At 34.9% G+C, this 72089-nt stretch overlaps 1 long non-coding RNA gene across 1 annotated transcript; it reads right to left on the bottom strand.

Moving 5' to 3' along the window:
* Positions 1–38547: 38547 nt before the first annotated feature.
* LOC127514501 (uncharacterized) lies at positions 38548–41081 on the bottom strand. Its single transcript, XR_007930656.1, has 3 exons — positions 40587–41081; positions 40284–40378; positions 38548–38956 (listed from the first exon to the last, which is right to left on the bottom strand). It is a non-coding gene; the product is annotated as an uncharacterized LOC127514501 (long non-coding RNA).
* Between the last annotated feature and the right edge of the window lie 31008 nt (positions 41082–72089).

A 72089-nucleotide genomic window follows, 5' to 3' on the forward strand; every position in this document is an offset into this window, starting at 1 on the left:
TAAAGCAAACAACACTATTACAATTGCTTGCACGAAAACTATTCATCAACTAATTTAAAAGTCCCCCTGCAAAACTCTCAAAACTTTCTTAAAGGGATAGCTCACCAAAAAATGAAAATTACCCTATGATTTACTCACCCTCAAGCCAGGTATATATGACTATCTTCTTACAGATGAATACTATTGGAGTTATATTAAATAATGTCCTGGCTCTTCCAAGCTTTATAATGGCAGTGAATAGAGGATTAGATTTTGAAGCCCAAAAAAGTGAAACCATCCATAATTAAAGATATCCACACTGGGGGTTGATAAAGCGATGCAAAATATATCCATATTTAAAACTTTAAAAACTAAAATAACTAGCTGCAGCAGACAGACGTACACGCGTTGGCTTAAGCCCTGACGCGATGTAGGAGTAGCGTAAGCTTTGACGCTTCTCGCTGTTCAAACAAATAGGGCTGGGCAACAAAGCTCCTCTTCTCTTATATCGAAATCATCCGATATTTCTCTTTAAAAATTCTCATTTTAGACTTCTAAGTTTGACTGGTGTTTTGTTTTGCTCTCTCCTCTGAGCTTCTGCGTTCATCAATACATCATGCGTCAGGTCAGAGTTCACTCTTTTGGCATAAAGCGATGCATATGGCTGTCTGTCAGAAGCTAGATATTTTAGTTTTTAAAGTTTTAAATATGGATATTTTTCTTAAACGCATTGCTTCACTTCAGAAGGCCTTTATTAACCACCTGGAGTCGTGTGGATATCTTTTTTGATGGATGGATGCACTTTTTTGTGCTTCAAAATCTCATCCTCTATTTACTGCCATTATAAAGCTTGGACATGCCAGGATATTATATAACTCCAATTGTATTCATCTGAAAGAAGAAAGTCATATACCACTAGGATGGCTTGAGGGTGAGTAAATCATGGGGTAGTTTTCATTTTTGGGTGAACTAATGCTTTTATGCCTTAAAATAGCTTAAATGTAACTCTACACCCTTGCTTCATTTAGTATACATATGCAAATTAGCCCCGCCTCCACTTAATCACACCAGCTCGGACTACCGGATCCACTGGTCAACTTTAAACAACTTGGAACGTCAGTGGAGAAAGGCATATAGTTCATCATAACTTCGTAATATACATCATATGCATAATTCCCCCCGCTATATTGCTAAATGTACAGGATTTTTCAGAACAGACAAATATATCGGGATAACCTGGCTTCTCTTGAGACTCCCCTGCTTCACAACATAGTTAATTAAATGCTAAACCCCGCCCACACATTGACGTGATTGGTTACATCATATTTGTGACATAGAGAACAAGGGCGAGTCTTTGGTTCACTGCAGTGTTAAAGATAGAATATACTCAGCAATGGTGTTGACTTATGAATTTGCACATGGTTTGTTTTAAAGCATATTTAAAACACCACGTAGACATATAAACAACATTAAACATTTGATTTTTTTTACCACAGGCAGTCTTTAACACTATTGTCAAACCAGCTTTGATATATGACAGGAAGTTTCGAACACTGAGCTCAATATTTTCTTCAGAAAATGTCAAAATTTAGTTTCATATTGCTTTTGAAATCTTACAGTATGTGTGCCTATGGGTATTTAAAGTGAGAAATAGAATTGATGCTGGTTGATTGTGAGACCATTTATATTTTAGTATCACGTAGGTGTGCAAAAAGCCATCCAGCTGGGTCTGGACAATAACTGCCCGGTCTGAATGGAAAACGGTTTCATTGTGCATTTCAAGTGTTTTAGCAGTTTGCATGTGTGCAGGGTTCAGTTGTCTGGAAAAAGTCAGTGAATTTAGTTCTAGACGAAGCAAACCATGCAGCGTTAGACATGATCAAACTTGAAAATGATAAAAATTATAAATTAAGCTGTTCTCTGACTAACTCAGCCTTGTTGGCAAGAGGTTCTCGTGATCATCATGACAATATGCAGTCAGATTTGGCAGACACGAGCTGTTTAGCTCAGGCAGATGATGACAAATGGAATAGCATGACCTTGCGAGACAGTTATGGAGGATAACTGACTGGTGGAAAGCGTCCCACTGAAATGGAATTAGCCATGATTGAACTGCCATGGAAACAGATGTGCTAAGTTCAGTCATGCCTTATCATGACATAACCGAGTGTGTCAGTCTAGCCGTAACGTTTGCGCTAAGGCAAGTGTGTTCACGTCTCTTGATTGATTATTTTCTCATTGTCTTCATGATCATCTAGTGTGACCCTTATTTTATATCGTGAGCCTCGGGGTTGTGTGTAGCTTAAAAACCAAACAGGTTCTTTGGCTAACCTTTGATACACAGCACCGTATCTTGTGACCTTGATACAAATGATGTAAAAGGGGACACATTTTCACTTTTTTAAATTACATTCTCTTTAATATCTCTCTTTAATAAAAGCAAATTTTCTAATGAGAAGATTCAAGATTTCTCATCAGATTCTTCCTATATCAAATTATCTCAGCTACATTATTAATTTTATATCTCTATACTCTTACTGTCAACAATTGATTCTTTTGTGCATATTTTTATTTTTTGCTCATTCTTATTTTTATTTTATAGATATTATGTTCTATTATATATATATATATATATACTGAAATCTCTAAATATTTATTTTATATTTATGACAAAAATAGACAAATAAGAAGGTTGTCGGCAACAAAATGGATACACAAAATATGAGAACCATATTTTTTATTAATTCTAAATGTATTTTTTAGATATTATCTTATAATATATATATACACAAAACTTTATACACAAAACATAACTGAAAAATGTATTTTTACTTTCATTTATTCTTATTTTATTTTAGATATTATTGTTGTATTAGATATTATGTTGTATATTTTTAATTTTAATTTTATATTTTTAAAATGAGACAATTGTCAGTGACAAAACTGATACAAAACATAGCTGACAATTATATTTATTATTTTTTATTATTTTATTTTTAGATATTCTTACATAGTTTTTTTTTTATTTACATTTGATAATTATATTAAATTTATTATATTATATTATATTATATTATATTATATTATATTATATTATATTATATTAGATTAGATTAGATTAGATTAGATTAGATTATACAAACCTGATCCTCACACAAAACATAACTGAGAGCTCCTTTAAGTTTCTTGAAGAGAAAGCAAACTCTGAGTAATCCAATTTTCATCTGAGATATAATCATAATGGATATTACATTGTACTATGTGTTCATGTAAGTATTATGTTTGACAGCATTTCATTCAAGTTTCATTGAAGGTAAAACATGGTTCCTGTACATCAAACTCTTAATGGCGAGTGTGACCAAGTCCTAAAATGCCCTATTTTTTTCTTTTTTTTTTTTCTTCAATGCAAGTCATGTTTCCCCCTAAATGAATGGAGGCATGTGGAGCCGTGAGAGCGCAGACGTGATGAAGTAAGACATGGTGCGTTTGCTGTCCTGTGTGTGCGGCCCTTTGAAGCCCAACAGGCCTGGGAGGAGCCAACACTGCGGGAGCCATCTGATGGAATAGGACTTGATGGGAAGGGAAGCTATATCAACATTTTGCCCTAGAATAAAAAAAAAGGAAAAAAGTTGATTATGTTTCCTCGTTTTAGGACGACATCATCTGTCTAAAACGTCGGTAGCACTTAAAGTCAGGGGTATAAGAGCTGGTGATGTATTATTCAGGACATTCAGTGTGTTTCACAGGGCTGGATGTGGCGGTATAAATTAGCAGAGGAATAGAAAGTCTTGCAGGTGCTGTAGAAGACCGCGCTTTAGCAAAATGTCAGCGCTCTCACACAGCACTGATGTTGTTATCTGGGCAAATACATTTTCAGGATCATTTATTTTCCGCTTGCTTTTTTATGATGGATTAAATAAGCTTCATGCACATGGTGTTGTATTTATAATGCACATGAACAGATGGCATTTATATAGATTTTCTCTTTTGTAACTACCCTTTCTTGATGTAACTTTACAAGATTATTCTCTAATACAACAACTCCAAGGATTATATTGCTCAGATCAGGAGATTATTTAAGGCCGCTTTTTTCGGTATCAACTGAACTCCTTAAATGTTGTACCTAAGAGAATAACCTGCCAACATCCAAAAAAAAAATAAAAATACTCAAAAGTTGCTCTTTCAGAACTCGGGAGACTTCCTGGATATTCCTCGGGAGAACTAAACACAATCTTTGACATACAATTAATATAAAGCTATAAAAGATCATATCATTTGGTCTAGGGTTAATTTGATTCATACTGAAATCTCTGACTTTGATTTTGAATCACTGTAGTTTCTGGGGAACAAGTAAAAAGGACTTTGGCCATTGAAAGTTCTAGCCAGTAACATTGCATTCCTTTTAAAGTGCCCCTTTTATGCTATTTTAATGGTTTCTATTTTTGTTTTTGGAGGTCTCCTATAATAGGTGTACATGCATCCAAGGTCAAAAACATTTTAAATTTCTCATAATTCACACTGCACATCACCTCATTTCTCAATGAATCTGAAAACGGTTAGTTCAAAGAGTCAGTAATTGTTGGGATTACTTACAACCCGAATTCCGGAAATGTTAGGACGTTTTTTAAATTTGAATAAAATGAAAACTAAAAGATTTTCAAATCACAAGAGCCAATATTTTATTCACAATAGAACATAGATAACATAACAAAAATTTAAACTGAGAAATTTTACACTTTTATCCACTAAATGATCTCATTTCAAATTTGATGCCTGCTACAGGTCTCAAAAAAGGTGGCACGGGGGCAACAAATGGCTGAAAAAGCAAGAAACTTTGAAAAGATTCAGCTGGGAGAACATCTAGCAACTAATTAAGTTAATTGATATCAGGTCTGTAACATGATTAGCTATAAAAGGGATGTCTTAGAGACGCAGAATCTCTCAGAAGTAAAGATGGGCAGAGGCTCTCCAATCTGTGAAAGAGTGTGTAAAAAGATTGTAGAATACTTTAAAAACAATGTTCCTCAACGTCAAATTGCAAAGGCTTTGCAAATCTCATAATCTACAGTGCATAACATCATCAAAAGATTCAGAGAAACTGGAGAAATCTCTGTGCGTCAGGGACAAGGCCGAAGACCTTTATTGGATGCCCGTGGTCTTCAGGCCCCCAGATGACACTGCATCACTCATCGACATGATTGTGTCAATGACATTACTAAATGGGCCCAGCAATACTTCCAGAAACCACTGTCAGTAAACACAATCCGCCGTGCCATCTGCAGATGCCAACTAAAGCTCTATCATGCAAAAAGGAAGCCATATGTGAACATGGTCCAGAAGCACCATTGTGTCCTGTGGGCCAAGGCTCATTTAAAATGGACTGTTTCAAAGTGGAAAAGTGTTCTATGGTCAGACGAGTCCAAATTTGACATTCTTGTTGGAAATCACGGACGCCGTGTCCTCCGGGCTAAAGAGGAGGGAGACCTTCCAGCGTGTTATCAGCTTCAGTTCAAAAGCCAGCATCTCTGATGGTATGGGGGTGCATATGTGCATACGGTATGGGCAGCTTGCATGTTTTGGAAGGCACTATGAATGCTGAAAGGTATATAAAGGTTTTAGAGCAACATATGCTCCCCTCCAGATGATGTCTATTTCAGGGAAGGCCTTGTGTATTTCAGCAGGACAATGCAAAACCACATACTGCAGCTATTACAACAGCATGGCTTTGTCGTAGAAGAGTCCATGTGCTGAATTGGCCTGCCTGCAGTCCAGATCTTTCACCTATAGAGAAAAATATGTCAAAGACAACCACAAACTCTTCAGCAGCTGGAAACCTATATCAGGCAAGAATGGGACCAAATTTCAAAACCAAAACTCCAGAAACTCATAACCTTGATGCCCAGACGTCTTCAAACTGTTTTGAAAAGAAGAGATGCTACACCATGGTAAACATGCCCCCGTCCCAACTATTTTGAGACCTGTAGCAGGCATCAAATTTGAAATGAGCTCATTTTTGTGCATAAAATTGTAAAATTTCTCAGTTTAAACATTTGTTATGTTATCTATGTTCTATTGTGAATAAAATATTGGCTCATGTGATTTGAAAGTCTTTTAGTTTTCATTTTATTCAAATTTAAAAAACGTCCCAACATTTACGGAATTCGGGTTGTATAAAAGCAGTGTCAAGTGGTTCCAGTGTCAAGTGGTATTGAGTAATTTGTACAAATAATAATTTAGTTGTATGAACAAAAGAACCAAGTAAAGCTGACAAAATTTCTTTGAGCAAATACAAATCATTTGAATTTGTCACTGTTACATAATATTTATATGTGCAGTTTACTTAATAATGTTATGTTTGTTACGTAAGGTACACATTTATTGGCTTGATTTACCTTATTAAATTCACTATTTGCTCTACAAAATGTACTCAAAATATAACTCATTGAACAAACTCCTGAATTGAGAGCAGGATTTCCATCCTATCAACATGCATATATGAGTGATCACAGCCTCTCTTCTGCATAATGCTAACCACAAAATTCAAAAACATTACAGAAACTTCTCTAAATGTCCAACATAACTTAACATTAAACACTAACATAAGCTAACAACATCATTCCCTTTATTGAAGACATAAACTTTAATCCCTAAATTTACTCTCCTAATGCAGTCCCTTGCAAAGCATGCTGGGAACTATGGATCCACTGCCCAGTTAGTTATGTCAACCTTAATTTGTGAGTTTCACTCAGCAATGTTAAGTTGACTGAACAACCCCTTAAGTAAAGCTGACAATACTCATTTTTAGTAGAAACATTTAGTAAATTCAGTTCATGTAGTTACATGAGTTTTTTTAAGTAATGTGAACAAGGATGGTTTGAGTGAAACTAACAGTGAGTGCTCCTTTCCACAAGCTACTCTTGATTGTTTAGACTGCCCAGTCTGTCGGAAACGAAACGCCTATTGCCATATCTGCATTTCAGCTCCAGAGTCTTCCTAAGCACTTGATCCACAGTGATACAAACAGGAACGATGGCGGCGCTTTTTCCGTATCAATTCTTGCACTAGTCCTCATCTTTTGAAGTTCATGCAAAGTGGATTTGCAGCACAGAAAACAGTGACATGTCGAAAACACGAACCAAACTTTTCCAGTCTCAGCTACAACTACAGTGTTTGAGGGCGGGTCAAAGTAGAAGTCGTTCACAGGAGGCCAATGAAGACAACTAAATTTGTTACATTGTTGTGTAGGTTTGTAACAAGAAGTGAGGCTGTAATTACTGACGACTTATTTCAGCAGGTCAGAATCGATTCTTTTTTTTTTTTTTTTATAGAGACAATAACTTTATTTGCCATGCACTTTAAAATTTGGAGACCTTTTAATATTCACAAACAACTGCATTACACACTGCATGAAAGGTAATATTTGAAAAAGTACAATAGGGGAATACAAATGATTATAAATGCATCCCTCTCTGATCTCTCATTGAGCCACCGTCAGATTTTGGTTGGCATCTGTATGGGCACAGTTTTGGGCACATTTTGTACCATGGGCAGGTGTGAAACATGTTTTCTGTGGGCTGCAGCATGTCATGGAGGTGTTGTTGTATTCATTCTGACTGACAGCCTAGTCAGAACACGGTGCCGAGGTTGACTAATAACAGCCTTTCCCTTATAAATGACAAAAATGACAAAATATATAAGCTGTTGCTAACTCATGTACCTCTTATTATATTTTCAACAAGGATGTTGCATAATGAAAATATTAACAAAATACATTTCTGGGGTAATTAACTATTTATATCTGGTAATAAAGATGGAGGATTTAAGTTATGGAATATAAATAAGAGAAAATTATGGATCTAAATGAAGATGGAGTTTTAATACTCTAAAAAAAAAATCCTGGGTTGTTTCAACACATATTGGGTTTGTCCATATTTGACCCAACATGGGTTGAAACAACCCAGCATTTTATGTGTCATCAAAACATTAACAGATGATCTGTATACCATCTTTATCAAAACCAGAGGTGATAACTCTTGGGAATTTAGAAGGTGAGGTGCATGTGTCTATGTATTATAATTTAATGGTCAAAGACAGTACTGAATCATCACTGGACAAATTACATGCCTGGAAAATGGATATACAAGAAGATATAGATGAGGCAGACTGGAATGATGCATGTCTTAAAGCACAAACATAGACAATAAATACAAGGTTGTTTGTTAATATTCTGGATGTGTGCTCTGCTTGGATGATAAAAGTACATTATATCACTGCCTTTGGGAATGTCCACAAATGCAATGTCTGGGAATGTCTGTAAGGAGGTTGTAAAATGTATGTCGAACATGTGTAATACTAAAATCCCTTTGAATGTTAAACTCTGTATTCTTGGATATACCCAATGGACTTTATACAACATCGTAACAGACTAAACTTCTAGACTTTGGTCTCCTTTTTTTATGCGTATACACAGTCGAACACACAGCCTTGCAAAGTATACTTCACTTTACTTGTACGCGTACACAGGCATTCGACGCACGCTCAGTTTTGAGCAATCTCTCCCCACGAGTTACAATCCATGTAAATATATTTGTATTCTTCCATGCTAGAGTTGTACAAATGAGGGTACTTTCTAACCTCCTGGCACAATCTCTCGTCTATGTAGGCCTCCATTGTTGCTGTAGCTTGCATGTGTTCCACGTATTCTACTGATGACGAAATTCGTGTCACAAGCACTGTGTGCTGACCCTCGCGTACGCGAAAAAAAGTGAAGTATACTTTGGGCTTTATATTGCTAAGGGCAAGCGGAAAGATTTTGAACAGCTATGGGAACCATACATGAACATCATGTAAAATGGAAATGAAGACTTTACTTGAAAATACATTGCAAACACTGTTCATAACATTTAAAAAAAATAAATAAATAAAAATAAAATAAAAACTTTTTATATAATCTTATTATATAAATAGATTATTATTACTATTATATATACATGTATATGGAAGGTTGTGCTTGTGTACTTGTTCTGGTGTTCTATAGGCTATATTGTTACTATGTTACTATGTAGTTATAAAACGAGAAAAGGACAATAAACATATTGCGGGAAATATGGAGCCCGGCACATGACGTGCAGGAAAAAAAAAAAGAAAATTGTGCAGACTTTACTATTTTGTTCCCTTGATTTGCTAAATCGTGTGCACAATTTACTATTTCATTCCCTCGATTTACTAAATCACGTGCTCTATTTACTATTCCGTTCCCTCGATTTGCTAAATCGTGCACACTATTTACTATTCTGTTCTCTCGATTTGCTAAATCATGCACACTATTTACTATTTTGTTCCTTCGATTTGCTAAATCGTGCGCACGATTTACTATTTCGTTCCCTCGATTTGCTAAATCACGCACAATTTTACTATTTCGTTTCCTCTATTTATAAATCGTGCGCATGATTTAGCAAATCAAGGGAATGAATTAGTAAATCATGCGCACGATTTAGTCTACTATTTTTTTCCTGCATGTCATGTGCAAGGCTCTGTAGGGAAAAAAACAAACAAAAAACAAAAAATACATTTCAATTAAAACATTGAAGCATATAAAAAGTAATTAAATTAAATTAAATTAAATATAAAAAAAGACTTCAGGTTCAAACATCAGAATTCATGAGCTACCAACTTTGTGCCCTTTAACAAAGCAAGCAAGTTGCTCATCTCTATGCAAATAAATAAATAATCAAATAATAAATAAATGGATTTAAGCATTTACTGAGAAAATTATCATGATGGCCATGTATGCATTCCTGCCAGTTTATGCCAATTAGCACAAAGTCACATGAGTGCAATAACAAACAATTTGCAAATTAAATAAAGGGTTTTTAATTAATTCACTTTTAGTCTAGAGTTCTCAGCTATAATTTTGTCACTACCTGGTGTCTAAAGGGAAAGTGTGCACAAAAAATTAGTTCCAAAGAGGGGAAAAAGCATACATCATAGAGGTACGACATGAGGCTAAGTAAATGATGACAAAACTTTTATTCCTATGCACATTTATTCTATTACTGTTCTCAAGTGGTTATACCAGCTCACTATTTAGTGGCATTAATATTTAACCTAAGCATTAATTACACATTGCTTCTTATAATGTATTTAGACAACAAACATTAAAAAGGCTTCACGCATTTTGCTTTGATGAAACAAGTGCAAACAGTGAAAGTGCAAGCATGAACAGTACAAGCAGACGAAACCTTCTGCTGACAAAAGCAGTCAGTGAGCTGCTCGGCAGTCTTTATTTGCTTGCTGTGTGCAAATATGTTGTGCAGGACTAATGTCATAATCAAGATCTCCCTGCATCCTGCAGCCTCATGAACCCTACACTTACACAAACACACCAACTGATGGAGATCTGCTTCCTAATGTCACGGCAAAAATTACTTACATTCCAAACAATTTAACAATATTTCCGCTATCCCTCTCGAAAAGTTTGCAATTCACAATGCATTTTGTGAGTCTTTCTGCAATCTCCAAATTCTAGGAACGAAGGGTCCCTGTGTCAGCGTTTCTCATGAAGTGATAAGTAGCCTATGGTGACGTGGTGATGGGCTTCGGCTATCTCGTGTCCTTCAGAGACACAGGGCATGCGGAGGGCAGAGGCACTGAATCATACGAAACACTCTGTCTGAGAAACAACTCAATTCATTATAGACTGATAGCTGACTGGATAGATAGCTGTCTGGGTCACAGAGAAGGGTGCGCGGTCTACGCAGCAGAGCCATTTAAAGTGCAAGTTAAGGCCATGGTGAAGAGACGCTTACAGTGCCACTGATAACAAGTAAGTAAGTCCAAATACTTCAACAATTACTTGGAAAAGAAAAGATGAACCTGGCTTGGGCTACATGTTTTAAACGCATAACAAAACACTTTTTGGATGGGATTTGTTTTGGCGGTTTTGTAATGATGTTTTGAGCAATAATTACTCTTTTAAAGGTGACCTATTATGTCCCTTTTTACAAGCTTTAATATAAGTTTTAGGAGTCCCCAGAATGTGTCTAAAGTTTCAGCTCAAAATACTCCACAGATCATTTATTACACCATGTTGTAAATGCCCATTTTTGAATGTAAGGAAAAACATGCTGTTTTCGTGCATGTGTCTTTAAATGCAAATGAGCTGCTGCTCCCCACCCATCTTTCCAGAAGAGGGCGGAGCCTGTACAACTCATGCCTCAGATACTCTGCCACAAACTAACAAAACATCTGTTGGTTTTGATTATCATCTCTATCACAGTCATGCTCACGTGACATTGCAGTTCTTCATCATCATGAAAGTTAATTACTTGAATGCGTTTAAACAGTTTAATCGTCTGATATATGTTTTCTGAGCGCAGACATCTGAAACAAGCGCACAGAAAGCTGGATGTCCGATGGGACATCCCGTGAGTATTAAACTGACTTCTCTAACACGTTTTATTGCAGTTAAACTGTCAAATACACACAAGGTTATGTCAAAAACACAAAGTTCACAAACACAGTCGTTATGTCTGTGAATGTAAACAGCCAATAAAGAAATCACATGTGTATATTAGATCTGTGTATTGAAGTGAAAGCAGCGTAATATACAGTACCTACTGCTGTATATGCTGTTAATATGAACCAAACAACAAAAGAAAAAATGAAAATCACTCACTGCTCTTGATTAAATACCTTTAGTAGCTTTAATAATAATACATTTCTTACTTGAATGCTGCTGTTAAATGATCTGGCGAGGAAATAAACATGGCGGACTGTGTACAGCTCACTCAGGGGAGGAGCTAAGATAATAGGGTAGATCATCAGTCATGGGCGGGGCTTCACCATACTCTTACGTAAGAGTAAGGGGAAATCGGGAACTGCTTGTTTGGAGAGACTGTTTATGATTACATTTTTATGGTTGTGCAGCACACACATACACACACACAAACACACACACAGTTATTAATTTGGATGAGAATATAATCCCAAAGTATGCCCCTAAAAACAAAATTTACTAAACCGCTTCAGGAAAAACTAGTCCCATCTGAATAAGGTTTATGTGGTTGAATTAATCAGTTTATTTGCCTCTTTCTTTCACAGCTTTTCATTGCTTCTCCATTGCAATTAATGGGCATATTGCTCTCGTAAATTATTGATGCAGCTCAGTGTCATAACATGTCGCTGTAGTGTTGTTTATCCACACACTGTGCCACTGAAGCACCTTTTTGTGGCCATTTTAATCTCACTTCAGAGAATTCCATAAAGCCCTGTTTATCATTGAATGTTATCACATATTTGAATGACGTAGAATGTGGGAATAGCTAGACAAATAATATGGATAAATGAATATATTATTTTTTGATTTATGTGTACTTGAATTGTAACAGAGTAACATTCTGCTAATGTGAAAAGCTACACTCTCAAAAAAAAAAAAAAAAAAAAAAAAAAAAAAAAATCCGTAAAAATAGGGCAGAATGTACTGTATTAATTTGACGGAATTTTCCGTATTTATATTTTACATATAAATATTTTTTTTTGTTTTGTTTTTGTTTTGGGGTTAATGAAAATGTCTGTAAAACTACTGAATATTGTCCTGGTAATTTTCTGCCAGTACATTATCAGTTTTTTTTTTTTTTTTGTGTTTGTTTGTTTGTTTTTTTACATATATATATATATATATATATATATATATATATATTTATTTATTTATTTATTTATTTTTTTTACAGCATAACACATGCGATACAATGCTGTACAGTAACATTACTTTAATATTTACAACAAAAGCTGCAGTTTTCTGATTAAAAGTACAAACTGATAATGTAAAATTCTACAGCTGAGGATAACCAAGGCTTTACACATTTTTAGTGTTGACTGCATTCACCCAAATAAATAAATAAATAATTATTATTATTAATTTAAACTATTACATTTATTTATTTTTAATTTATGGGAAATACATGCTTGACATTTAAATAAAACATAAATAAAACAAACATAAATAAATAAATAAATAAATAAATAAATAAATAAATAAATAAATAAATAAAGTAATTATTATTATTATTATTATTATTATTATTATTATTAATAATAATTTACATTTATTTTTAGTTTATGGGAAATACATGTTTGACATTTAAACAAATAATAATAATAATAATAATAATAATAATAATAATAATTAATAATAATTATTATTATTATTTTAAACTATTACATTTATTTATAATTTATGGGAAATACATGTTTGACATTTAAACAAACAAACAAACAAACAAACAAATAAATATGCATGTATGTATGTATGTATGTATGCAACAAACTTTAAAGCAGGCAGCAGGCATAAATATTTGCACTACTGTAAAACATTAATTTGTTTTAGTTCTTGTTCATGACTCTTATTATTTCACAGTAAGAGCATGATGAGAAATTGCATCACAAAATGCACAAAGAATTTTAGCGTGCAGCCATAAAAGCAAACACCCCCCTGAGCTATGTGATGCATTTTTTATTTATGTGTCCAATGTAGAGCAATGGACTCCTCTGGTAGCATTTCATCCTAACATTTGTATCTCAGTCGATCCCAAAGGTGGAATGGACGCAGAAGGTCAATACTTGACTGACATGGCTAAGGATAAATCCTGACAACTACCACATATGTGGCGAGCACATAATGAATTCAAGTGCACTGGCTAGACTCAAGTCTCGAGCGGATACCTGCTCCTGCCTGGGAAATAAAAAATGAAGAAATAAAAGCAAAAGAAGAGGGCAAAAGGGAGAAGAGGGCATCACAAGGGTGAACAACCCCTACTCCTTTGCATGTACCTGGCTGAGTCCCTCTGCGCTCGCTCTACCATGGTCGGTTCTGCCAACATACGATCTTGCACGCGTCAAGGTCGTGCCGAGAATTTATTCATTGCTTTCTTGTTTCTTTTCTATTGGGAAATGATGAATATATTTCACTGCTTGTCTGAAAGAGCACAGAGGCCTCTTTTAGTATTAATTGAATAGACTCGCACAGTACATTCCACTACATAATACTTCATGTTCCTTCACTTGATGGTGACCCTGAAGAAAATGTAAATAACAGTTAATAAGTTAATAAAAAAAATAAATAAATAAAATGCTCTACCATTTATGAACTCTCCAAATCAGTTATGAGACTTCAACATCACGTTTGGTACATTAGAAAAAATGAAAACCAGATTGTAAAACGGTCTTCCATACTTAAAGGGTTAGCTCACCCAAAAATGAAAATTATCCCAAAATGTCTCACCCTCAAACCATCCTAGGTGTATATGACTTTCTTCTTTCAGTCAAACACAATCGGAGTCACATTCTGCCTCTTCCAAGCTTTATAATGAGAGTGAATAGTAACCAATATTATGAAGCCCAAAAAGGCGCATCCATCCATCCATCATAAAAGTAATCCATCTGATTCCAGGGGGTTAATAAAGGTCTATTAATAAAAGTGATGTTTCACTTCTTACAAATACCCATTGCTTTGCTTCAGAAGGCCTTTATTAACCCCTTGGAGCAGTATGGATTACTTTTATGATGGATGGATGGATGGATGGATGGATACACTTTTTTGGGGCTTCAAAATCTCGGGTACCATTCACTCCCATTATAAAGCTTGGAAGAGCCAGGATATTTTTTTAATATAACTCAGACTGTGTTTGACTGTGAGAAGAAAGTCATATACACCTTGGGTGGCTTGAGGGTGAGTAAATTATGGGATCATTTGCATTTTTGGGTTAATTAACCCTTTAAGGCCCCAATATACTTCAAGCGAAATCAAAGAACGAACTGATGTGACGTCATTTTGAACAAAATCAGTCCAAAAGGAAGTTCATTTGGAGCTTGTTTTGGGAGTTCAAAACAACTTGCCAAAGCAAACTTTCTGGAAAAGTTTGCTACGGCTGGTAAACACCTTCGAACTACCATTGGTCCATGGCATTGATGAAATAGGTAGTGTTCCACTTCTTTGACGTGGAAATCATTTCTGCTTCATTTCTCCTGTTCAGTCCGTCAAGGTCAGACGTCCACAAGTGAAAACATGAACACGCTGGAGAGCTGCTTTATAGTAAAAAAAAAAAAAAAAAAAGAGTTGTACTTCTGATGAAATGAGACACTGGCATTGTTTTTCATGTTTCATACAGTAAAGCTGCTTGATTTTCCGCAATCTATTGTATAAAGTGCTATATCAGTAAACGTGACATGACTTTAGAGAACCAAAGATAGGACTATACAGGAATTTTTTGCCTGTTTTCCTGTCATCCGCCAAATGAAAATCGCAAGTCAAGCCATATGATATATTATTCATCATACACAAATATAAAATGATTAATTATACTAACAGTAACATTTGTGTCAGCGAACACAACTACATTGAAAAAATAACTGGTGTAGAATCAATTTTCACTCAGAAATTGCTAGTAAATTTCACAAACAAGTAACAGTAAAAGCAAAAGAATAAGGCCCAATAATGCATGTATAAGACCTGTATTTTCTTATTAAAACAAATTTTCCATGACTAGCCCATTAAAAATTATAAAAAGGGACAGTTTCATAATAAGTTATTGCATAAAATCTGTCTTCTACTATGATTGAAAATCCACAAGAAAAATAGTGACACTTTCAAAAGGCTCACATAGAAAAGACAAACTGTGTTTGTGTGACAGTTGATTGTTGATGACAGCATGTAGAGCTTAAGTAGGATGATTTACCAAATTGATTAAATAAAATCGTAATAAAACCTTTCATACTTTGTAGTCAGACAATCTCACCCCCCCTTGAAGTTGGCACAGATTCATATTAGCGCATTTGAGTAGAACAAGATGAACGAGGTGTCATTTCATCTGCCTATTACTTCATAACTTGCTCTCACCTCTGATGATGGGACTTAATTGCACAGTCAAGATGATGTGCTGATAAGATCCAATTGTTAAGACGATGCGTGATCATATGAGATATGGGTGTTTAAGAAAATGTTCAGCCTGCACATGCTACAGCCAGGACTATAACCGTCAGTGGAGAGAGAGAGTGATTACAGACAATCACTGCAGAGGCTCGGTGTGCATGTTTTTAATGGAGATAATCAGTTCAGTAATTATGCATAAGTATAGACAGGGACAATAAATGACACCTTCACCAAAGTGAGGAAAAAGAGAGTGATCTGAGAATTTAAGGACACTGACTTTACCTTCACATTATCCTATTCACCAAAAAAAAAAATCTTTATTTTCTATTAAAAAAAAAAAAAAAAAAAAAAAATTGAAACACTGTAAATTAAGTAAAAAGCAAGGCCATATTGAAAGGCCATTTAATTTGTTTAAATCTTCAAAATACAAAATACAGTACTGTTCAAAAGTTTGGGGTCAAACTTCTTTCTAAGAAATGGAAGCTTGTTTCTGGCATGAAATAAAAAAGGTAATTGCAACTTTTTATCTCAATTATTTCACAATAACTTATTTTTCTTTTAATATTAAGCAAAAGAGGTCTATCATTTGCATGCATTACAGCAGCCTAATTCAAGATCTTTGCAGCAATCCAATCACACATCGTGCTTGTGAAATGAAATGCCCTCAAGGAAGTCGCTCTCTACCCCAGCCTGGAGTTCAGCTCGAACCCTTTCATTTTCACTTGTCAGTGTGATTCACTGATTATAACATCAGACACCGTTGCTCTATCACAAATCATCTCTTTTGAGTCAAGCAGCACTGACTTTCTGTAGACATCACTGAGGTATGATCTCAAAATCTTAAAGCTACACTTTTGATAAAATGGCATATAGATTAAAGTCTTTCTCTTCCCTTACACTATTATTAAAGTCATTAAGTGAATGATTTCCTTAAAGAAATGTTCAAAGTTATTCTCTATGAATGCCATTTGTGGCATAATATTACCACAGAAAATACTTATTTAAAATACAATATATATAATATATCCACCTTTTTTCTGAACGCGCAGGATTTGCCTGACGCATCGTGGAATTATGCTTTACATTTCCAGTGTTTCTAGTCATATTTTCCAAGCTGATAATGTAATGTTAAACCTATGAAAATGGTTTTAAAAAGCACATAGCTCCATTGTGTCATCACTTTACAGTGTCACAATGACCGTTTTTTGTCAGTGCCCCACTTGTCAAAGTTTAATGAGTGCGTAGATGACATGAAGCTGGCCGAAGTTAGCTATTGAAAACAGATGGATGCTTTTTTTTTTTTTTTTTTTTTTGCATACAGACAACAACATTGTCAAAACGGTCCCCCTTTACACAGATCCATGAAAATGATTAAAAATGCTGTATTCTGCTGCCAGGCCAGTAGTTGGTGATGTCATTTTGTAAATAAACACTACACGCCTATAGACTGAACACGTAACACGCAAGCGCGTGATGTCACAAATGTACATTTTTATAGTTTACAAGGAGACTATAACAATATAGTTTTCAAAAACATGCACTTTGAAACCAGTTTCAAAAGTTTGTGTTTTCAGGGCCCCAAAATGCCGTTGTCGTGTAAATGAATGGCCAAAATGCATACAAAGTTTTCAAATTTTAGTTGAAAATAGTGTTGTGTAAACAGCCCCTCAAAATCCATCATGGAGGTGCATATTTAGGAAAAGGTGGATATATGGACAAAAGTACTGGGACACACCTCTTAATTATTGTATTCAGGTCTCATTGCCACAAGTGTATAAAATCAAGCACCTAGCCAAGCAGTCTGCATTTAAAAATTTGTGGAGAAAAAAAGTGTTATCTGAAGAGCTCAGTGAATTCAAGTATGGTACTGTGATAGGATGCGACCTTTGCAATAAGTCAGTTTGTGAAATTTCATCTATGATAGATATTCCACAGTCAACTGCATTCCCACGGCTCTCGGCCCCGCCCTGCTTGCCACACTATACTTCCAACTTTGTGGGAACAGTTTCGGGAAGGGCCTTTTCTATTCCAGCATGACTGTGCCCCAGTGAATAAAGCAAGGTCCAAAAAAGACATGTTTGGATGAGTTTGTTGTGGAACAACTTGACCGGCCCACACAGAGCCCTGACCTCAACCCCATCCAACACCTTTGGGATGAACTGGAACGGAGATTGCGAGCCAGGCCTATTTGTCCAACATCAGTTCCTGGCCTCACAAATGCTCTACTGGATGAAAATTGGCAAAAAGTCCAACAGAAACACTCCAAAATCTTGTAGAAAGCTTTCCCAGAAGAAGCTGATATAGCTGCAAAGAGGGGAACAAATCCATACTAATGTCTATGTATTTAGAATGCAATGTTATTAAAGTCCCTGTTGGTGTAATGGCCAGGTGTCCCAATATATATATATATAGTTTACTTATTTTGTTTACATATGTTAAATGATTATAAAACAGGCTGAGATTATATATATATATATATATATATATATATATATATATATATATATATAGTCAAACCCAAAATTATTCAGACATTTTTGATATATTTTTACTAGTGGATGCAGGACACTATAGTTCATTTATGTAAGTGAGGATAGCAAAATAAAGTAAACTGTGACATATCGATACCCAAACATTCTTCAGTAGACTACCAATAAAACTGATGAAAAAATTGGAACCAAAAATTATTCAGACACTTTGACCTGACCATGTTTTTCTTAAGTGTTATCTGACATAATTAAGATTATTTTTTTCTGACAGTTTAACTCTGAGATCTTGTCATATTTTATTACCATTTTAGTGACTATAGTGAATAAACTGTATTAATGAATGAAGTGAACTATAGTGAATAAACTGTATTAATGAATTAAATGTTCAAGGTGTCTGAATAAATTTTGGTTTGACTGTATATATATATAATGACATTATGCCACAAATCATGTTTACAGAGCTTAATTTGTACTGAACCTGGAACATTCCTTTAGTTTATGTTAGTCAAGAAAGATCCCAGTAAATTAGAATCTTGGTAAACAAAGAAAGAATAAATACGATCTTGAAATCAAGCTTGGGTTATTATTTCCAGCAGATCTTGTCTTGAAGCGGACAGTGGTGAGAGAGTAATTTCACCCTTTACTTCCAGGTGGGTTAATCTCATAGGCAATCGATGCCATCAGTCACCGAGGAGAAAGATTCACATCACTCAGGAAAAACAGGTTAGAAGACACACACGTGCACGTACACACACACAGATTTGTTTATTGATCCCCTGCTTTTCTCCATCCTACAGCTGCAATGCATTTGACTGTTGATGTGTTGATGAGTTTACATGTAGAGAGCTTGAGGTCCAGTACAGGAATCCTCTGGGATTCCTTTTACATGTGTTAAATTCAGTGATAAACATAAAAAATAAAAATAAAAAAAAATGTAGTGTTAATGGATGATAATCTTGCGTTTCACTAGCAAATGCAGGGGAGAATCACTGAAGCAAGGCCTTTTAGTGATGACAGCAGAACAGACTGATTTTATAGATCTGTTACAGCTCAGTCTCACAACAGAAACGCACAACAAACGCTGCTCTAGTGAGGTTTTCCTATTCTTCACCTAAGAAGATTCTGTAAAGGCTTGGTTATTCTGAGACCTCATCAAGAAGGACCCTGAAAAATCTTCAAGAACAACTACAATATATTATCAGATTAAAAAATAAATAAATAAATAAATAAATCTATATTTGCTGTAAATGTTGCTTAATTAGCACTGTATTTTAATAAAATAATAAAATACAATTTAAAATAAATTGTCCATATTTTTTTTTATTTAAAACAAGACCACATCAACGACAATGCACATTGAATGTTTTGTTAAGGTTAATGTAATCTAATCTGTTTGCTTAAATGAAACATTTAAAAAATGTAAGTGAAAATTATTTTTTTTATGGTTTTTTTTTTTTTTGTCCAAAGGCCTTAATAATAATTAAAAACAAAGATATGACATCCAAAGTATGTAAGGTAGTACAACTAGATCTCTTTTATTGAATCCAAAAGATTTTAACTACATTTTGCTACATATAAAGGTATTTTAAAGATTTTGAAGTGTCAAAATGTCTTTTGATTTAACCATTCAAAGACCAATAGAGCCATTTTATTTGTGATTAAAATATCTTAAACAAGTAATAAATGTATATATTTTTATTTTGGCATGATTTTATAACATCATATATCAACATAGTGCAAAACGGTATTAAAATTATGTGTAGAAGTCGTTGCTTTGTTATAATGTCCAGAAAAATGAATTTCATTGATGTCATTTGGAGTAAGATGTAAATGTCATTCAGACACCTGCAAAGGACCACATGGTCATGAAGCAAAGTAACTAATTTTCTTTTAACTATTTGAAAAATTAATGTTTTCACTTGCTCATATGCATGTCCCAAAACATCAGGTCATTCGGTACAACTGCTATAAAAAATAAAAATATTTTAAAAACTTGTGCTAAATAAAAAATGTTTGCTTGCCTTTTTGCTAGGTAGCTAGCAAGATATTAACCTGTTATCATTGTTTGAAAATATCATCATTCGGTATAACCAAAAGTGTAATTTGGTAAAACCGAATTTTGGTTAAACCGAATGACATTTTTGTTGACAAATTTTGTCCATCTTGTAAAAAATGACAAAAGCAGTGTTAATTGATTATAAAAAAACACATAATCTCATTGTTAACACTTAATAAAACTTATTTTTTTACACTTTTAAAAACCTTATTTGTCAATGACCCTTATATAAATCTAAATGCCTTTGCAATGTCATCGAAATCTGCCATTAAATGAGAGTTCACCCAAAAATGAAAATGTTCTGTTTATTTACTCACACCCAGGCCATCCAAGATGTAGGTCTTTTTTTCTGCAGTAGAAATGTAAAGAAGATTTTTAGCTGACACTGTGGTCCTCTGTGATTCATATAATGCATGTCAATGACTACCATCACTTTGAGAGTCAAGAAAACATACAGGCAATGAGGCAAAAACAAAATTAATACCCGTGGCTCCTGATGATACACTGAGGTCTTATAAAGCTGTGGATTACAGGTTATAATATTGTTAATAATGTTCAGTTTCTTGCACAGACTGATCGTTTCACTTCATAAAACCTCAATGTATCATCAGGAGCCACGGGTATTAATTTTGTTTTGCCTTTATATGTTTTTTGACTCTTAAAGTGAGGTAGCCATTGATGACTTCTTTACTGTTCTACTGAAGAACACAAATACACCTACATCTTGGATGTAGGCCTGAGAGTGAGTAATTTAACAGCAATTTTTTTTTGTATATATATATTTGGGTGAACTAGCCCTTTAAGGAAAGTAATTACAACCTTTCGACAACAAAAAAATTCATTCATATAAAATTAATAGTAGTTCGAAGCTGGATAGGCAGATAAATTGACAGTATTTTTTTTTATTTATTTTTTTTTATCTGATACCTACTTTAAAAACATTACATTCTCAACAATTCAACCAAATCATGCACTTAAAAAATCCTTTTCAGCACAAATAATTTTAAGCAAAAAATTTAGTGATTAAAGAAATAACAAGAAAATCAACTTAATTCAGACTATATTTCCTAAAAACAAGTCTCATTATGTTGTTACACAATTTTTTTTGCTTCTCAAGTGGTTTTTCTCATCTGGAAGATAACCAAGGCTTTATGAAATTGTCCTAATTGAAATTAAAACAAGCACTGAGGGACATTTTGGTGGTGCACGGGAAAACCTCATTAGAGTATTGTTTCCTTATGAGACTCTGTAGTACCATCCTAACGGAAAAGTAACATCAAAAGTAACCAATTTGCAATGCTCTATGTTGGCAGCAACTTACCATTGACTTAAATAGAGTTTGAGACTGTAATGTTGATTTAACAACACAATAGTACATATAATACACATAAATAATTGCATTATTTTATTGTACTAATTCATTTAATACTGAAAATTAAGTACATTTGGAACATTTAATATACAATACATTTATAAAACTATGATATGTATTACTTTATCTGGTATCTTTAAACTTTTTGAAACCTTGGCCTCAGAAGTACACCTAAAATGCTGCCTGTGTAGTTTAGGAACACAGCTCATCTTTCTTTATTTTAACAGTTTTATAATACAAAGTATCTGTCCTATGCAAAGATTAGCAAAAAAATAAACATAAAATGACACGGTTGGATAAAAATCTCTCACAGTATTATGAACCCACTGTGTGTATATATATATATATATATATATATATATAATCTTTCCATAGCAATTCTTCCCACCTTATCATCGTTCGTTCTTCGTATAATTATGTAGGGCTTGTGTATGGAGAACTGTGTGATAAGAAAAGTAGTCCACCCCCCTCCGCGTCTGTGACACAAGGACACGCTCTGAGGTTCTGAATAACCCTCTGCAGGATCTGTCATGACAGGTGCCATGTTTGTGACTTTGACACGCGCACGGAGACTCACAAAGACACGTGTACCCGCGCACACACAGATGAACCGATCCGAGTAAGCAACCTCCATTCCTGTCAGAATGGTATCGGCCATAACAAGCACGCAATCTGTTGTTTACCTACCACCAGTCCATTTGTCATTCAGACAACTCCACAAAAACTGTTTGTAAACAAATGCTCGTAAACAAATCTCCTGCCTCGGAGGACGTTTACCACTTTTGGTAAGACAAACGTATTTTTCATCAATGTATTGCACAGTTTGCACTGCAGTTTGCACCTCTGACGTATGGTCACTTAATTAAACAAATGCATTGATGTAGGCAAGGAATAATTGAAGATGTTTATGAATATTCAATGAATTACTGAATATTAATGCACTCTGCTCCTCTTCGTGGCTACACTACCACCACTGCTGAGCATTAATTTCAATAATTCAACAATTCAGAGTCAACTTATAGCATATTTACCACATGTATATGGGTTTACCCCAAGACATTTTCAGGCTTTTATCCACTACTTATTTACAGGTACCATTGAGCCTCTTTCTTAGAAACAGCACAAACTAACATTACTAGATCAGAATATATACTGTACTGTATATGTACACTACTGTCTTTAACTACTATGTTTACATAAAAAAAAAAAAAAAAAAAAAAGAGCGAAGAAGCTTTGTGGTCCCTTGTTGAGTAAAGGCCTTTTAGGTTGAAGTGTATTTTCTGTTCCTATTGTTTCTGTGTTCACTTCCTGTGTTTAGTTCCAGTTTGCTTTGTATCTTGGCTGCATTCCACTCCACTTCAAGACATGCACTTGCAAACTTCCCTAAGCACTTCCCCTCAGGGGAATCCCTGCCGCCATTTTGAAGTGTGTTCTACTTTGTGAAGTGAACAAGGGAAGATTATATGGACAGACCCTTGCTCCCTCGATTTTGTCCTATATACTGTATGTGTGTGTATATATATATATATATATATATATATATATATATATATATATATATATATATAATATGAACATAAGAAATGGACCAAGTTTAATCATATATCTACCCCAATTTAATACAGTTTATGAAAACAAAAGGAAAACAACTGCCAATGGAGTGAAACAAACTTCATTAAAGATATATTCTCTGAAAACAAGCCTGAAGTAAATGCATTTCTTCTAGGGATATTTAAATATTTAAGTGAAAAACAAGACTGTGAAAAGCTATACTGATTAAGAAAATGATTTCAGTACTTCAATACTTCAGTTGAAGTGTTCAATTGTACTACTTCAGTTCAATACTTAAACTGCATTAATTGTGACTGGCACGTCCCTGTCGTCCATACCCAAAACTACGGTCATTACTGGCAGCACCGAAGTGAGCTGAACCATGGTTAAACTACTTTAACAACAGACTAGTGTGATGCAGAATAAATACATCAGGGACTGTATATTTAGAGTACGCACTTGATTGAGAATCAGTATACTGGTGGAACATTTGCAGCAGCAAGGCTTGAAGGTTGGGCACAATTGGCTAATCCTTATCAATTTGTTGGAAGTCAGAATTGCTGTTTACAAATTAGCATGAACAAAGATAGATTTGCTTGGAAAGCTACCAGACGTCAGAGTTTCAACTCAGCAGAAAATGAAGCCGCCTTGTCAGCAGGACACGTCTTCATTCTTCAATTCGCTGGTTGCATCTGGACTGACAGAATGCAGAATCAACGTTACAAAGATTTCTCTTGATTTTAAAAACATGGTTATACATTTAAAGGAGGGAATATGTAAAATGTGTGAGTGATATGCTTTGCTCCACAAATCATAACCTAAATAAAAAGTAAATGAATCAAAAATAATAATAAATATAGCTGCAAGCAGCAATTATCGGGGTTCAAGCGCTTTAAGGCCTTTAAGCACATGCCGAAAAAGAGATTGTTTTCTTTAGCAAGCCTGTAACCACCTCGATCATAGATGGAAAAGACCATTTACAGCCAAAACAGACAATTTACTAAGGAAATATATGATTTAAAGCTTTTTAACAGTTATCGACCTAGGACTAGTTAGCGAAAGTAGGTTTTTGAAATAATCTCCAAAATGTAATGAACGATTCGATTGTCCTAGAGGCAAAGTTGCTCAAAATGAGGAGTTCTACCATGTGGTATGAATGTTGTGGGCATGTGGTAAAAAACGAGTAATAATGTCAAGGCGCCAATAATGTCACTGTTCACCTTGTATGATGGCTGCTCGAACTTCATTGGCCGATGTTGGCCATGTTTTTCTAGATACGCAAATGTCCTCATAGACAATGCGGCGCCTTCGACAAAGTCAATTGGATTGACTGTTGCATAGCTATAGCTGTTTTCATTATTTTTTATTTTATAGCGCCACCAAGTGGCCAGTCGCCGCATCCTTTTTCACGCGACCATTTTTTAGAAAAAGTGGCCACGCCAACTTTGAACGTTTTGGCGCCCCGTTCTGGACATGAATGGAAATTTCTTTCTGCACTGGTTTGGTTCCGATTGGGTGAACAACCTAGAACTAATTCGCAACAGTAGTTTTTCAAGTTTTTTCCGAAAATTCCAAAATAACTGAAAATTGTGTCAGGGTGACAATCAAATCCAAGATGTGTGTTTTATTCATCTTGAACCAAGGATTCCAACAATATAAGACACTTGAGCCTACGAGTTTAGGAGTTTAGGAGCCATTACATACTTTTGATTCCTGTAGCGCCACCATCAGGCCGACTGGGGCCAGCCTTAGTGACTTTGTAGACGCGATGGGTCCATTCCTCAAAGTTTTAAGTCTTACAGTTTGGTCTGCCCGATCACTTTTAGAGGAGAATGCTGATCATTGGAAATTCTAACAATTACAATAGGGTTTCAGTGCTATACACACTTGAACCTCTAATAAAAGTTATTAAAAACACAATGACACTACATTGTTTATGTGTACATAAATGTTTGATTTATTTATTTATTATTTATTTTGCAATTAATTGCATTATATTTTATACTTATCAATGGTTTTATTGTGTACAGTAATTGTTGATTTGATTATGCCATTTGCAATGTTTCATGGGATGAGTAGTTCATTCTGTCATAAAAAAAAAAAAAAAATGTTCAGTACGTAGTCTTTTGTGTACTTCTGTGCATTATTATTATATAATTTTCTTTTCTTATTTTTTATTTATTTATTTATTTATTTATTTATTTATTTATTTTGTGCCGCATGCAATGTAGTAGCCTAATTTTGGAGAGGATTTAAAAGCCTAAAAAATTGGAAAAATACCAAAAGCATTTTTAAAAGTGGGTTGTATTTTCTTCCATTTCCAAATACTTAAATACCAGGGATATCAAGAGTCTTGCATACTCTGCCAATATCATAGTTTACATAATGAACAATCAGCTTTACTTTCATGTAAATATAGTTACAAGGCAGATGACGAGTTAATACAGATTACAAGAGCAATCTTGTTAAGTCACGCATACAAAAACGTTTAATTCCTTTTGCGGTTGGATGAATTGACTATCACATTGGTAATGGAAGCTCAGTAAGGGATCCTAAAGCTGAGAAGCCTAACTCATCTGTGATTTTCCTGCTCAAAAGCCATGAATCAGACGGTAATCAGTCATTTCACATCAGCGAGACCAGCTTAATTTGCCAAACACATCCCACATATTACAGAATAAATTACAGGGAGAAAGTGAACTTGCATAAATGCACTGATTAAAAAAAATAAAAAAGAAAGAGGAAAAAAATGCATAGTTTGCAACAGTATATTTTTTGGGACAATTATTACTTTTTGCATTCTCCCATTATTTTAATTACTATTAAGAACAAAAAACTCATTATCGTAAATGAAAAATAATTTTTCAAATTGAAAATAATTTGCATGTGCAAGTACGTTTTAAATTAATGCTGATTTAACTAAAAAAAAAATCATTGCATTACAGTTACAGTTCTTCAATATGTTTAAAAATAATATTTATGAGAATCTAATAATAACCATTGAAAATGAGAATCACAAAAAATAAAAAAAAAGCATACAATATTTTTTTTCATGCAAACTCATTGAGAATTAAAATATATTATATATATATATATATATATATATATATATACACACACATATACATACAGTGGGTACGGAAAGTATTCAGACCCCCTTAAATTTTTCACTCTTTGTTATATTGCAGCCATTTGCTAAAATCATTTAAGTTCATTTTTTTTCCTCATTAATGTACACACAGCACCCCATATTGACAGAAAAACACAGAATTGTTGACATTTTTGCAGATTTATTAAAAAAGAAAAACTGAAATATCACATGGTCCTAAGTATTCAGACCCTTTGCTGTGACACTCATATATTTAACTCAGGTGCTGTCCATTTCTTCTGATCATCCTTGAGATGGTTCTACACCTTCATTTGAGTCCAGCTGTGTTTGATTATACTGATTGGACTTGATTAGGAAAGCCACACACCTGTCTATATAAGACCTTACAGCTCACAGTGCATGTCAGAGCAAATGAGAATCATGAGGTCAATGGAACTGCCTGAAGAGTTCAGAGACAGAATTGTGGCAAGGCACAGATCTGGCCAAGGTTACAAACAAATTTCTGCTGCACTTAAGGTTCCTAAGAGCACAGTGGCCTCCATAATCCTTAAATGGAAGACGTTTGGGATGACCAGAACCCTTCCTAGAGCTGGCCGTCCGGCCAAACTGAGCTATCGGGGGAGAAGAGCCTTGGTGAGAGAGGTAAAGAAGAACCCAAAGATCAATGTGGCTGAGCTCCAGAAATGCAGTCGGGAGATGTCAGAAAGTTGTAGAAAGTCAACCATCACTGCAGCCCTCCACCAGTCGGGGCTTTATGGCAGAGTGGCCCGACGGAAGCCTCTCCTCAGTGCAAGACACATGAAAAAACACCTGAAGGACCCCAAGATGGTCAGAAATAAGATTCTCTGGTCTGATGAGACCAAGATAGAACTTTTTGGCCTTAATTCTAAGCGGTATGTGTGGAGAAAACCATACACTGCTCATCACCTGTCCAATACAGTACGTTCTTGAATGGCCCAGCCAGAGCCCTGACTTAAACCCAATTGAGCATCTCTGGAGAGACCTAAAAATGGCTGTCCACCAACGTTTACCATCCAACCTGACAGAACTGGAGAGGATCTGCAAGGAGGAATGGCAGAGGATCCCCAAATCCAGGTGTGAAAAACTTGTTGCATCTTTCCCAAAAAGACTCATGGCTGTATTAGATCAAAAGGGTGTTTCTACTAAACACTGAGCAAAGGGTCTGAATACTTAGGACCATGTGATATTTCAGTTTTTCTTTTTTAATAAATCTGCAAAAATGTCAACAATTCTGTGTTTTTCTGTCAATATGGGGTGCTGTGTGTACATTAATGAGGAAAAAAAATGAACTTAAATGATTTTAGCAAATGGCTGCAATATAACAAAGAGTGAAAAATTTAAGGGGGTCTTAATACTTTCCGTATCCACTGTGTGTGTATATATATAATATAAAATTTAAAAAAGCATAACATATGCAAAATGGAAATCATTTCTAATTCTTTAACAGGTTTACAAAATGGAGGTCTGAACAAAATTTTGGGAGTTTATTCATTTAGTTTATTCATTTAGTTCTGCCAATCATGACACAAGTGCATTCCTTGAAAGCAATGCAAGACACTTTACATACTAAAAGCATCTGTCAAATGTAAAGAACACATTTTGAATAGGGAACTTGGAGTTGTTTACCATCACCACTTTCAATGATTAGATGGGCATGTAAATAATGTGCATTCAAAAAAAGTTAGACTACTGGATAGACTCCACTGGATGTAGAAAAAAAAATACACAAAATATAAAGACAAGTGACAGGCGGTTGTCAGTCCCATTTTTCTTTTAGATAGGGGAATGTAAAAAGGGTGATGAATCACCATCATTAATGTGATGCCCCACAGTCACGAGTGCCAAGCCTTACTAGAAACAGCCAATTAACATAATCACAGTCTTGACTAATTGGACAGACTCAGTAGGGAGTCAGAGAGAGTCACAGTAGTTAACTGAATCAACAAAACACCAGCTGAGCTCTAGCTAAACATCCACCATCACCCAGTTCTCACCTGGTTTTCTCATAGGTCGCACCGGACTACTAGAGGTAATCATGATAGTTAGGAAAGTAATGACCAGTCTGAACATTTTTTCAGTCTTTCATTACTCATTTTTAGAACTTCTTAAAATAATAAAAAAGGCAAGACAATGCATAGCACTGCTTTTTGAGGATTTAGTGATTGTTATAAAAAAATCCAGATTTTGTTCTATGTAGTTCAGGGAGCTACAAAGGAATAAAGAGAAATAAAAGTATTTGAAAAGAAGCATTTTAAAGTACAATATATTTTAAAATGTATTTTTCCCCCTGTGATCAAAGCTGAATTTTCAGCATCATTACTCCAGTCTAGTGTCACATGATCCTTCAGAAAACATTTGAATATGCTGATTTGCCGCTCAAGAAACATTAATTAGTAGCAATAGCAGTAGTAGTATCAATGTTGAAAACAGTTTATTTGATGAAGTTCAAAACAACAGCATTTATTTGAAATATAATTTTTTGTAACAATGTAAAAGTTTGTACTGTTATTTTTTAAATCAGTTTATACTACGGGGCTGGTTGAATGCTTGAATCTGATTGGTTGACGAACGTTACGCAAGGCTAAAGTAGTTCCAGGCAGGTCTTGACCGCATTACAGTTCTATTTCACTTTGCTAAATGATTTCAGGTCTTTACAACAGCAAAAGAAACAAAACTTACAATGACACTGACCAAGCAAATAAATATAGTAAACAACAGGATAAAAACAGCAAATTATTTCCATGTTTTTTTGCAGCTATATTACATTTTGCTATGCACAGAACGCACATACTCTCTTACTCCCAGTCAAACGCACACATAGCACAGAACAACTGCAATAATAACAGCATTATTCTGCTATCAATGGCTGAAGCCTCCATAACTAACTCTAAAACAATGTTTTGAGGTGTGGTAACTGTAGTACAAGCGGAATAATTGACTTCAGGTTGTGGCCGTATTACCATCCTGTCATCAATAATCAATAATGCACCCGTGCTGAATAAAAGTATTAAAGTTTTAATAGTAATATAAAAAAAATAAAAAAAATACCCAAACTTTTGAACAGTAATCCCCCTACAAAAGCCATAAAAAGCTCTACCTGGGGAATAATGTGGTTTTGTCAGGGTAACAGGAGGAAATAAGTACTCAAAGTTTCAGTTGTCTTCTCATGGGCTGTATTGTGTGTCGTCGGCCCATGAATAAACAGCGCTGATTTTTTTTTAACTGGATGGAGGCATCAACTTAGCTGTGAAGCCAAACCGCTTTTGACAATAGGAAAATACAATTGTCAGACCTGGAAGGTTCCCGCTCTACTTGTTGGGTAAACACTATGACAACACGTCAGGAGAGTTTAACATAGATACAACTATGTGCTTTATAATTTAATATTCAGCGTGGGTCCTTATAGTTAGATTTGAGAATATACACTACCCTTTAAAAGTTTGGGGTCAGTAGGATTTTAATACTTTTATTCAGCAAGGACACATAAATTGATCAAAAGTCACAGTAAAGACATTAATAATATAACAACATTTCTAATTCAGATAAAAACTTTCTATTCATCAAAGAATCCTGGAAAAATAAAAAATAAAAAAAAATAAATAAAAAAATAACATTTTCAACATTGATAATCAGAAATGTTTCTTGAGCAGAAAATCGGCATATTAGAATGATTTCTGAAGGATCATGTGACACTGAAGACTGGAGTAATGATGCTGAAAATTCAGCTTTGATCACATAAATAAATGACCTTTTAAATATATATTCACATAGAAAACAGTTATTTTAAACTGTAATAATATTACAATTTTACTGTCTATACTGTATTTTTTGATCAAATGAACCAGTCTTGGTGAGCAGAAGAGACTTCTTTCAAATACAGTACATTCAAAGACACCAAACTTTTGAGTGAATGAATTATTATGATCTTATTCAGAACCTGCAATTATGCCCTAAAAAAAGATTTTTATAATTTTTGTTACAGAGGCGTTTAATGTAGCCACAGGCTGTTAAACTTGTTGCCGTGTCTTCCTCGTGAACTTCATTAAAATGCATCTGAACTGAATGTTCACACTTAATAAACATAATTTGAATATCTATGTCATAGCCCTGCTGAAAAAAAAAAGAAAAAAAAAAAAAGACATTCGGGATTCAGTAGTCGGTCTGAGCCATTCGTAAGTCCTTATTAAGTTGGCTTTGGTGGCATCATGTCAGTATAAGATGCTGGTCAATGCCTCTGAACTTGACTAATGCACAAACACCAAATAAACACGGACGATTTCATGGAAAGACCCCTGTCCTGCAAAGCACAGCAGGCCACGGCCGTCCATTTGTACAATTTACAAATCAAATGCAAAGTCGCTGTTCAGTCACTGTGAATTTGCCAAGTCATGTTCCTGAGTCAACATATTTTGTTGATCCTGGAACAACATTCCTGTTTAAAAACAGTCCTAACCCTACCCTAAAACTACAGTCTAAAAAATGTTGGGTTATTTGGCAACCCAGCGCTGGGTCAAAATTGGAAAAATCCAGCGTTGGGTTAAATGTTTGACCCAGCATGCTGGGTTGTTTTTGATTAAAATTGCTAGCTTGAAATAAATCCTAAATATGTTGAAAATTAAAATCACACAGAGAATTACTACAGTAACAACACAGGCAACAGTAATAATCAAAAGGTGAACATTTATTAATAAGCAAGAACACCTAGGAATTCCCAGAAATATAGGCAAGGGTTGAAACAACATGTGCATGTGTAAAGAATGACAACTCAATTATACAGCTTATATAGTAAAAACAAAATTGCTTTTTAAAAGTTAAATATTTAATAACTTACGTCTGAAAACAAATTTGACCATATTTCTATTATTTTTATATACAATGAACAAACTAAAAGTCCAAAACTCACTGCAGCCAATTTTCAAAGCTCTCTCTCCTCTCCACTTCGATTTTTTTTTTTTTTTTTTTTTTTTAATATACACATTCCTGTCATAAGTACAGTGGTGTGTTGCTGAAATCTGAGCCAGTGATGGGCCGCTGTTCGGTGGGGGAACTGCGAACCTTAGATCGCTGATCCACATTTCTCATAACTGAAAGATATTGCAGCAGGCTCCTTATAACCTGCACATAAACAAACAGTACAGAGTTCTGAGAACATATTTTAACATCCAAATGAATAATATTCAGTATTATAACAAATAAAAATCAGTTTATTCAAAGAAAAAGATGTTTCCATCATGCGAGACGACCAATGCTGACTGACACATTCGGCTGACTGACATCTCATCCCTGCATATTGCATTGCATTAAATTAAATGATTTACTTCACTGTGAAGACTTTATAGACGAAATAAAATGTATACAAACCTTTATTTTACTAAAGAAATGCACCAATTTGGCAGCGTTGAGATCTGCTCTCTTCTGATGAGGATGCAAAAAGCCTGTGCTGTGTAACCCAACAGCTGGGTTGGTGCGTCGGAGGGCGGGTGGGTAACACAAAAACTACCCAACCATGGAAAAAATGACCTAACAGGCTCAACTCAGCGTTTGGGTAGAAAAAAAACAACCCAGTGTTTTTTGTGTACCCATAATTTATCTCTAAAATCAGAGGGAAATGATAGAAGTAGAAGGACCTATCCCTGGTTGTAAGAATAAACTTGACATTAACTCTAAACATATCCCTCAAATCTGATTGATAGGATCAACAAAAATGTTGACAAAGGAACATGCTCTACTTAGCGAAATTACATTCACTTGTGAAACTGCTTTCATGCATTCACATTTCATATGTAATCCTTTTTACACAGTGTCCCATATATAAGTGGACTGTTTGGGTTAAACAGTGCGTGTGAGATTGTCTAAGCCTTCAGGAATGAATTGGTTTTATTCTGCAAATATAGCACTATCATTTTTTGAGAGCAATATAAAGTCAGATTGATATCTGATAGCAGAATATTAATGAAATCAGGATGAGAGCTCGTTCTATATCACGACTGAAAGCTGTTTTCTTATCTGTGAAAATGCACATTATCTCGTATCTAGTCATCTGAGGACAGACACAATGAATACGCCTGCATGAACAGTGTTCATCATTATGCAAAATAAATAAAAACTAGGCAAATGCATTTCATATCAATCACTTCAAAGAAAAGCTGACCTAAAAATGTTAATTCTGTCATCATTTACTCACTGTCATGTCGTCCCAAACCTGTATGACGGACTCTTCTGTGCAACACAAAATGAGATGGCAGATTTACAGCCCCAGTCACTTTTAAAAAAGGTGGAAAAATAGTGACTGAGACTGTCATTCTGCCATCTTCTTTTGTGCTCCACAGAAGAAAGTCAGTCAGTCATATGGGTTTGGAATGATATGGGGTGAGTAAATGATGACAGAATCTTCATTTTGGAGGGAACTTTTTCTTATTATGTCTCCTGCTTCTCTGACTGTATCCTGAGAAAAGATCCTATTAATTTCTCCTCTACTATGTACTATGTACATTACATGCTTATTAATAAATGCTGGTTAAATTCATTCCAAGAGCTGTCATGATTGACATTCATTCAAAGAATTTCAGGAGAAACATCAAATTGCACAAAACTAAGACTTCATTATATTCTCCCGAGCAACCTATGAGCAATGAAATCTTCCTCAGGGATCAGCCGTTCAATGTATGTGTGATCATAAAACGGTTTGTTGTAGATGCAATGAGTGCTTTCTAAACTCTGACTCCAGGGCTGCATCAAATCCCATATGGTTTATTGAGCCTCCCTGCATTGATCATAGGGAGGTTTACAAACATTCATGATGTACTTATAAACCTTTTATAGGTGACATTTTAATTCCTGCCATGATTGAGTAGAGGCATATCCACAGTTCACTCTGAATCAATGTGTCATCAGATGGTGGAACAGACTGAGGAACAGGGGCTCGGGGACATGTTGTCTACTAGCTGGAAATTAATATACATTTGAAGACTGTTCTAGGACCAGCTTCTGTTTAGATCCAAAACTGCATAACATGAACTAGCAATGAGTAATATATTTTTGCAGCGTTTTTAATCTTTGTTCATTTTTGTTCATGTTATGCAGTTTTGGAAATATGAGGAAAAAAAATAACACGGCAAGATATTAACAATTAACAATCTTTTTTTTTTTTTTTTTTAAGAAGCCAAATCTAGAAAGATCATATATGACCCTGGATCACAAAACCAGTTATAAGTTGCACGGGTATATTTGTAGCAATAGCCAACAATACATTGTATGGGTCAAAATAATCCATAATCCAAAAATAATCCAATTTATTTTTCTTTTATGCCAAAAATCATTAGGATATTAAGTAAAGATCATGTTCCATGAAGACATTTTTTGTAAATTTCCTACCATAAATATATCAAAATTGTATTTTTGTGGGTGGATATGCATTTCTAAGGACTTCATTTGGACAAATTTAAAGGCGATTTTCTCAATATTTTGATTTTTTTGCACCCTCAGATTCCAGATTTTCAAATAGTTGTATCTCGGCTAAATATTGTCCTAACAAACCATATATCAATGGAAAGCTTATTTATTCAGCTTTCAGATGATGTATAAATCTCAATTTCATAGAACTGACCCTTATGACTGGTTTTGTGGTCCAGGGTCACATATAATTTCAAATAATCCAATCATAATGAAAAAAAAAGTGCATGGTCTAAAGCGCACGTTGCGAGTGCACTTAGGGTGTGTCCGAACCCACTTTTGCTAGTTTAAGGACAGGAAAAATGGTCGGCGTGCCCGGCACATGGTCTAAAAGGGTTGTCCTTATTCTCTTAATGAGTAATAGGTGTGTTTTGCAATAAACCAATCAGAGTCTCATCTCCTATTCACTTTAAAAGCCAGTTTGGCTCGCACCATGGCGGATTCGCTATTTACAGGCCGGAATTTGCAAGCGGAAAAACTGAACACTTCTCTAGTGAGGAATTGGATCTGCTCATGCGCAAGGTTAAAGTGCACGAGCAGACCATCTACGGGACAAGCCGGATTCCACCAAAGCATTTTTATCTTTATGCACACAATAATAATCGTTTACATTGTAATCCTTTTATTTTTAATGTTTGGCATGTTTGTGTGCTGCTGCTGGTCAATGGCGTGTCCCTGTGTGTGTAATAAGCAGAGTGTATGCGCGTTGTGCACCCGCCTATAGGCACATATTACTAACGCACTCTTTAAATAAAAAAAAATATTCGCGCCATTGACTTTAGACCAGGTTTCAGTTGGTCAATGGCGCAGTCTATTTCAGTTGCCACAAAAAAGCAACGCGCCGATAATACGCCTGAATACGCCTGAACACACCTGAACACACCAGCACGTCCATGGGCGCACAAATGGGCTTGAGTGCATTTTAAACAACGTGTCAAATGAGGGCTTGAACTTATCCAATCCTAACTGTGAAATCGCTGAGTGCTCTACATCCCTCCCAAGCATATGTAGGGTAGATAGCTGCATCAGGACCAGACTCTAAGCATCTTGCAAACACCGCAGCCTTCCCTCACCGCGGGAGCTATGTTAATTAAGGTGCTGATCGCCTTCTTGTCACCCCGACATGGCTTCGTTGCACGGCGTCTGAGGCGTCTCGTTGAGAATCTCCACTTGAGCGGTGAACAGCCTGGGTCTTCTAGCTTGTTGTTGCAATTAGAATATCACAATAGTCTGCTGTGGGAAAACCTCGCCAGCTAAATCAGCCGTGCCAATGAAAGAAAAGGATAAAGCGGGAGTCAGGTGTGTTACCTGGAGATATGAAGCTGCGGAGAGTGTAATTACATTAGAATGAGGCTGGAAGGCGGCTTGTTAGGGTGACTTTGGCACACCTGAGCGAAGCAGATTTACAAGTTCTCATATTGTTAGCACTGAATGTTTACTTTCTGATTTCAGTTTTATGTGACAATGAAAAGCTGTCTACTAGATTAACAAACAATGTTGGCAAGAAATGACTAGGGCTATGCTCAGAATACTACTGAATACTGCACAGTATACGTTACTGTCACAAGATCTCTGACTGGCATTTTTATTCAAGCCTCATTTATTTATATATATATATATATATATATATATAAATATAAAATTTTTGACAAATATATATTGATTTTCTAATTAAATGACTCAAATTAGAAATGTTAAAAATCTAAAACTGATATCACATCTGATTTATTTGCGTATATTAAATTTGCATGTATGTTGTTCTGAACATATAACATGTATGCAATATTCCAACCCCTGGATATGCAGATGTGGACCTGGCTATAAATTGTGATATTCAGCACAATAACGCAAAAAAAATAAATAAATTCTGTCCTCCATATTTACTATGTGTTTATGAGGTGAAAAAAAACTGCATTGGAAATAAATGCATCTCTTTAATGGCTCTTCAAGAGAGATTAAATATCTTGAAGTGAATTGATGGGAAACGGGCATGCAGCATAATGAGATATTAATTCATGCTGTCCTTTTCGTCCTTACAATTATCCATGCCACTGAATGTTTACAGTCTGTTGCATCTCAAGGTGCAAATCCAATATTTCCAAAATTAGAACACTGCTATTTGTGGAAAACACAGGTAGTGGTAAGATTTCCCAATGAAAACAGCAGTGTGGTGCACTCAAAAGGGAAGGCAAAAAAAATAAATAAATAAATGAAGTACATACGCTTAGACACTGCTCACCAATGTATCTCAAAGCTTTATCTACTTTAATTAGTTAATTATGTGTTCCAGTTCACTCTGAACATGTGCTATAGTTGCACAACATGGTCAATGCCAATGGTAGTGTTGCGGGACAGAATGTACAGTTTGTACAGTATAAAAACCATTATGCCTATGGAATGTCCTCACTTTGATAGCAAAACAAACCTCTGTGTGTGTGTGTGTGTGTGTGTGTGTAAATGTAAACAATGTATGCTATATGTTATATTATAAAAATTATAAAAATATTACCATTTGTTTGACCATCACATATGATAGACTGGAGCACTTATATAATATATTGAGTATTCCCACCTGGAACATGACATACACTTCCTTTGGTTTAGAAACGTCAAGCTTTGACACCAGCAGCCATTCTCGGGGTCTCAAGTGAGCTCATGCGAGTTACTTGTTCCTTTACGGTGCATCCACCTGTAAATCTCTTTACACTGAGGTTTATACAAGTCTCTCAGGTGGAGCATGAAAGAGCGGTTCTTCACACCCAGATCAAGGACTACATTTCACAGCCTCTGGGATACTGGAGCACTATCTATACAGAACAGAGAACATGTGCGTCACGTTAACATCGTGTCCCCATGTGTGAAAATTAAACATGCAAGCCATGTGTTTTCTTAGCAGGAGTCATACTACAACATGATGAATGTGTGTAGTTTTTTTGTAAAATGCCATTGCTTTAGGTTGCTTGGCCATTATCTGGACAAGCATGAGGCAAGCTCATGAAAATGGTAATGAGCAGAGAGTAGACAGGCCAGCTGGTCCGTTTGGACAGCTTTTGTCATTTAATGGCCATTAGAGTAATGCAGGACCTTTTGCTGACTTTTGCACCAGCCATATTTGAGAAGAGAGAGCCACAGATGCACAATGTTTTTCACTTTCGTGTTGCATATGTTATCTTCCCAGTTCTAAAGGTTAACAATTTTAGGTAATAAAAAGTCTAAAAATTCAATAAACAATCAGAAATTATGTTAACACACAAACAGAATGAGAATGATATTTTGTCATGGCTCAAAACAACATAAGAATTGGTAATTGCATCTTTAAGCCTCAGAGACCCATTGTAGCAAACTTGAAATAGTTGTTTAACCCCTTCCCTTGCACCCCTCATTTTGGCAAGGCAATGAAAACGGTTGCTGCTCGAGTCATTCTGCCACTTTATTAGGTACACCTGTTCAACTGTTTGTTAACGCAAATATCTATCACATGGAAGCAGCTCATTGCATTTAGGCATGTAGATGGTCAAGACGATCTGCTGAAGTTCAAACTGAGCATCAGAATGGGAAAGAAAGATAATTTAACTGACTTTGAACAGTTGATTTTGATGGTTACTGGTGCCAGATGGGCTGGGCTGAGTATTTCAGAAACTGCTAATCTTCTGGTATTTTCATTCACAACCACATCAGTAAGGTTTGCAGAGAATGGTCCAAAATAGAGAAAATATCCATGAGCAGCAGTTCTGTGAGCGAAAAATGCCTTGTTGATGTCAGAGGTCAGAGGAGAATGCCCAGACTGGTTCCAGCTGATAGAAAGGCAACAGTAAGCACTCGTTACAACCGAGGTCTGCAGAAGAGCATTTCTGAATGCTTAACACATCGAATCTTGAAACAGATGGGCTACAGCAGCAGATGACACACTGGTGCCTCTCCTAGCAAAGAACTAAGAACAACAAACTGAGGCTACAATTCACACGGGCTCAACAAAACTGGACAATAGAAGATTGGGAAAATGTTGCCTGTTTTGATGAGTCTTGATTTCTGTTGAAACATTCAGATGGCAGGTCAGAATTTGGTGTAAACAACATTCTGCCTTGTATCAATGGAGTGTGGGATATTTTCTTGGCACACTTTGGGTCCCTTAGTACCAATTGAGTATAATTTAAATGCTATGTTTCGAGTGAATCTAGCTAGTGTAATCGAGCTAATCTAACAGTGAATTTAGCTGACAAAGTCAATATAGTGGAATAAAAGCAACAACACCTAGTCTTTTTCACTGCAACTTCAAAGGAAGCAAGACAATGTTGTCGAAACTAATCCTGGATACCTGAGGTAATTTTATGTCACACTCACTGTAAAAAATGATGTGTTGGATTTACTTAAAATACATATGCACCATTTTTGCATCACACTTTTTAAGTAAATCCAACTTGAAGCAAATTTATGTAAAACTAACAAGAAATCCTTTATTATAGGTACTTAAATATATTTGTTTACTCAACATTCTTTACTTAAAAACACAAGCTGAATTTACCAAGTAATAGCAAGTTGTGTTAACTTAACATTTAAGCTAATTTACATTAAAAAAGACAGTAAACTAAGTTGAACAAACTTAAAATTTTAATTAATTTTAGACCTTGAGCTATTGAATAAAACTTACTGTACTGCTCTAGAACATTCAATGTCTTAAAATAAGTACAAAACATACAATAAACACAAAACAAGCATTTTACCTAATTTTTGGACAGCATTTCAACAAAAGGTTTTCACACAATTAGTAAAATCAGTACAAAAATAAAGCATTTTAGGTTTTCTGACAGAGATTGCAATACTACTCTGGAAACAGCAACTTAAATAGTCTAAAACCAAAAATCATGACTGTAGTACTTCTGAAAAAAGTGACAATTTGACCAAAAGAAAGTTACAGTCTCTAAAGGATCGTCCATGAAGCCACCTTTGTGATAATCCTCAGTGTGTGCTGTTCCAGTTCCTTTAGGTCACCATGGCTATCCTAAAGAAAAGCATAGCAAATGTGTATTTACTTACAACATTACGTGGTAGTTTCAGATTGTTTTACAGTGGGAAAAATATAATGTATTTATATAACACAAAATGAGATAGAATGTTTTGAAATAACAAGAAATCACCTTTATATTTAATAAATAAAATAAATGTTAGTTTATCGTTTCATTTCGGTTTTATTTTATTTTACTCTAAACAACTGTCATGGGTGGTTGCAGGCAAACAGACGAAGATGAAGAAGAAGGTGCCAACACAAAGCTTTAATAACAGTAATCCAAATGACAGGCGAACAGGATGCAACACACTTAACTTAGGGGCTGTTTACACAAAACCGTTTTCAACAAAAAATGGAAAACTTTTTTAGAAGTTATGGCCGTTCATTTACACAACAGCATTTTGGTGGCCTGAAAACACAAACTTTTGAAAACAGGTTTCAAAAAGTTTTTGAAAACGATACAATTGTCATCTCCGTATAAACTGCAAAAACACGAATCTGTGAAAACAGTGATAGCACGCACATGCGTATTACGTGTTTAGTCTATCCACCTTATTTTTCAACGCAAAGGTAAGGTGTTTTCTGCAAGTGCTCTGTAAAAGAATGCGTATGTGCAGGCGAGTAGTTTCTTTTCAAAGTGACATTGCCAACTACTTGTCTGGCATACATAACAGTTTTTTTTTTTTTTTGTTTGTTTGTTTTTTTTTGTCATTTTTGCAAACCCGTGTGAATGGGTATAGTTTTATTAACACTGTCATCTGTAGAAAGAAAAAACTTTACGTTTTTAGTACATCGTTGTCGTGTAAATATACCCTTAAACGTGACCGGACAAACACTGAGTGAACAAGAGCAACTTAAATATGTAATGGTGATGAACTAAATGATGAATTGTCCATGGTAACAGATGAGTGGCGAGAAACTAAGACAAAGGAGATGTGACGGATGAAAACAAACTAAAAAGTTTGTGAAAACTGAACATAACTGTGGCAACAACAGGCTAGTAGGACTGTAAAATGTATTAATGTGATTTATGCTAATTTGCAAATAGGTTGTTTTGCTATTAAATGTGTTCTTTTCTTCTCAAATTTGCGTAGGATAATACAAATATATGAAAACTTAGGGGGAAAAAAGTATATAACAGTTACTGTATAGGGCTTATGTCTCTCTTAGTTCATGAAGCTCTCTCCTAACAAGCTGATGATCTGAATCAGGGGTGTTAAATAAGGGAGGCATGCAAAAATGTGCAGAGCAGGGGGTCCCCAAGACCAGGATTAAATACTACTGCCTTATGTATAGCATTCAATGTATTCCAGACACTCACCTGGTAATGCCTGATGAGATTATCAGCATTGTCAGAGATGTACACCATTAAACACTGAATCAACTTCTCTGTGTATTTCCGCAGACAGCATTGGACTGAAAAGTACAAGTACATGAAACAAAAAAGTTGATTTTCATGGTCCTTACACAAGCTTTTATACTGTATCTTAACTGACTGAGAAAAATATGATGCCTTTAAAAGCAGACAAATCACCCAAATATGCCAGGTTCACCTTTTATTTTGGCAAAGCCAATTTGTCAAAAACAATTAATAGTCAAGTGTTAAATTAACAAAATTGTATACCTCCAAAACCAGGATGCACCATATCCTTCTATTGTTGCACCACAAATGTTCGCACTGGAAAGACAGATAGAGAAAAACAACAGTATTAAACAACATAAAAAATGATTAGGCTAGCTTTTTCAATTTTTATTATGTATTATTTTTGGAGCTGTGTGAAAACTCAATGCATTGATGCATATGCATTAGTGCAAACTCGATACTTTTACCTTAAGCAGTCTTCGTGAATACAAACACTGCATAAGCACTCAATACGTTCGATGGAAGCACGCACATTTATAAATATATATAACATTATATAATCGTGTGCAAACCGGTTTCCTGAATCACGTGCAAAACTCGATATAGAAATAGTTGCAAAGTATTCATAAATAACATGTTTCTGATTGTTGAATAATTCATATCAATTAAAAATACAAGTTTAACAAATCCCCAGTGACTACAAATGCAATAAACGAGTGGACATTAAACGACACACTTATATTTTATTTTGTTAATATAAAGCGAAGTTTTAGCTTACCTCCTTTCACCATCGTCACCACATTGCACTTCAGAAAACGTTGCATTGTGCTTCCAGTTTACGAATACACGCCACTAACACAATAAATGAGTGTTAATGAATGTTAAAAAAAAAGTCAAAATCTAATGTTTTACTTTGTTAATATAAAGCTAAGCTTTAGCTTACCTCTTATCTCCGTCTTCACCACATCGAACTTCAGAAAATGTTGTGTTGCGCTTCCGGTTAAGGAATACACCCCACTAACACAATAAACGAGTGTTTATGAATGTTTAAATAGTCAAACTCTAATATTTTATTTAGTTTTCTTTAAAGACAGCTTACCTGACAGAGTACTCGCTGTCTTCACCACATCACGCTTCAAAATGGCTCCAGCTTCGCTCATTGGCTGGATAGAATATTTGCATATCACGCAGCTCACAAATACATAAAATTTTATATTAGGTTTACTTAATTTTAACCAAGCTTTAATGCTGGTTGATGTTACTTACGTTTTTTCATTTACTTTACGAATACACTTATGTTCACCTTTTAATTTACATTTTTGTGTTGCATACACTAGAAAATGTTAAGTAGAGCTTGAAATGTTATGAATATATATATTTTTGAGTTTATTCTATTTATCTTGATAAGTAATAGATGTTGAGCCAACGAATCACTTTTTACAGTGCTGTTTGCTAGCCTGGCCTGTTCTCATCTCCGTTAATACTTCTCACCATTTATTCTGAGAGTATGACCAATTGTTTTCCATATATCCATTTTCTGTGTATCCTTGAAAAGGGGGTTTGACTTGTCAAACAGTATAGTGGATTTTTATGGACCTCAACGATAAACTTCGCCCCAATGAAGTCTGCCATTTTAAATGTGCAAACCCTTAAATTCGGATGGATTCTGATTGGCCTTCAGTGTTTTATTGTTCAACAGCTGGTAAAAAAAAAAATAAAAATTCTGAAAGTGATCCCTACGATATCGTTCCTCTGTATCGTTAGCTGTGGTGTGAACTATATCTTTATCCTTATCATTTTTGGTGTGAACGGACCTTTAGTTTATCATTCAAGACTTACTCAATAATTACTCAGACTGCTATTTGTAGCCTTAAAAATCTAATTGCTACATCTGCTTAGCATCTCTCATGTAAACATCCTTTGTTGTTATCAAAATACTCAAAACGTATGCAAAATCACATATAAATCATATTCTGTTGAAACTGCATGTTTAATAATTAATGTTTCATGTGTAGAAATGTTTCTCTGGGTTAGTTATATAAGGAAGACAGTGCTGGAAGCCACTAATGCTAATCAGATTGCATTACCCTGTTGAAAAACCAGCATGATGGTTAGGTATGTTTTGAAGCATGGCAGCTGGTTTGAGCTGGTTTAAGCTGGTCATTAGTTGGTCCTTAGCTGGTTTAAGATGGTCAAGTGATGGTCCTAAGCAACTAGCTCCAGCTCAGGACCAGCTCAAACCAGCTGCCATTCTTCAAAGCATACCTAACCAGCATATGCTGTTTTTTTTTTTTTTTTTTTTTTTTTTTTTTTTAACAGGGTATTCGGTGAAAAATGAATAGATATTATGATTCTCTCTCTAAAGAAATATGAAGTAAACATGTAGAGATTATGATGCCAATTATGATACCTGTAAATCAAATTTACGTGTTTTTATGAAATTTGTAATTTGGCCATTTTGATTCACTAAATATGTTCGAAATACTACAAAAAATACTACAAAATATAATGTATTTATTTATTAAGAATGAAGCAAAAATGTTATTCATTCAGTAAATTATAGATAAATAATCTGAATAATTGTTGATGTAGCATCATGAAACTTTTTTTTAAGTGTAAAGTTTAAAGTTTTAAAGGGCTTCTCTGACATGAACATACTGTAGTTTCAGCTAGGGAAAGAGGGCAAATATACATGCGAGTATTCGATAACAGTCGTCTGTCAATAACAGTGTGCAGGAACCAAACTGAGTCTTTTTACATTTTGTTTTAGAATAAATCTGAGCCAGTAAACAAAGCACTTTTAAAAGTACATTGCATTTCACAGGTCTCATTTGCATAAAATAACCAGCAGCCTTACCACTTAAACACTTAAGTGGAAAAAAAACTAATGCATCAACATCAATGCTTGGGTCTCTGGGGGTTAAACGTGCATCCATCTAATAAAACCAATAATTGATGCTCATAATTCAACCACCATTCAACCACAAACCTGCTTTCCCCGGCATCGCTCTCACCACAGCTTTCCTCAGAGACAAACTTTCATTGATAGAACATCATTAGCATGTTGTGCATCTCTCTACAGAGCGCCAGACACTTTTTAAGCACGCATTAGCAAGTGTTCTGTGGGCTCCGCGTGTAAAGAGCCTGCTAATTATCTGGTGGAGAGTGAAAGGGGGAATGAGGCATGCGAGAACGAGAGTGAGAGAAAGAGGAGGAGGAGTCTTTCGTCTTCCTTGTCTCGTTCTTTCTTTCTCCACCCACGTTTGCTCATTAACTTGCATCGCTGATGTAGGAAAAACCTCTGGCGTCCCATGAGACATTTGATTGTGAAGCATTAGGAGAAAGAGCTGGAGCAGTGGGAACATAGAGCTGTGATGGCAGCGTCTGCTCCAGCTTCACGGTCCCATGGGATGTGTGATGGCGAAGCATTTAGCCGGGTGCACACTGCGTGATTTTTTTTTTGCTAAAATTTTGTCATCTAAGACAAATGTAAGAAATCTGTACTGAATGTTCCCTTAGTCGTAACATGAAAAAACAGTTTTCTCTGAAGAATGCGAAGTATTCAGGAAAGACTCCACCACAATAATGTACCGTTCACTCCAAGGACAATAACTATAACAATAATGATATCATGATAATGATATGTTAAATAGAGAGAGTAAACTAATGAAGATGGAGAATGGGAGTGGAGATGCTTAGCATTGTCAGCGCTGTCAAAATAAAAGCCTATTTTAAAAAAATATATATATAACAATAAAGATATTGTTTTAAACAGAACATTATTGTGTGATGTGGATGCTAATATAGTTATTGTTAAGTTATCTTTATAGTTATCACTCTTGGTGTGAATGGGCCTTAAAGCTGCATGTATAGCGTGCAGGGTTATTAGAGTAAAACAAAACGTTGTTACGTGAAATAACATAAAATATATAAAAAAATATTTTATCCAAGCTAGTTGCCAACATTGCTTATATTCATTTAGCTAAATATCATACACATTTTACTAAAACTAAAAAATAAATAATTTATAAAAAATAAGACATTTAAAAAAAAAAAAAAAAGTATAAAAATGACAAAAACAGAACAAAATTACTAAAACTTTAACTAAAAATGAAAATCAAGATAAAAAAATATAAAAACAAAAACTAATTCAAAATAAAAACTAGTATCGCAACGGTACCTAAATAACACTGACACTGGGACTTCAAAAAAAAAAAAAAAACTTTTATTTTGACAGCACTGGCAATGCTAGCGCCTGAGCATCTCAGCTCCCATTCTCCATCTTCATTAGTTTACTGTTTCCACTTAACAGTTCTGTCTAATAAATCATTAGACAGAGCATGTTAAACAAAGAAAGTAAACGGTATATGAAAAAGCATAGTAGTGTTTGCTTTTCTATTATTAGTAACAGACAGAGGGCAGAAAGAGGACAGACAGGGTATGAATGTGAAATGAAGAGCTATGACGACAGTTTCTGTCCTACCTTTATCAGAGTTTCAGCAGGTAATTCCTCCTCCTTCCAAAGTGGTCCAGGCCGCTTAGCAGCTGTCGGAGGTGATGAGTTTTAGACAGCTGAGGCCTCCCCTTGTTTCTCCATCTACACATCATGGCCGTAAGCCTGCCAGATGAATTTGTGTCCTCATCAGCGATTCACTGGGCCTTTCTAGGGCTGCAAGATTTTGGAAAACAACTGACATTGCGATATTTTGTTTTTCTGAGATATATATTGTGAATAAAAAATACAAGAATTTTCACCAGATGACTGGAATAGCTATATTTGGAAAGACTGAGTCATTTTAGAGTGGACTGATTTTGTTGAGGAGTGCATCTGCATAGAAAATAACAATAATAATAAAAAAAAGACTGAAAAATTGTATTTTTATTTTATTTATTTTTTTTTTTTTTGTTAACTGCAAAATCTTTTTAAGGCTAAACAATATAAGAAAAGCTTCACTTTAATTAAAAACAAACAAACAAACAAACAAAACAAAACAAGTAAATAAATCAGAATATTGGAGTGCATTTTTCAAGATATTTTTTTTAGTTTTTCTACTTCAACATTTCACTTAATTTAATGTATTTCTTGCTGTTTCCTGCCATAATTATTTGTGAAATTTGTTAGTAATTTCAGACAGAAAATTGTTTTAAAGTAAACACTTTTTTTTTTCACCAATGTTTTAAAAAAAACTTTATATGCGAGTTTTTATACACTGCAAAAAAAATGCTTTTCTTAGTATTTTTGTCTTGTTTCCAGTCCAAATATCTAAACATTCTTAAATACAGAAGCTTTTACTAGATAAGTAAAACGATATAAGATATTTTTTCTTGTTTTCTGGGGAAAATAAATAAATAAATAAATAAAATCATAATGAAGTGAGATTTTGCTTAAAACAAGCAAAATTATCTGCCGATGCGGTAAGAAAAATAATCTTGTTTCTGTTTGAGACAGTTTGGGACTTGTTTCTGTTTTTTTACTGTTTTTGACCAGTTTAAAATGATTATAAAATAGGCTAATAATTTTATTGTGATTATTATTAAAAATATATATATTAAACAAAATAAGAAATATCATGTTACAACCAAGTGTGCCACGAGTCCTGAAAAGTGAAGCCAAAGGTGGCTGGAAGCAGTATAGGTCATAAACCCCGCCCTTTCAATGTATTCCAATGGGACGTGAGACAAATATTTTTTTTCCAAAGACACTTTCTGTCATTTTAGGCAGTTTTTATCGCACTGGTGTTAGTTCAAGTGTTCGTTCTTTAAAAAAGTTTGGTTTTAGTTAGTTATCTGATGCTATAAAAAACGGGGGTGTGACGTCATGATTGACAGCTGAGATTGCAGCTTCACTGAGTGAAGTAGTCACTGAGGCGCCAATGGACTTTTTTCTGGATCTTCGTGAGGTGATTGGAGCTTTAACTTTAATTTCTACATTTCCATAACTGTTTATTTCACACCGTCATAATCAGTTGTGACGGTGAGTTTTGGCGGGACACTGATATTGCGGCTCCACTTCGCGCAGACTCGAGACTGAAGATGTCAGCGCCATATTGGCAATTGAAAAAAAAAAAGAGCGAAGGTGCGTCATCCATCTTTTTTTTTTTTTTTTTTTTTTTTTACAGTCTATGGTAATAACACCATTGCACTATAAAGTAAAAAGATTAATAAAATACATTTTTCTTTCTTGCAAAATTGCAATACTAATATTTCTTAATTTCTTACAAAAACTAACCCCTTCAGCTTTAAATTTGATGGGTTATATATATATATATTATATATATATATATATACTGCCGAATTCAACACGGTGTTCATTTACATGCATGCAGCTCATGATATCAAATGTGTTTCAGGCTTCACCAGTAGCGTAAATATTTATTTAATTAAATCACAGCCTGAGCGATTTGAAAATTGCACTATGCAATATTGCCATATTGATTTTATTTTGACGCAGCCATAGGCTTCACTTTTGGATGGGATCTAATACATTTGATCTCCCATGTCAAAAGACTCTGTGTTAAATGTGCTTAAATTTGGTTTTACAAACCGAAAGAACTAGCACATTGGCGCTCACTGCCTGGGAGGTTTGGCAGAGCAAAGGCCTGGCGGACGTCTGCTACGCCCGTGCCAGCTTTTAACAACCTCTGCTCAAACTCCTACCATGGCCACGCAGGAAACCATCGTCAAGTTGAGTGAGCTCACCTGTTTTCAGTTAATTACAATTACATCTCTGCTTTGCGAATGCAGTAGAACTGATGCTGGCTCCTTAATGCACATATGGGGAGCATCAATCAGGGAGAACTGCAAAAATCGACACACCTGCTGCTGTTGACTTCATCGCACTGGGTTGGATGGCTGCGTTGGGTGCGCCAGTCTGACAGACAGAGACCCAGGGGACGTACTTCCCGGCAAGGTGATTAGCCAGTTTATAATTGCTCAATATGCCACCTGTATGACAGATAATATGGCTAATTTATTGATGTAGTTAAATCAAATTCGCATTTTGTCTGTTGAGTTCAATGAGTTAATTTACAGAATAACATATGCATAAGGGTGATTTAATGCAAGACAGAAGGCATCGTGCAACATATCGAACAAGGATGTTAATTAAACGTCTGCCATCTCGTTTGAAAATGTGACAGCAGTGTCAACACTGAGATTTATGTCAACTGTGATGCAATTGGTAAGACTAAACACTGGCTCAAACACTGACACTTTTTCATAGAGGTCTCTATTGAGCCAATAGGTGAGACTACTTTTTCCTTTATATTAAAGTTTGAGACCCATATGTTAATGTTCCCACAAGCTGTTTTCAAAATATTAAAACTATAATAGTACATAAATAATATCAAATAATGTTCTGCACATTTACTTCTGCTTTTGAACTACTCCAGCTGACTCGGAAGGATTTTTTTCCGAATAAACGTTTAGCGCATCAAAATGTTTACCGATATAGCTGATTGAAATGGCAATTATCGATAAACTTATACAAATGTCGACACAATATTTTTCCGTTTAACTGTAGCACATAAATTCGATGTCAATACTTCAAATGTCGTGAAAAACTTGTTTGGAAACACTTTTTGTCGAGGGCTTTTGCGCAAATAAATCTGGTGTCACATGACAGAATTAGCCTATATGCAGTGTCCTCGTTCATGGTGTTGCTTCAGTTACCATTTCTCTGTAGATGCATTAAATCTATATTCATATTATTAAATTGTGTATGTATATGTAAGCAATAAGGTACAAGAGGCTGTGCTGAAACTTTCATTAAGTAAAATCACTAAAAGCCTTCCTTCCACCGGAAAAAAATAGTCCCTGACCTTGAACAGCAACAGAAGTTATATTATTATGCCATTAGATGGCAGCAAAGCCTGTCTTTATGAGTGAGTCAGTCAGTAGCAAAGACTTTTATATTGAAAAGACTGAATTGTTGTGAACACGGAACAAGCCAGAACTGACAAATGCTTTGACTAGCACTGTCAGTCATGGAAAACCCTTAACTGTTAAAAGGACAAGATATTGCAGAAGACATTTAAACAGATTTTTTTTATTATGAACATAGGACTCACCTGAAAGAAAATGCTAAATCTGAATGGAGGTAATAAACTCGCTCACTCGATCTCTTTCTCACAATACTTTTCTACATAATACAGTAAGCTTCAATGAACAATATCAATTGAGAACAAACAGTTTACGTTGCTAAGAGTGGTTGCTAAGGGTGTTGTGTAGTGATACACAGAACTGTTGGGTGAAGCGTTCATAGCCGTGTTTTTATTATGAATACCAATTTACTATTAAGAATAAGAAGTGTTACTTCTCAAACATCATTCATCCTTATTTTTGTAATTTTGTCTAATATGTTTTTTTTTTATTATTATTACAGATCTTAATTTGATGTTCCTTTTATTTTAAAATTTAAGTTAAAATTTATTTGTTTTGTTTTGAAGATGAAAAAGTCAAATTTCATTCTGTACACATGAAATGTTGTGCTGCTTTAAAATTTTAAGTTTAGTCAACTTAAAATGTGAAGTTGTATTTAGCAACAACTTGGATATTTGAGTTATATTAAGTTAAATCCGGGAAAGTTATTCTGACGCTATATTATTATTATTTTTTTAAATTGTAATAGCTAATTGCAACAATGCTGCTGGAGTTTCCAATTCTGACAAAAGAAGTGTAAAATACATAACGTTACTTCTGTACCTGAATAAATAAATGTCATAAATTCACGATTTCATGGTCAGAAGCTAGCTATACTTGACAAATGAAAATCACAAACACAAACGACTCAAACAAAACTTATGCAACAATGTGTTTTTTTAATGGATAACATCATTACACACACCATTTTATCGGTAAAAGGCAAATGGGTGGAAATAGACTGGAGACAGCAAATGTCACATTCACTTTGTCGATAACAAAACCCTGCAAAAAGTGGATGGAAACTTGGCTATTGAGAGTATTGTTGGCTATTATATGATACAATTCTTGTGATGTTCCTCATTTGTAAGTCATCTGCCAAATGACTTAATGTAGACTGTAAAAAATGACTGTGATTTTAACGGTAAAAGACTGTAAAAATGCTACGGTGAAAAACAGTTAATTGGTTTACAGAAAGTTTCCCTACTATATACGGTGATAACCGTAAAAGATCTAATGGTACATTTAATGTAATTTTATGGTAAAATACTGTTAAATTTACAGTCATTGTATAATTTACAGTGGAAAAACCACAAATTGACATTCCCACAATTCCCTGCGTGAACACTTCACATTTGATGTGAAATATCTGTTTCTTCTTCTAAATTAATGTTTATTGAATTTTTAAAATTTCATGTGTGTTACCATGATGGTGTTTAGTGTTTGTGTAAATGACACTGTGTGCACCTTCTATATATTAGTATTGTTCTTCTCAGCTTGTGGAAAAGCTGCTTGTGATGAACTTTGATTCATCATGTGACTCTTATCACCACTCTTATCTTATCATCTCAAGGTACAAAACAGATATTAGTTAGACAGTAAACTAAGTGCTATCCCATAAAACCTAAAACGTTGCTATTGTATTTTTTACGGTAAAATTCTGGCAACCACAGTTGCCGTTTTCTTACCATAAATTTTACAGGGATTTTTTTTTTTTTTTTTTTTTTTTTACAGTGTAATGTAAATGGTTGATCAGTTAGACTACTGGCAGCCAGGGCAAAGGTCGACCATGTCAAAGCTAAACCACTGGAGATGCACCAGCTACAATATGTCAAAAACCAACCCGACCACCTCATGCTTGCATGACCTGGTTTTTCCAGCAGGAATTCCCAGATAAGTGTCTTATCTGCTCTGAATTTTGACTAACATCCACCTGCAGCAAGTTTTCTCAGCTCAGTGGGAAATGTAGCAAGTGAGAAGGCATTGCTGACTGCAGCATTTGTCAATTACTGAACGAAAAAAAAAATGATTGCAAAGTCACCCCGAGGCCCTAACGATGGGAGGGCTGAAGTAGACCAGTCTGCATAGAAAAACAGCCTCTCAAAGTGTTACGGAGATGAAAGGAGAAGAGACTGCAAGAGAAGAAAACAACAGAGTGAAGAGACACACGGCTCTTCAACAGAGGACATTGATGCAGCGGACAGTGCAAGTGTCAGAACAATAAAACAATGAGCAAGTTAAGCCTTTTTAAAGCCTGTCTGGGAAAGCTGGAATTAAAAAAAGTATGCAACGTGTTAAATTAAGACTTTCCTTTAAATGCGATTACTTAAACCGTGTTCTAACCAGACTAGCGATGGGAAGATCAGATCATTTTTCTGACTTGGATCTTTGAATCTCATTCAGCAAAATGAACGAATCTTCATTCACGTCATTCATTTTGTTTTGTTAATTTGTAAACGGCCCCTAATTCAGGGTCTTTGAGTCTTCCTTGCTACGTGACAGCTGCTCTGAGATTGTACAGGAAATAGAAATTATTAGTTCACTTCCCGAGTTTTCTGGTCCGAGTCGTTAATTTTTTTGTCTTGTGACAGCTTAAATTGGCTCTGTACAGGAAACAGTACAGGAAGCAGAAATGGGCAAAGATTCACTAAAGCATTGTAAGCCTAAGTAGATCGTATAACCATTGCCAACTATGCTTTTAAAAAACGCAGCCAGCCTCCAGAGTCTCTCCTCCAATCCAAGCTATTCTTTTGTCATGTGACCACTACTCATCTCTGTATGTAATGTTGCATACAGGGAATAAAACTAACTTTTTTTCCACACCTGCCAATGGCTGGTGAGTTAAGAAAATTTACCGGCCATAAATATGTTTTGCTGGCCATTAAACTATTTTTGCAAAAACAGACGATTTTAGATACCAGTGAAAATTCACTTTTCAGATACAGAAATTTTAAGTTATTCAGGCAAGAGCAGTGAGTGATTTTGTCTTTGTTGTTTGATTAACATAAAAAAAACACAGATGGCAGCAGGATTATTAGGACGCTGTCGCTTTAAGATTGAATGCACGGATCCAATATAAATGATACACAACACATACGTTCTCAACTGTTTACGTTCCCTTAAGACATAACTGACAATGTTTAGCAGAGACGAGCATGTTTTGACATAATTTGGTATGAATTTGTCCGTTCAAGGTATCGGCCGATAAATGTTCATTTTTAATGTTATCATTATCGGCCTGATAAGAAAATTTGTCCGATATATTAAAGCAGATAAATAATGGATTATTTCCTTTTCTTTAGCTCAGACAGTGTCCACCATTATGGTTTTGAATTGCTTGAAATATGATTGAAATCATTTCAAAAGTGCAACATACAGCGCAAGTCTGTCATATAGACAACATAATATTATAATGAAAACATTATAATTGTGTGCTTGGGACATGGTCTTTAATGGTGAGACTTGTTTTTGTAATTAGGCTCTCAAAAATGTTATAATTAAATTTAAATTTAGATTTATCAGCCAATATGTCAGTTATCTGCTTTCAGATATAAACAATTATCAGTTATCGGTATTGGTCAAAATTTTCATATCGGTGCATCCCTATGTTAAACAGAGTATTCAGTATTCACTCATTTCTGTATCCAGTAAAGAATATGAGGCTGTCATATCACGTGACAAATGAACGAAAGAGACTCGGACCAGAGAAGAGACTCGGGAAGGTAAACAATAAATTCTGTTTTCTGTACAGAGCCTATGTTGTGCAAAAAGATGCATAAAATGAACAAATCGCTCTCTGAAACAAATCTTTATTCCTGAGTGATATAAAAGATTTGTTCAGTCTCTACAAGTGCACTGAACTCGCAACAACATGGATAAGTAAATATTACACAATTTTAACATTATTAAAAATACATACTGAGTGGCTAAAACAATTTTCTCATAGAATACACTTGTTTGTTCACACTAAGTTCACAGTATGAACATTTCCTTTAATATATTTTCAAGATCTGAGATGAATTCAGTTGTCACTTTTGGTATGGCTATAAAGGTCATGCAAAATGAATAGGGATGCACAATATATCGGCCATCATATCGGTATCGGCCGATATATGTTCATTTTTAAAGTTAGCGTTATTGGCAGGATAAGAAAATTTGTCCGATAAATAATGACTTGTTTCCTTCAGCTGAGACACTTCAGATATGCACTGTTTGCCATGATGGTTTTTAATTGCTTGAACTATGATTGGAATAACTTCAAAAAGAAAAATACAGTTAAGTTCTTAACATGTGCAGCGCAAGTCTGACATAGAGGCTACATAAAATTATAATGAGAACATTATAATTGTGGGCTTTGGACATGGCTTTAAATTGTGAGACTTTTGTTTTTGTAATCAGAAATTATATATAAAAAAATAAATAAATTATATCTCAAATTATATAAACATTTGGATTTAGATTTATCGGCCAATATATATTTTATCAGCTTTCAAATATAAAGAATTATCGGTATCGGGCAAAATTATTATATCAGTGCATCCCTAAAAATTACACTCACGTTAGATGATTTTAAATTTTAAATAAAAAAAACAATCAGTACCTGAAATTATCATTGTAATACTTTGTGTGTTGTTGTTCCAGCTGTGACGCCACGTATCGCTGTCACAGCTGGTTAGGTCGAAAACACTCGCTGCTGTTTTGGACGGGCCCAAGACTGAATCTCTGGCATAGGGAAATCTTAATGAAACCAGAATGTTTTTGAACTTTTCTGGCCACAGACACTAACAGAAAATGATTTGAGATGAGATTCACAGCGAGACCCTCGGTGTCAAGGGCACCGTACAACAAGACATCTCATTTCCATGCCATGCCCTGCATGTTTGTTACTCTAACCTTGATTTGATGAGTTCTGTATAGCACAATATGCCATCTCTGTGAAATATATCCACCGTTGAACTCTGATAATGTACTTCTTTTGTTGAATTTAACCAGTAAAGACCTTGCAATTAAAATCAGATTATCTAATATGGTCATGTAACCTGCAGGGGTTTCAACATATGCACTTAACCAAAGAATAACCCTCTGAAAGGACCCACCAGGCTGACACAAGCGGACCGCAATGGAAAAGACTGAATGAAATATGACTACTATATTGAGCCCTGCTTAAATATCTCTGTCCCTGCTTGTCAGATTAAGATGGACGACGGGGACTGTTATGTGACATGGTAATGCATCAGGAAAGAATATATGACTCCTGCGCTCTCTGGCACAGGACCGCATTATAGTTTCGCCAAATTCCATGTGTTCTGTCATCTTCTCGCTGCAGTGCGGTGAAAAATTACTGCATCTTAAGTGCAGTCGTTGGCTTTTTTAGATCTTGGCAGCGTTTATAATCAGAACTAAACATACATCATGGTGGTGGGAGAATAGCAACTGATCTTTTTTCCTTTCTACTTTTTGGCTTGTATTTATTTTTGTGAAATATAACGACCTCACGCCCAAGCTCAAACAATATCTAAAGACAAATTATTTTGGGATTATTAGGACGTCAAACTTAAACCCAAAGTATGTCACATTGTAACAATAATAGCTGAGAACTGCAAACACAATTGAGCCATGTTCCCATTTAGATCTTGAGGTACATTTCAGTACTCAAACGTGGCTTTTTCATATATACAAAAATCATATATATATACATATATATATATACTGTATATGTCTTGATTTACTGTAGAAATGTCTTAAAGCAAGATGAATGTAAATTAAATTTTACATTTTATAATTATAAAAATAAAGCATAAAAAGCAGAATATACTCTATATTCTTATCTTATTTACAATTACAATCTTGTAAAAAAGGATGCTTGAATATTTTACAGTAAATCAAGACAAAAAGACTGAAATTGAAAATACTGAAACTTATTTTATTCACTAACTTTAATCAAAGAATACTGGTTAAGAAAATTATTTTTAGTTATAAATACAGTAGTCAACATTTGAAACTTTCATCAAAGTTGTCCTAAAACCTTCTTCCTAGGACAACTTTGATGAACTTTTTTGATCCACTTCAAATGTTGACTACTATATATAAAATGAATAAAACAGGCACAGATGAGTTAACCGTTTCTCATTGATGGGAAAGGTTTGGTTTAATAATGAAATCTCTTACTTTGGATTGCAGGCTGTGGCATGTTGGCACATCTGAGCTCAGTTTGTGATGTTGATTTCTTTTGCAAAATTAGACATACTAAAGATATCTCCTTTTTCCATTCCTATGGTAACTGTAGAAACTTAATTTATGCAACATTTTTTTCCACAACTAACGTTTAATATTAAAAGACAGCTTAAAGGGGACACTGGGGTGGCAGACTCAGCTCGACTTTAACTTACATACACTGATATTCTCAGTATGAATGTGGTGATCAGCATGACGCGAGCATTAGCTCTCTGCGGTGTTTCATTACGTGCTGCTCTGACACTCATCTCTCATCTGCTAACGTATCCCAGGGGGTTGTACTCCTCGGATGCTTTTCCACACACAGGCCTAAATTTCCCCCCCAACATTCATTTGTTTCTGAGAACTGTACTTAACTGGTGGTGATGTAGCTTACGAGAGTTAATGGGGTGCAAAACTAGAGCTATTGCTTTTTGAATCAACCCAGTAGATGCTCCGCAAGAACATTTTTCAGACAATGCGTGCTTAAGTTGGCAGATTTGCAGCAGCTCTGCATCTACATTTTTGCTCTGTTCTAACATCTAAACAGCTGCCTTGCTGTCTACTGCCAGCTGTCTTCAAAGGCAACGACTAAAATAGAGCCTCATTAGTGACCAATTTGGAATGCTTTAAAGGTATAGTTCACCCAAAAATGAAAATTCTGTCATTTACGCACCCACAAGTTGTTCCAAACCTGTATGAATTTCTTTCTTCTGCTCAACACAAAAGAAGATATTTTGAAGAATGTTAGTAACCAAACAGTTGATGGGCCTCATTGAGTAAATGATGACAGAATTTCCATTTTTGGGTGTTCTATCCCTTTAAGTGTGCCAAAATTCTAAGAATGATGTCATTTTACTCTTATTCCTAGACTTAAGGATAAGTGTGATTCATAAAAGTTCCTATGTGTTAAGAATAGGTCTCGTCTCCTGAAATATTTAAGAGCGCTGGAGAGGTATACTAACCTAGTTAGAAGTAACAAGATGGCAGCAGAGAGAAGGAGACCACACACTTTCCAATGAAGATATAATGTATTGGAGTTATATGATGAGTTGATAAAATTATATAAGCTTGATCATCAAGGTATTCATTTTGTAACTGACCTGAAAATTCTCTCATTAATTACTCACCCTTATGTCGTTCCAAACCTGCTCAGCGTATAAAGTGATCGAGTTTCTTCAGAAAATTTGGATTAAACCGCTCAATTCATATGGATTAGTTTTATGATCTCTTTATGAATTTTTTGAAGCGTCAAAGTGGTAGTTGCGTAGCTGTCTATGGAGGGACAGAAAGCTCTCAGATTTCATCAAAAAGATCTTCATGTTCTAAAGATGAACAAAAGTCTTACGGGTTTGGAACAGCATGAGGGTGAGTAATTAATGACAGAATTGTCCCTTTAATATCTTCTCCCACTCTACAAATCAATGCTCTAACTGCATAAATGAGAAATATACTTTTTTTTTTTTTTTTTTTTTTTTTGTGAATGGAAAAAAAAAAAAAAATGCAGCAGTGCACCGGTGATGACTTGGATCCATTAGTCCACAGTAAGTAGGATCTTAAAGAGCACTATTGCAGCACTAACCACACTAAACATAGTAAGACAGTTCATTGACTTCCCAACTGATCTTCAAGCCACGAGGCAAAAGCAAGCAATTTTTATGAGGACTGCCAGCTTCCCTGGAGTTGTTGGAGCTATTGATGGAATATATATATATATATATATATATATATATGAAAATGTTTCCACAGCATCAAAACTTATTTGTAATAATTTTACACAATGCAAAGCCATTTTTTTCAGTAATAAAATAAATGTTTCAGTGTCCTAATTATGCTTCCATGATACCCTTACAGGCTCACTATTGGCTGGTTCAGATGTTGAGGGCAGCCATTTTTAGGTTGGCATTATTGTAGCCCTTAGTTCGCAACACTTATGTGCCGCCTCAGTTAGCACCTAAGAGTCAGTCTTAGACTTTGCTAAAAGTTGCTGTTAGCTTCTTTATAGATAGCTTCTACTCTTAAACAAGTCCTACTTTTTACTAAGATTTTTTTTACATTTAGGCTCTGTTTACACATGGTATTAAGATGCGTTTTGGACGATCGGATCACAAGTAGATGAGGGAGACACATTCCCGTTTACACCTGATGTTTTAATCCGTCTCTTTTGTCCACTTTCATCCACTTCTGTCCCCCACTTCGAAGGGAGGGTCTATAGGCGGGTAAATGTATGGTTTTTTTTTCAGATCTTTCAATCTAATTGATAAGATAAGCTCACACAATTTACATATGAATGTACCCGGAGACGACAGAAAACAAACGGAGAGCATCAGCTTTCGTTTAAGCAAGACCACGCTGGACACGGTGAGTGTGTGTTAGAAATCAGGAATGGTGAAACAACATTGTGCTTGGTACATTTTTTGTCTTCAAACCAAACATGGGTCTTCGGCCAACAAAGTTTAAATCCCATCTGGCTAGCACACTTCCCATAATGTTTACGCATCAGGTCAGTAGGCAGAGAGTAGGTGGTCTTTTGCGCTGTTCGAACACGAAAGCTAGTCCACTTTCGACCACTTCCAACTACCTCTGGAAGTGGTCAAAAGTGGACTAGCTCAAAACGTATTACACCATTTACACCTGTATTTAGCGTCGTCCACTTCAGATCCGATTCAATCCACTTCTGATCCGATCGTCCAAAACACATCTTAGTACCAGGTGTAAACAGTCAAAGCTTAAGCCTATTCTTAAGATAATTTTTGATATGTTTTATACATATAGTCCATAGTCTTTCCATATGTTTTATAATAGGTGAACCACAGTCAACACAATGCAACAATTCACCACATAGGTTATAAACAGTGAATCAAAATGTGGTGCTGAGAAAACCCTTTTTCTGGTCATGATTTCTAAATTTCTCAAGTTTTTTTGGAATATGGATATGGCAGATATCCTTCATCCTCCACAAGCTGAACTATGACACAAAAGCTTCCCTCGCCATCTCAAGTTGATATAAGTTTTGTTTGTCCAAATGATTTTTTTTACTGGTTTTGAAAATTCGAGGAAGGAAAAGGATAGTTTGCCTCTCATTTGGTTAAGATGTTTATGCAATGCTCTAGTTGCCAGCAGCAGTGATGGCTGGCATTAGAGAATAAGAAATGTGCATGAATGCTTTCCCAGAGGAAGAGATTGGCTGCCATATCCCTGTTGATAAGATTAATGGGGCGTGAGATGCATCAGAGTGAGTTTATGGAACTCCTTCCGAACACCTAATGAGACGGCTACGTCTGAAAAAGCTTTTAGTGCTCCTGAGCTCTGGGTTGTGACCTCTGCAAAAGAAGAGTCACGTTTTTGTGTTTTGGCACAGGATCTCAGCATCTGGGGGTCAATAATGAATTGGCTTCTCTGAACATACAGGCAGCTATGACAGTCGACATTAAGCCTCTAAAAGCATTGTGTGCACATCCAACAACTGAAAAAGGCTGCTTTGTTGGATCTGAAGGTCACTTCTTTTGAAAGGAAGCATAGGTTTGAAAAATTATGTTTGTTTTTGCTGTGAGGTGGTTTCAGCCACTGATTGCACAAAGTGGAAGGAACTCCTCAATCTGGCAAACTTTAATCTGATTGGCTGATATACAGTTTTTCAGTCAGCCAAGAAACAAAAATTGTGTTTACAAGCTACTGGGCTGATAAAATTGAGCACTTTTGTGAAAGATTTATCAGGTTACTGCCATCAGACTCTTGAAAGATACATAGTTTGTGTCACCTCATGCAGAACTGTATAAATACGAAAATAATAATGGTTATTATTCATGTTTTATATATTATACAAATAATTAAATATTATACAAATCCTATTATAATATAACAAATATATATATATATATATAAAATATTTAATAATTACCTAATATTTACCATTCAAAACTTTGGGGTCTGTAAGATTTTTCATGTTTTTCTAAGTTGTCTCTTATGCTCACCAAGGCTGAACATTTTGGTAACACTTTCATGAAGACCATGCTTATAATGAATTATAGCTCCATTTATACTTATTCATAAGCAAGTATTACCATTTTATAAACATATTTATAAAGACTCGTCAAGACCTATACCGCATTATATTTACATTATTTTTATAATTACTTATAAGTCATGCATTGTCCTTTTCAATGCACATGTTCATAATCCATTATACACTGATTTATAAGTATTATTTAGTCGTATGGTTCCATGAATGTATTTATAAAGATGCAACCTGCATTGTTATAATGTTATTATATTATAGTTAGAATGACTTTTTATTCACATTTATTTCTGTCAAATTAGTGAATATATTGTTAATAGCTGTGTTGTGTTATTATAAATACTTATTGTAAGTAATAATACAGTTACTAATCTCTATAAATGCATCATTGATGGCTTTAAGTAAAGTGAATATATAGGATAATGAAGATGTGCTCATTATACATTTTAAGTTGCTTACTTGTAAATGTAACTAATGAATAATAATTCCTGTAATAAAACAATAAATAAATAAAAAAACAGAAATCATTTATGTAGTTGGAAAAATGTTTTTTTTTTTTTTTTTGTTAATGTTACTAGTAAAACACTGCAACAATATTTTTAAAGTATAATTCCAAACTGCTATAAGCAATACCATGCATATGGTTTAACAAATCAAAATTACTATTCATGACCTCTAATGCAAACATTAGCCATTAAAGACATAATAACTAATTGGTACAGCAAACAAATGTTTCTCGAACTATTTTATATAAGATCATTTATAATTTATACAGTGTATAATGGATAATGAGCATGCACACTGAAAAAAACAAAACAAATGTGTGGCTTATAAGTAATTATAAAAATAATATAAATGTATCTATAACTGTTCTTATAATGTAGTATAGGTCTTAATGAGTCTTTATAAATATATTTATGGAATAGTAATGCTTACTTATAAATAAGTATAAATGGGTCTATAAATCATTATAAGCATGGTCTTCATAGAAAGTGTTGCCAATATATTTTTTTTTTTTTTTTAATCAAAATACAGTAAAAACTCTAATACTGTGAAATAATATTACCATTTAATATAACTGTCTGTTTATATATATATATATATATATATATATATATATTAAAATTCAAATTTAAAATTATTCCTGTGATGCATAGCTGAATTTTTAGCATCATTACTCAGCATTATTTCAGCATCATTGGTGTTTAAGATACATTCTTATTATCAATATCATCAATGTTGAAAACAGTTGTGCTGCATAATATTTTTGTGCAAATATATATATATATATATATACTTTGCTGAACCAAAGTATTAATTTCTTAAAAAAAAATACAAATAAATCTTACTGACCCAAAACTGTTGAATGGTAGTGTATGTAATTATATTTTACAGGGGACCTATTATGCCCCTTTTCATAAGATGTAATATAAGTCTCAGGTGTCCCCAGAATGTGTCTGTGAAGTTTCAGATAAAAATACCCCACATATAATTAAATTATAGCTTGTCATATTTGCTACTATTTGGGTGTGAGCAAAAACACGTCGTTTTTGTGTGTGTCCCTTTAAATGCAAATGAGCTGCTGCTCCCGGCCCTCTTTCCAGAAGAGGGCGGAGCTTTAACAGCTCACGCTTCGGTTGCTCAACAACAACAAAGCTGGAGAATCTCACGCAGCCAAAATGAGGATTGTCAGTAACTGTGTTCATTGTTCAAACCGGAGTCGGACACTGATGGAGAGACTCAGGAAGAAGTTACAACTTTTAGAATGAAACTGGTCGTTTCTGAATGGTTAGTGGATAAATTTATGTAGTTGCTGTGGAGTTGATTCAACTCATCGACTAGGATGTGCCGTCATGTTAATCTTTTGTTCAAAACCCGTATGGACGCCCTCTATACGTAGCGTACCTGTTTGCCAAACAGAGCCATACGCACCAGGCTAACGTTTGTGATTGCTATCAATTGCTGTGAATGGTGTAATATTTTTTTCCAAAATATTGCTCAGACAGAAACGCTTCTTTTTTCGAGCTTGCCAGGGTCAACTTGCAAGCTATCCAAGCTAACGAGACTCTAAATAGTGTTCTGTGCTCGACTGTGCAGCCAACAACAGAACAGTTAGTATGCTTTACTTAAAACTTTTTCCATGGCGTTAGAACTGGTAAACTGTTTTCATTTGCGAAAACAAAATGGCAGCACCATGGGTGGAAACGTGCAGATTAAGGGGCGGTAATAGTATAATAAGATCCCCTTCCTACGTCACAAGGGGAGCGAAATCTGAGCAGCTCGTTTTTTTCACATGCTTGCAGAGAAAGGCTTGCCAAAACAAAGTTACTGGGTTGTCCTTTTTCACATTTTCTGGGTTAATAGATGCACTGGGGACCCGATTATAGCACTTAAACATGGAAAAAGTTAGATTTTCATGATATGTCCCCTTTGAAAGTAATCTGTGTGCATTATATTTAGATAAATAAATGTTTTCTCTTTTGTGCCATTATTTGAATTCATCTTTCCAACTGTATTATCTACTATTTCAGATAAATAAAATCAAGAAAAATCTATAGTTGATCACTTTATATGTCAGTCAGGCAGTCTCTTCCAGTGGGCGATTCATGGAATGTTGAGAATCACTGATTTGGAACTTTTACAACTACAGGAATTCTCTTTAAGCAATTACCAAAGCCTCCAGCGTGGGCCCGGACACATGCTGCTGTTCCATGTGAGGTAAGATCACTGACGGTCTACTGTTTAGTCAAACAAAAGACACAGCAATCAATAGGCAGGAGCACACTGAGATGATCGAACGCAGGCTCAACACCTTCTCACATACACACCTCAGACGATCATTACAGGAGCTGATGTCAGTATTGATTACCTCCTCTGTGTCATCAAGTGAATACTATTGCCATTCCTCCTGCCCTGACTTTCTTTCCACCAAAATAGAAACCACTCTACCTTTCTATTTGGCTGTGAACAGTCTGAAATGGTATTACACACGTGATATTTTCACTCATGCTCAGACATAGTTAAAAGAGGCCTTACTGGTGGTATTTGAAGCAGAAAAGCAAATGTCAAGACATTGGAGGAATAACAACCATTATAACTGGTGAAGTTTTCTCCATTTTTATAAATCCATAAATTCATAGTTAACATTTAAGCATTTTGCAGGCACTTGTATGCAAATCAACTTACAATGTAGAGCTGTATGATTAATCATTTAAAGATTGTGATTTAAACATTATCCCTTATTTTCTTAATTACAATGATTCGGCTCTGTCTATTAAACCTTAAATAAGTACCATCACAGTGGAACATTCAAATCTGTGTTGGTGCTGCTGCTGAGCCAGAGAGAGCAGTTGAAACAGCTTCACAAACAGTCTTTTCAACCACACAGTATCATTATTTCTGTCTTACAAAAAGTTAAATTATCACAGAATACTGAGATAAAAGTTTATAGTTCGGATATAAACATTAGCCACTTTTTCCACTGTCGGTCTAGTGCGAGCCAGGGCTTTCAACGGGCCGGGCTGGGCTAATAGCCTTGGGCCTGTAGCACCGAGCCCAAAACCAGGCCGTGTTTCCACCGTCAGGCCAGAAGCTCTGCAGCGCTTCACTAAAACCCACCCGTAACACGCCTCTCTGGAACAATGTCACACAAACCCATCATTTCACCAACAAATGTAAGTTTTATCAGAAAAGTCTGTTCAGTCGCGTTTCTGTTTATTTGTAGTCACAGGACAGTATGTTTACATCACATTTAGAAAGAATGATAATTTCTACAAAATTTCCACCAAAAATACGACCTGAGGAGTTTTACCACTCTCTCCAGTGACAGTCCCAACAGTCAGTGAAACAGAGGAAGCTCCCGAAAAACCGGAGTTGCTTTATTTTATGATATGCGGAGCTGAATATGGATATCAGACAGTCTGGTATAAAGAGACGAGACACAAGTTACTGACAAATAAAAATACATGATTGTGATAGCCTATATGATTTGTCTGATTTCTTCAAGAGGTCATATTTACCACGTTTACTATGGTAATGGTTAGCAAGCATAGTCTTTTGCATCACATATAAATATTTCTGTCTTATACGGTGATCAGAATCCACATCGGATCACAAACAGAAGACACTCGCTGCTGTCTGAAAGTGAGTTTTGAGCTAAATTTTAAAAGACTTTAATGCTTGATGTTAGCTGGTAACCTATATGAAATCATCCGCGGTGCTGCTGTCTCCAGACTCAGATAAACTCTGCCTTTCTTTGGAACCACACCCTCAAGCCCGAGCTGGCCCGCTTTGGACCAAGGTATTCGGCGGGCCAAAAAACCCTTGCTGTTGGCCCTGAGGATGCCCCGACAAGGTACGATCAAGCCCCGGAAGTGACAGTGGAAACGCGACTGGCCCTGGCATGCACTACGCCTTTGGCCCGACAGTGGAAATGCGGCTAGTGATATCTACGGTAGAGAAGAAAATAGACTTATCACCTTTTGAAAGTAAATTGATGCTTTCATAAATGATTGCGTCAATTACATCATTATGCCTGTAGTTGGCGACAAGTGACTGTTAAAAAAGTATTTGTCAATGAATCATTCATTTAAGTGATTTGTTCAAAAACACTGATTCATCCAGTATTGAAACAAGTAAAGTCTTTAAGAAAGAGAGTGGTTGAATCATTCATTCAAACTGACAATAATAATTAATTCAATATTTTTAAATAGAATGCAGCAATTAGTTTGTCAGTACCTCGAGTAAATTACATTTTATTTTTTTAGTTGTCTATTCAGAATCAAGGGAGAATAGTGATCTCTATTTTAAACAAACAAACAAAAAGTGATTTTCAATTTTGTGCAGCTCCATTACAAATGCATTTAATTTGTTCGTTCATTCCATGAGGATCAAACCCATAACCGTGGTGTTGCTAGCATCATGCTGTACCTTGTAATTTTAAATAAGAAATAATAGATAATAATATTTTTATTTCCTGTTATAAAAATATTTAAAAAATTATAAAAAATATATTATATTTTTATTTATATGCATACTATTAAAAATATTATATTTTACATTTTATATTTAAATTAAGTAATTTGAAGAAAATGTGAAGACACTGGAAGAATAATTTATAATATAAAAACAAATATTTTTATATTTTAAAAGTAATTTGAAGCAGAACAGCAAATGTGAAGACACTGGAGAAATAATCATTATAACTGATCATGTTACCACAACTTTTAGATATTACTAAATTCATAATTTTTAGGACAATCAACACTTGTAATTAATATTCCCAAAACCAAAACAGGCACCTGGCACAGACAAAAAAGTAAACTTCCTGAGGAGAGAAGATGTGAACATCAGAACAGACTTTGACAAAAATATGCATTTTTAGAGTCACAATTTTTAGGCAATGTTCTTGTCACAAAAATGCTAGAGTGATGGACATTTCTAGAAAGTTTCCTTTTTAGCTTTCACATGTTATCTTATAGTGTGAGTGTGAAGGTTAGACACAATCTATCGTATACTAGTGGAGAGAAGCTGATGAGATTTATAATGTGTCCACACCGCGGACGAATATCATGGCAAAAATCACAGGTCATGACCTTCCATCCATCGATCACATTAATGGAGACTGCTGTTTCAGCAAACCACAAGCCGTATTTTACAGAATCCAAACCACCCGTGTCATCTGTAAATCACGGCTATAATACGTCAGGTTCATTCCAGTGCTGAGGCTCTGATTTGTGGTCATCGAACCTGAGTGAAGCTCATTCTGAGAACAACACTAAATATACAGTGTTTCCCACATGATTTTGTGAGACTGCGATGGGTGGTCCTCGGTCCCTCTAGAGCGGGCAAGCCTAGTGACAAAATTGAATACATTTTAAAGTTAAATTCATCAATCTGGTGCATTTTGAGAGTTCATAATTAAGACCTCCAACCCATGTTCAGTATGCAAATTGAACAAAGAAAAAAGTCGACGCAACTGAACTTTAAAGAAGACTCAAACCTATTTTTAGTTGTGATATAGGCTATATTACATTCACACTGGTGTTTTAGGAAGCCAAACAATTAGAATACAATAATAATATAATATAATATAGCTGAAAGCAGGGGCTGTAGCGCAATGCGGAGCAGAAGGAGCAAAAACATCAGAAATTGAACAAACATGAAAAAGAGCAGGTTCAGAATTACGGGTGAGAATGAACTCAGAATGTACAGTTTAAATAAATGAAAATGAACACAGCATTAATTAAAAAAAACAAACAAAAAAAACATTTATTTTTAATCCAAGAGGAATAAAGATCAGTGCAATGCTGACCCGGATAATAAAGGAATCAAAACGCACAATTTCATAAAACTGTTCCACCCGGGATTCAAACCCACAATTTTTGGGTAAGGTGCTCATCAGGGATCTAGCTTTACACATTGAGCTACTTGAGGATGCACATTTAACAGACTGCTGAAGAGAGCTTTTAGTGAGAGAATGAGCACACAAAAAGGCATAACATAGCATGCTAATCTGGTTAACATGCTAAGTTAACTTAATGCTAATGTAGTTTACGGTTGACCTGATTGATAGCTGAAGAAGGAAAGGTCACATTCGGAGACAAATTTCTTGGGAACAGTAGTGAATATCAAAAATCCATTCAGTCATTTCTGTGCGGCTCAGTCCAAAGATCATCTGAGCCGATTTTGGACAAAATTGAACAAAATTTGTAGGAGGAGTAGCAAAAAAACTGCTTTTCATTTACTTTAATATGGCGGACAGGCACATTTAAGAAAAATGACACATCTTTGCAATCAGCATTAGCCAGGGAACAAAACGACACAGAGATTTCAAATTTTGGACAATGTTTTTGAGCATTTTTGCAAAATTCCTTATATCTCTGGAACACTAGGTGGCACTGTGTTCAAACTTCCCAGGTACCTTGAGGACATTCTGAAGATGATACATACCAATTTTTGTGCCAATATGTAAAATTTTTAAAATATATTTCAATTTATGACAAAATTCAAAATGGTGGACCAATGGTTTCTTTGATATTGACAAAATCTGATATCCTCGGATTTGACATGACCCAAGGAATCCATAGACACCAAACAAACTGTTCAAAAGTTATTGGCCAAAATAGCAATTTTTCAGATCTCATGACCTGTAGGTGGCGCTGTTCTAAAATTTGGCATGGACCCTCATTTCATGGTTCTGATGAAGCATACCACTTTTCGTTTCGATTGCTGAAAGTTTGGCCAAGATACAGCCTCTGAACATGCAATTTTGGGTCGACCTCGTTAAGTTCGTGACATCATAACTTTTGAACAAAGATGAATTAAAAAAAAAAAATCTGTTCAGTCATTTCTGTGCAGCTCAGTCCAAAGATCATCTGATTAAAGTTTAGACAAAATTGGACAAAATTTGAAGGAGGAATATCAAAACAACTGAATACTTTACTTTTCAAAATGGCCGCTACTATAATGGGCAGAGACTTAATGTAAGATGTTGAATGGCAGCAGCATGAAGAGACAAATCAGATGTACTAAATTACATTTTTCTAGAGCAAACGGCCCCTAATTATTCTTATGACAGTAATAACTATATATTGTAAACCAAATGCACTGTGAAATAAATGAAAATGAATATTTCATAATTATATTATTTTACTTTATGCTACAATAGGGGAATTACAATACTTTTGTCCTAATTTCTACACTTGCAAGAGATAAACCCTTAAGCTTTTATTTTGATGGAAACTGCAGTTGAGCTTTTATTTTGGCGGAAAAAATTAGCCGTTCCGAGATGCGAAAACACCGGATCATGAGCTGATGGCGTGAGCGAAGTGCACACTTTGTTTTGAAATGCAGAGCATTTAATTAAATCGCAGTCTTTTGCGATTTGGTACAGGCACAAAGCCGTATCGCACTGTCAATTTTAATTCGTTTGACAGATGCTTTGCCAAAGCAATGGCGCAAAACAGCGTTAGAGACCTTTTATGTTATTATGAGATTTGCAAACAGGCTTTGCTTTTACTGAAAAAAGGTAACCTAAAAATTAACATCTATATTAATTGGTTTTATTCAAATAAAAAAATATAACTTAACATCACATAACCTTAATACATTTACCAACAAAACAAAATTGTAATGATTTAAATCAGGTAGAAATAGCCTCTTAAGATAAATATCGCAGGTTACTACTTTTTACAGTGTTGACAGTATGCTCAAATATTCTCTAAGTAGGCAGGTAACTGTTTGAAACGGAGAAAGAAGAAAAACCTCACATCAATAGATCAGTCACTAAATACCAGTCCTTAAAGATATATGGGTTTTGTACTTAAGACACCACTAATTAATTTTTATTTCAATCAACATGGTTTAAACCTGTTTACTTGATGTGGGTGATTATCAATATCCAAACACTCTGAAAGGTCAAAATATTAGCATGAAAGGAGAGGTTTCATGTTTGCCAAATGTCACAGGTAAATGGGGTTAAATGGAGCGTGTCAGCTCATTGGACATGGTTTACGATGTCATAGGGGAGAAAGGTGAGTCCACATTACACATTCATGAGGACAAAAGGTTGCAGTGCAGTAGTGCGCTAGTGCTCTTATGAAATGATAATGCACTTGACAGTTAGATGCGCACACAAGCGCTTCAGTGCGTTAAAGTTCCCCTTTTGTTCCCATGTAAACACAGACACAAATTCAATCACTGAAGTTTCTTCACCCTGCTTGAGTCGATTACCGTTTTTTCCATTTTGCAATGAGATACCGCATTTGAACTTGGTCCAAAACTAAAATGACCAACTAAGGAATTCCTGTACAGTTAGCATGATTTCATATCACATTAAAATCCAAATTAAAATGAAATGAAAAGCAAACAAACCAGATCTCCTATGAATATTTTCTCTCTCATCACTAGGGCACTCATAATCAAATCTGCTTCCTGCTTTTTTATTAAGGTTCTCTGGAAAATGCAACCACGTTTTAACTATTAAAGACAATCCCACGGCTGAGCATTGTGTGTCAGTGTGATGGACACATCTGAAACACGCCATCTTCTCAAATTCAAGTCTTACGTTTTAATGTACAGTAGTTAAATAGATGTGCACATGCAAAACTCACTCTGATGGGTGGTTGCTATGCAGTTGGGTGCAGTTGCTATGTAACGGTGATCTCAGTGGTTGTTTGCACATTTCTACACAAATACTAGGGTGTTTTCAGTGATTGTTAGATGGTTGCAAATCTCTATGACACGTCAATCCGTACAGTAGGTACACCACATTGTGCTGCATTAACTCATTTGAGCATCATAAAATGAAATAAGAAAACAAAAACTATGCAAAAAATAACAAATAAAAAATGTAAATATAAATAAGCACAAAAAAAAATAACAAAAAATAACTATAAAATAAAAAATAAAATAAGCAAACAATTAAGAGAATAAAATAAAAAATAAAATAAATTAAAATAAATGACAATAAACAAAGTACACAAAAACAAAACAAAATAAACTATGAAATAAAAAATAAAATAAGCAAACATTTAATTAAAATTAAATTAAATAAAAACTAATTATGCAAAAAATTATCAAATAAAATTAAAATAGAATAAGCAAAAAATACAAACAAACAAACTATAAAATAAAAAATAAGAGAACATTTAATTAAAATATAAATAATCTAAAAATAAAATAACCTAAAAAATAAAACAAATTATAAAATGAAAAATAATATAAAATAATCAAAATTAAATATACAAAAAAAATAACAAAAATATAAAATAAATAAAATGAAATAAGCAAACATTTAACTAAAAATAGAAAAATAATATAAAATAAACAAAACAAAACAAAATACACATCAAAACTAAATAAACAGCAAACATTTAATTAAAATAAAATGAAATAAAAACAAAAAAGAAAAACAATAAAAGAAAAAGAAAGAAAGAAAGAAAGAAAGAAAGAAAAAGTTTAAGGGCACTACAAGGCTGTATGCTTAATTTTATGTAAGGTGTCCAAATACTTTTGGCCAAAAGTAGTATACTGTCCTCCTATCCTCAATAACCCACACAATATTTGAAGTGTCCATAACACAAATTTTCATGATGAGCTAAAGAAAAAGCAATAAGTATTAGCAAGCACCACTAACAAGCAAGACTAGAATGTTAAATGAGAGACCCACAAACAGAGACACTGTTTAGGATCTGTCATTTCTTTAAACACAGATGTGAGCGACAGAAGGATCGGAGGGTGGGTTTCCGTTGCCGTAGGCTGATGATGAGTTGAGTCACCATACCTCATACGAACCTAAATATTCCTATCAATAGCCCACCCATTCAATTAACAACCATGCCCGTGTAGGGAAGAAGCACACTGGCGGGAACGCATGGTAAACCGTAACCTGCGACTGAAAAGAATAGAGATTAAAGCATCAGTGCTTGGTTAGGGCTATGAATAGCCATATAGCTTTGATTTCGTGGTAAACAGACACAGTGAGTCAGAGATAGAAAACACTGAGGGTTTCTTTCCCTTTCCAGAGGCTGCTGTGGTTGTCAGCTTTTGTTCTTTCCACAGGGGAAGATGAAAGGGAAGTGATGTCATTAGTTTGCATTTATGTAAGCTTGAATGCAGAAATGGTAACATTAGCCATGTTTAGAAACGAGAGGTGATTTCCCTGACCACATGGAAGTAGTTCCAACTACGACACTTGCTGGATTACAGATAATGATAATATTGGACTTTGTCGACAAAACTTTCCTCAGGGCAACTGTCAAGTTATTACTGAGCCGTTTCCATTCTGATTTGAAATGGGGACGTGTATCCGTATGATATCTGTGCTTCTTGTGCATAAGTGTGTAACTTCCCCTTCACGCAGTTCCCGGTGACCTGCGGCTTCCCGTGCATTTACTGTTCTCAACTTATTGGAAGGGACACTTTGAGCCAATTTCCTTTTCAGCTTTCTGGCCCTTCTGCCAACACACTTAATGTTTTACAATTAAGCTGCTTCACAGACTGAGCTGGCAGCATAGATTAATTCTGGCTTTTTTAAAGGATGTAGTGAGCAAGGGACACCTAAGAATATGACTGCAAAAAAAAGTGTGAGATAATTAAAGGGGTCATGAAATTGTGAATCTTAATGTTTACACATATAAGAGGTTACTCTACAATTAAAACTAGGGCTGCATAATTAATCGAAATTAAAGGATTAGTTCACTTTTTACTCTACAATTAAAACTAGGGCTGCATAATTAATCAAAATTAAAGGATTAGTTCACTTCAGAATTAAAATTTCCTGATAATTTACTCACCCCCATGTCATCCAAGATGTTTATGTCTTTCTTTCAGCTCAGGCTCATTAGAAAAAGGTACAGTTTCCTTTTGTGACAGTTTCAATGTGAATGCCCACTATAAGAGGTTACTCTACAATTAAAACTAGGGCTGCATAATTAATCGAAATTAAAGAATTAGTTCACTTCAGAATTAAAATCTCCTGATAATTTACTCACCCCCCATGTCATCCAAGATGTTTATGTCTTTCTTTCAGCCCAGGCTCATTAGAAAAAGGTACGTGTGGGAACATATTTGCAAAACGTGTTCAGTTTTTTTCCGAAACAGATGAACATGAATATGGTATGTTTTTTTTTACATTGGTTTTATACGTATCATCGCAGTACTGATTTGAAATGTCCGGTGATTGGTGCTAAGCTTAAAGGATTAGTTCACTTTCAAATGAAAATGACCCCAAGCTTTACCCTCAAGCCATCCTAGGTGTATATGACTTTCTTCTTTCTGATGAACACAATCTGAGAAATATTAATAAATATCCTGATGCATCCGAGCTTTATAATGGCAGTGAACAGGTGTCACGAGTATGAGCTGAAGAATGTGCTTCCATCTACATCCATCCATCATAAACATTTTCCACTTGGCTCTGGGTCATATACACCTAGGATGGCTTGAAGGTGAGTAAAGCTTGGGCTAATTTTCATTTGAAAGTGAACTAATCCTTTAATGCTCCATTACATTTTAAAATAACGTACCACCAACACTACATCTAAACCCAGTAGTGTTAACAAAAGCAATGTGACATAAAAAAACCATTCGTAATCATGCAATTTTAGCTTGTTTTTTATCTCTCATCTTTGAGTCATGTTTCATAGGATTCATACCCAAGGCTTCCACACCTTAAGTCCAATTTCGTACCAGCTGAGTTACTGAGCAATCTTGTTACATTAGAAAAGCGAAACATATGGAGCTGGTTAAGCGATGCAAAGTCAAAAATGTATTTATTTATTTATGTTTTTTTTTTTTTTTTAACCAAATCATGCACTTTTATAAAAAGTGTTTTGAGATCATAACATAATATTCTGCAAGGAGACATGAAAACAAGTCTTTATTAATCTGTAATCTGACCATTGTGAAAATGATTAAAAGTGCATGTTGTTTTACTGCCTCTAGTGTTCATTTCTGTTGGAAACTGCAGTGATATGTACATATTGGTAGGTGTTTTGCAAATGTTCCCACAGGTACGTTTTTCCATGAGATCAGGTTGCTTTCTTTCTTCAGTCAAAAAGAAATTAAGGTTTTTGAGGAAAACATTCCAGGATTTTTCTCCATGTAGAAGACTTCAACAGCTACCAACGATCGGCTCTTTTCTAAAAAAAATAAATAAATAAATAAATAAACTGTTGAAGTCTTCTATATGGAGAAAAATCCTGGAATGTTTTCCTCAAAAAAACCTTAATTTCTTTTCGACTGAAGAAAGAAAGACATGAACATTTTGGATGACATGGGGGTGAGTAAATTATCAGGAAATTGTAATTCTGAAGTGAACTAATCCTTTTTTTTTTCCTTCTTTTTTTTTCTCTTTTTTTTAAGCTAGTGGTACAATATGTAAAAAAATAAAAATAAAATAGTTTTGTGAATACTAAAAAAAGGATATCAAAATGTGTTATAACTATTTAAACAAACTTACCGTAGAGCAATTAAATAGTTTTAATTGGAAACGTGCCACTCTTTTGAGCGGAAAATGTTATGTGTTGTTCAGAGCCAACAACAGAACTTTTATCCTGACAGCTGTGAAGATGTTGAGCATGGTGAATTATTCATGGTGGCCATATTGTTTCTTCTCGATTTAGTCACTGGGGGAATGTTAGTGTATGATGCATCTGAATAGCTGGAACAAGCCTGATGAAACCCCTGCTGGATAACACACTCAAAACAATGCACTCAATTCAGAGACGACTTTTATGAGATCAATTTTCTTTAGTAGGGGGTCATAATAGCACACTGTAGACGTGATAGTCAAAACAAAGCGCATTGGCTTTTTCAAATAAGCACATTAGAATGCATACTTGTGCAATTCTGAGAGCTAAAACACATGACTAATACTGGGGCATTTTACGACTTAAAGAGATGCGGAATATATGGAGGGCTTTCAACATATCTGATTTATTGAGTACTGAAACATCACCATATTCTTATGACTACAATAGATGCAAGTAGAGTCACCAATACATTAAAGCGCATTTGTGAAGCTCCCGTCTCCTCAGTCACACTGCGGATAGACAGGCGGTGTCACAATCTGAAGATGACCTAGTTTTTGAGGCGGCATCTCTTCTGCA

Source organism: Ctenopharyngodon idella, chromosome 1, assembly GCF_019924925.1.
Source record: "Ctenopharyngodon idella isolate HZGC_01 chromosome 1, HZGC01, whole genome shotgun sequence".
Lineage (NCBI taxonomy): Eukaryota > Metazoa > Chordata > Actinopteri > Cypriniformes > Xenocyprididae > Ctenopharyngodon > Ctenopharyngodon idella.